At 38.0% G+C, this 72,089-nt stretch overlaps 2 protein-coding genes across 3 annotated transcripts; one reads left to right on the forward strand and one right to left on the reverse strand.

Moving 5' to 3' along the window:
• Positions 1–25,333: 25,333 nt before the first annotated feature.
• On the forward strand, positions 25,334–29,011 carry LOC149832476 (xyloglucan endotransglucosylase protein 6-like). Its single transcript, XM_090012469.1, has 4 exons — positions 25,334–25,424; positions 25,819–25,919; positions 27,406–27,599; positions 28,618–29,011. The coding sequence occupies exons 1-4, from the start codon at positions 25,376–25,378 to the stop codon at positions 29,009–29,011; spliced, it is 738 nt and encodes a 245-aa protein (XP_089868595.1). The 5' UTR covers positions 25,334–25,375.
• A 947-nt stretch (positions 29,012–29,958) lies between these two features.
• LOC149832477 (delta(24)-sterol reductase) lies at positions 29,959–36,471 on the reverse strand. 2 transcript variants are annotated; one of them, XM_090014520.1, is made up of 3 exons: positions 36,098–36,471; positions 31,307–32,570; positions 29,959–30,601 (listed from the first exon to the last, which is right to left on the reverse strand). In XM_090014520.1, exons 2-3 carry the CDS (start codon positions 32,552–32,554, stop codon positions 30,146–30,148), a joined length of 1,704 nt encoding a protein of 567 aa, XP_089870646.1. In that variant the 5' UTR covers positions 32,555–32,570; positions 36,098–36,471; the 3' UTR covers positions 29,959–30,145. The 2 variants fall into 2 exon arrangements, with proteins under 2 accessions (XP_089870646.1, XP_089870647.1); XM_090014521.1 differs by having other exon boundaries at positions 36,103–36,422.
• Positions 36,472–72,089: the final 35,618 nt, after the last annotated feature.

Here is a 72,089-nt window from a genome sequence, read left to right on the forward strand (position 1 = left end):
TTCCAATCTTTCTCCAAGATCAAAATCGATTTCCAAGTATTTCAAGGGTAAAGATTCCTAAGATTTCAATTTCCCAAGTTTTGAATTTCCTTCCCTAATGAGTTTTCCTATAAATTTTCCATTATTTTCCTAAGAAAACTCTCAAGGTCCAAGTTTTCCTAAGAAGTATTTCCCTTTTCAAAGGTTCACCTTTTTTCAAGAATCACTTCCATTTTCCCAGGATTTTCAACTATTCCTGATTTTCTCACATCTTTATAAGCTTTCTCATGTTTTCAAAAACCCTTTTTATCTGAGTTTCCTGAGAAATTGACCCTTTTCCTGAGAGATTCTTTCCAACTCCAAATGTTTTCTAAACATACATCATGTTTTCCAACTTGCATTTTCCAAAATCTCATAGCACATGCCTAAATTCTTTGTGCATCTAGGATAAAACACGATTTTGATGATTTAACTAAGCCAAGCATAGTTTTGGTCCTTGGTTCGATTACCCCTGTTAAAGGCGTATGGAACGGTCGAACCTCGTACCGACAGGTCGAGCCCCATCCCTTGGATTTTCCCGCAATTTTCAAAAACGGAGGCGAGTATTTCAAAAGCAATTTCCAAAATCGGGTCAAAGTTTGAAGCGCGAAAGCGTTTCCCTCTTTCTCTTCCGCAAGGAAGGGAAGACGGGGAAAAATTTCGCGACGAAAACAGTGACATGTGTCACTTGCAGGAGACATAATTCAAATGGTGCCACCTCAGGGGAGACAAGCTCTACTTTTTCTGAACAGGACAACACATGACAAGTGGCATCTCATGGTGACCTTTGAATGACACATGGCACAGGGTGAAGATGGTGGACACTGACATGTGGCATAAAATAAAGAGGTAGCTAATGACATGTGGCGGCATCTTAAGGTGGCCCCACACTGACACTTGGTAGGTAAATGGAAGGAGAGAGAAAAAAGTCTAGTGGCGCCAATCCAGGAACAAGGCTCCTATATTTTTGGGGTTTTCAAAATTCAGGTTTTTCAAAAGAAAAGCCTATGTGGCACCACCTCAGTGTGGGCCCCACATTGCTTCTTTATTGAAATATGGACAAGACGGTAAAACCTCTTTTTGGAATTTTCATAAAATCTGGACTAATTGGCAAAACAGAAATTTTGAAAAGAGTTGGCCCGTGTAGGGCGATTTTGTAAAAGGAAGATATTTGAAATTTGTTGACAAAAGGGCAAAATCTGAGATGAAAGATCTAGAATCAAAATCCTTATCAAAAATTATCCAGATTGTTTTTCTGAGAAATATTTTGAAATTCAGAGTCCTGAGGGTAAAATGGGAAGAATTGATAATTTTGAAGACCCAGGGTTTTGAAATTGATTTTAAAAAGAGTTAAAATTTAAATCTGGATTGAAAATTTTGAAATCGAGAGTTCTGGATGTAGAAATGACATGTAGTGCAGTGCAGTGATATGAAATGTTCATGCAATGCTATGCAATGACATGTTTTATGAAATGCAATCATGAACCAGGATTTGGAGATTCCCGTCTCCTGTTAGGAGTAGAATTTTGAACATCTGAACTAAAATAAAGAAATTTGGAGAGTTGCAGATGCAATTTGGACTTTTGCAAGTTCCGAGCTCAGAAAATGACCATTTTGCCCTCCGGCGATCTCCGGGGAGGTGAATGATGATGCTGGGTGGAAATGTCGGGGAGGTGAGTGGAAATTTGGGGTGTTTACAGATGCCCCTCTTTGCTACTAAGCTGGCTTGTGGTCGAGTTTAGTGGCAAAGAAAAACACACCAAATTTGGGTTATATAAAATGCCCCAGTAAGAAGGATCTGACTAGGTGTGAGGAAATCAGCCCGGTGATCATGGTAGATATGAAATGGAGAATGAAGAGGAATAGATTTTCTTTATGAGAGTGAAGTTCAAGTTTTTGCCCTTAACCTGGATGGGACAAAAATACCTCGCATGGAACGAAGCTCAGGTTTTAACCCTTGACCTGATTGGGGAATGAAATATCTCATAAAATGAGACTCAGGTTTGTACCCTTAACCTGATTGGGCGGAAGATGGAATACCTCATCAAATGAGGCTCTGGTTTGTACCCTTATCCTGATTGGGCAAAAAATGAAATATTGGATGGTGAATAAGACAACTTTTCTTGAAGATGAACGAGGCAATGGAAATGGAATTGTAAGAGGCAATCTTTGAAGATGATCCGGTGAATTTTTCATCAGTGTGAAATATGAATAACGTAAGGAGTAAGACGACTCTTTTGACAACGCGAAAGATGGATATGGCAATCTTTTGATAAGGTAACTCTTTCGGCAACGCGAAAGACAGACAAGGCAAACTCTTTCAGAGAAGAGTAAGGCAACTCTTTTGACAATGCAAAAGATGAATAAGGCAAATTTTCCAACGAAGAATAAGGCAACTCTTTCGGCAACGCGAAAGACAGACAAGGGAAACTCTTTCAGAGAAGAGTAAGGCAACTCTTTTGACAATGCAAAAGATGAATAAGGCAACTTTTCCAACGGAGAATAAGGCAACTCTTTCGGCAACATGAAAGATGAATGTAGGCGATCCAAAGGAACAAGGAGATTCTTTCGATAACGTGAAAGATGTCAAAGGCAATCCAAAGGAACAAGGCGATTCTTTCGACAATGCGAAAGATGACAAAGGTAATCCAAAGGAACAAGGCGATTCTTTCGACAACGCGAAAGATGACAAAAGACAATCCAAAGGAGCAAGGTGATTCTTTCGACAACGCGAAAGATGACAAAGGCAATCCAAAGGAACAAGGCGATTCTTTCGACAACGCGAAAGATGACAAAGGTAATCCAAAGGAACAAGGCGATTCTTTCAACAACGCGAAAGTTGACAAAGGTAATCCAAAGGAACAAGGCGATTCTTTCGACAACGCGAAAGATGACAAAGACAATCCAAAGGAACAAGGCGATTCTTTCGACAACACGAAAGATGATAAGGCGATCCAAAGGAGTAAGGCGATTCTTTCGACAACGCGAAAGATGACAAAGGCAATCCAAAGGAACAAGGTGATTCTTTCGACAACGCGAAAGATGACAAAAGGCAATCCAAAGGAACAAGGAGAATCTTTCGACAATGCGAAAGATGACAAAAGGCAATCCAAAGGAACAAGGCGATTCTTTCAACAACATGAAAGATGACAGACAATCCAAAGGAACAAGGCGATTCTTTCGACAACACGAAATATGATAAGGCGATCCAAAGGAGTAAGGCGATTCTTTTGACAACGCGAAAGATGATAAGGCGATCCAAAGGAACAAGGCGATTCTTTCGACAATGCGAAAGATGACAAAAGGCAATCCAAAGGAATAAGGCGATTCTTTCGACAATGCGAAAGATGACAAAGGTAATCCAAAGGAATAAGGTGATTCTTTCAACAATGTGAAAGATGACAAAGGTAATCCAAAGGAACAAGGCGATTCTTTCGACAACGCGAAAGATGACAAAAGGCAATCTAAAAGAATAAGGTGATTCTTTCGACAACGCAAAAGATGACAAAGGTAATCCTTTCGGAGAGAAGGCTAATCTTTCAACAACGTGAAAGATGATAAAGGCTATCCTTTCGGAGATAAGGCTAATCTTTCAACAATGTGAAAGATGACAAAGGAAAATCTTTCGAAGGGGTCAAGATGCATCAATATGGACATCAAGCTCTCACTTAACGTCAGGATAGCTAGAAAATATTGTCAAAAGGATGAAAATTTTGTTGATTCAAAGTAATTGAAAATGATGCTCATTGTTGTGAAAATATTCCTTCTTTTCTACCTGAAGTATTACCTCCAAACAGGATTGACTTCATAGAATCAAGATTTTGAATCCAAATTGCTTGCGATTGACTTTCTTCAAAGAAGTTATCAATTTCCTTGATATGAACAGGAAAGAGAATTTGATATTATGAAAGCAATTGATGAGAGAATATTGATAATAGAATTTTATAAATTTAAAGAAGGTTCTTGATAGATTTGGCAGTTTGATATCCTCGAAGCTTCTCTCATGATAATCTTTCTACACTCTTTTGGCTCTCTTGGGTTTTTGCGACATTCTCCTTCATTTTGGAGATGTTCTGACTTTTTATCTCTTTTTTTTTCCTCTCTTGCTCTCTTTTTGGAAATGGTACGTCACAAACTTCTTCAACTTGGAGATGTTTCGATCCTTCTTTGACGGTATTGGCTCATGGGTTAGAGATCTTTGGATGATAGTTGAAATTAAATATCTTTTAGGGATTGTCGGGAGGTTCATCGCATCTGCCTTCATCTCGACAGTGCTTTGGACTTTCCCTGGAAGGATCCGTCACAAACTCCGTCATCTTAGAGATGTTTCAAATCTTCTTTGGCCCCGGAGGTCTATTCGCTTAATTCACCTTCATCTTGACGACAAGTGAGAGATCCCTTTTGCGGATATTTAATTGCAGCTTAGGTAATTTTGAGGAGACAGGGCTTGGATGAATTATCTCTTTTTCTAGCGCTTAGGACATTTACACTGCCTCATTTTCACAAGAATGGTCTTTAAAAATATGTCATTGACTGCGATCAATATCAATCATCTATGGCTTTGCAAAAACATTGAATCTTCTTTTCTGGCCATATCGAGGATTTATCCTTCATCCTTTTGGTTGGCCAATAGAAAGAATTTTGATTTTGAATCCTTCTTCACAAAAGCTTTGCCTTTTTGGAAGTAATACTGAAGGTAAATTGAGGTAAAAATTTATTTAATAAAATTCTGAAATCAACAGGTAATTGATTGACAATTTGACAAAGTGTTCTTGAAATCCTTAGTAAAAGAGATCACTTGACATCCGAGTTGACACATCCTTGACGATGGTACTCAATTTCGAAGGTAAATCCAATACGAAGTTGGAATTTTGAAGGTAAGTCCTGGCATAATGCTGGATTTTGAAGGTAAGCCTAACTCAAAAGTTGGTTTTAAAATACCATCTGAATCGGGACTCAGGTTTTACAAGGAAAGCTGGAAGATTCGAGTAGAAACTCGAGCCTTCAAAGGAAAGCTAGGAAGTTTGGTTTCTAAGGAGATAAAGTTTGGGTCGAAACCCAAATCTTCAAAGGAAACTAGGCCAACTCAGATTTTTGAGTCGAAACTCAAATATTCAGAGGAAAGTTGAAAAGTTCAAGTCGGGGCTCGAATCTCAAAGGAAAACTGGGAAGTTCAGATTTTGAAGGAAAGAAAACTTGAGTTCAAACTTAAATCTTCAAAGGAAAGCAGAAAAGTTCGAGTCAGGGCTCGAATCTCAAAAGGAAACAAGAAAGTTTAGATTTTGAAGGAAAGAAAACTTGAGTTAAAACTCAAATCTTCGAAGGAAAGCAGGAAAGTTCAAGTCAGGGCTCGAATCTTAAAGGAAAAACTTTAATGAGAAGATTGAATTTTTGAAAATCGATAGTGCGAGAGCTAGGATTGAAAGTTTTGAGAATGGCCAGTTCAAGGACTGGATTATTTGACTTGCAATGAAAAAGACCATCATATTTAAATGTATGTGGTCTGATTTTTAGGATTAACCCCTTATCCTGAACGGGGATATGAATGGAAATTAGAAAATCATGGAAAATGATTCAGGTTTATCCCTTAACCAGAAGGGGAAGAAAATAGATGCAGAATTAATGCAAAATGAAATGCAAATGCACATGAAATGTAAATGAATGCAAAATTAATGCAAGTGGGTGCATATAAATGCAAAATGAGATTGGTTTATCCTGCCTGCATACAGAATGTTTTGAGGTATGATAAATTTTCAAAAAAAATGCCCCAGTGTAACTGGGAAGAGGGAATAAAATTTAAAGAGGGCTCTCTGCAGGGCAAAGACCTGATCAGATTTTGAAGAAATTTTTTGGATTTTTAGAAGAAAATATTGAGAAAAATGTGGTAGACCATTGGAAGAGTATCCCATTACTAGGGATTGAGTTGTCATAAGGATTACGACAATTGTGTTGTCATCCTTTTGCAAGGAAAATAAACAACGGAAAATGTGCCTTGTTACCTAGGCGAGGTCGTCAACCACGAGGAAAACACCATTTTGAAGGAAAGAGATATTTCTTGGAAAAACAATCCGCAAACGGATTTAGAATAAGGAAAAGGCAAAAGAGAAGATGGATAAACAAATTTTATTGCAATAATCAAGGTATGCACAAGGAAAATAAGATGAAGAATTTTGCAAATAGACAAAAAGGATTGAAAATCTAATGAGAGAAAACATGTGATTTTGGAAAATTGCAGGTAGGATAAAATGAAACTGGAAATTCGAGATCCAGTAGAACGGGAGAATGAAAAATCACCTGGAGTTTTGAAAGAAATAGGATATTTTAAAAAGTCATCCAGGGTTTGAGAAAATAAAGGAATAGGTGAAAAATATGGATATTTGAAAATATTTTGGGAAAATATGAGGGAAATAAAAGTAGCATACAATCACATCCTGCACAAACATTTAATGCACATACAACACTCCCTAAAAGGCTGACTCTAGATGCATCATTTTGAAAAACAGTTGTAGGACCTTAATCCTAACCCTAGGTTCAGATCATCTTTGTCCAATCCAGTTTTGTCGATATACCCGAATCAAAATTTGAGGTACGTGGCATATAATTTCAACTCTGGTTCTAAGGTAAGGTTTTCCAACATCCTTGAGCACCTACCGATATACTTTGGACTATGGCCCGCGGTACATGGTAGGGGGGTGTTAACCCAAATAATTGGCCCAGTTGTGAGGCTCTGTCCCGAACTAGGGTTCTGGAAGAGAGCCCAGCAACTTGAAGACCGGGTAATGATAGGTAATGGAGGTTTTGAAAAAATGATCACATGCAAAAAATAGAGGGCTCTAAATCCTAGAGAGGTAGATTTTTGAAAATCTTTGAAGAAGCATACATTGTTTGCATTCAGATCTTAATTGAGGAGAGTTATGTTTAGACCTAAGTCTATGTGAGCATGAAAATATCTCCTCAATCTGGTCCTACCAAACCATGCCTAGTCTATATGTAACCAATGTCAACTAGGTCAGAATCTAGGCTCCTAGGTTCGCATGATATCAACAGTAAAGGAGCTGACATTTTGTGAACATAATTTCGATAATTGAACTAAGTCAAGCATAATTCTGATCAGACAAGGACAGGTCCCATCACGGTCGCCAAACCGGTTTTCGTCGCAAAATTTTCCTCATCTTCCCTTCCTTGCGGAATAGAGAGAGAAATGCTTTCGCGAGTCAAACTTGACCGGATTTTGGAAATTTGTTTTGAAATACTTGCCTCCATTTTTTTTTTTGAAAATAGCGGGAAAATCCATGGGATGGGGCTCGACCTGTCGGTATGAGGTTCGACCGTTCCTGTCGCCTTTAACAGGGGTAATCGAACCAAGGACCAAAATTGTGCTTGACATAGTTAAATCATCGAAATTGTGTTCTATCCTAAATGCACAGAGAATTCAGGCATGTGCTATGAGATTTTGGAAAATGTAAGCTGGAAAAACATGATGTATGCTCGGAAAATGCTTTGAAGTTGGAACTAGTTCTAAGGCAAATGATGGAAAACAATTTCTCAAGAAAACTCAGATGAAAAGGATTGGAAATCTTGAGAAAGTTCATAAAGATGTGGGAAAATCATGAATAGTTTGAAAATCCTGAGAAAATGTAAGTAATTCTTAGGAAAGGGGTGAACATTTGAAAAGAAAAATGCTTGTCAGAGAAAATTCCAACTTTGAAAAGTTTCTCAGGGAAGTGATTGAAATCCATTAGAAAACTCTCAGGGAGAAGGAAAATCCAAACTTAGGAAATTGAAATTCTGAGAATATTGTCCTAGAAATACCTGAAAATCGATTTTGATTTTGAGAAAGTTGAGAAATTCCTTCTGAAATCTTAGGAAAGAATGTTCTTTATGGAAAATCCCAAAAAAACTTGACTTGGAAAATCCAACTTTGAAAATTTTCAAAGTTTCTTGAGAAATCGCTTTCTTGAGAATGAAATTTTTATGAGAAAATCCTGAGAAAAGTAGTGATTTCATGATGCAAATGATATGAGTGAATGAATGCACTTTGAAAAGATTTTTTGAGAAATTTGTTGGAAAAATGTGTAATAAGTCAAAATAAATCCTTCACATATTCTGACTGTGGCCATGAACATGTTCAGAGCTTAATTGATTTAATGCACAATACTTTGCAAAATTGGAAATATGATGTGCATTTTAAGATAGCCTAAGAGTGTAGGCTCAATGTGACTGGTAGAGAGATGATGGATCTGGGTCTCGTCCATATTCCGACTAGGGCCGTAAATATAAACTCCACCGAGTTCATTAACTCCCTAAGAGTTGGTGCACGTGCCATTCGTGTACATCCATAGTGCTTTTGAAATAAAATGCATGAATCACATAAACAAGATATTGCTGGAATTTAAACTATATGATATGCATCCTAGTCTAAGCAGGAAATTAAATCTCTTATTCCAAAATTTACATTATTACATCACTAAATAAATGAAAGAAAGGGAAATTGCAGACTTCAGTTCCTTCTTTTGAATGTCCCTGCCAAGCTTGAAATGGAGTTAGTTCAAATATGTGGGTTTTTCTGAGATTTTCCAATAATATTCTGAAATTATTGGACTTAATTGGATATAAACCCTATTTTCATGCTTTCTTGATATTTGAAATGGTGTAAATGCAAGAAATTCAGTAATAAATAGTTTGAAATTCGAAATTGTGGTTAAAATGACCAAAATACCCCTAATATTAAGGTTACACCTTTAAAATCAGGGTTTTTTGAAGGAAATTTTGGTAAAATTGAGATTTTGAAATTCGAATTTAATCAAATGATGATGAAATGCAGTATGAGGCATGATGACATGCTGCTAAACACATTAGGACTGTAAAATCAGAATTTGACATGCTATCATTTATCAAAAATAACGAATTTCGCTTGGATCAGGGTCCCGCGGGGCCCTGTTTTGATGATATGGCTAAACCGAGCCTCAAATGAATTGCAAATGCTGTAAAATTCGGTATGAAGCATCTACCTATTCTGATAAACAGCCTAGAATGCTAAAATTCATGAAATGACATGGTTTAGATACTAAAATTTAAAGAAAATCCTAAAAACGGTGAATTTCGCCTACGGATCCGAACCAAATGCAACACTTAATGCAGTAATACAAGAATTCCACCATAGAAACATCAAAGATTTTGCAGACTGCTAAATGACATGAAAATAAGCAATTTTGTCTTTTACAGCTCTGGGATTTGAACTACGGTGAGTTCGGAAACGAGAATTTGGTTCTGACAGAGGCAAAATCAACCTGATCCGATGTAAAAATGCTAAAAAAATAGCAAACGACCATAGAAACTTCTGATATTTAACAGAGGAACTAAAGACACACACAGGAACAACTTTAATGTTTATAATTTTGGAATTTGATCAACAGAAATGGAGATAAAAATGCGACATTACTTGCCTATATCAACATAACAGATAAATATCATAAAACAAGAGACTAACAAGAAAAATCCAAAACTGATAGTAAGACTGTTCTAAAAATCATAAAATTTCAGATGCAAACAGAGGACATCTCGATCATGACATTCACATTTGACAGATTTGGATTTGGAGCAATACCTAAAGAGAACCCATCGACCCGAGTTCATAGAAAATCATAGAAAATCATAGAAAAATTTCGAAAAATCATAGAAAATCATATTAAATACTAGACATCATCCCGAGTTCAAGACATTTTTATGATTGAAAATTGGACCTCATATGAGAGAGATCTCGATGTTACAAGTCGGAAGTAAATTTTCAAAACGTATCCGGGGTAACAAAACCCGGCCTACCATTTCGAACATTTACTCAGTAATAAATTCACATCATTCCGAGTTTTTGGCAGATTACTAGGGACGCATACTGTGATTTTTTTGGCATTTTTAAAGAAAAATAGATGCATGAAATGACGAGTGGACTGACTGACAAAAATAGGAAATTACAGAAATGAAGCAGAATTGAAACAAAGGCTAAAAAAAATCTAATTAATTCCTAAAATATACTAAATCAACGAAATGAAATATGAACTAAATCTAATTAATGCATGAATGTTAAAATCATCAAGAAAGCATAATTTTACTTTTAATATATGTCGCTTTATGAGAATAGCTCGATCCATCATTCGGATGAGTTCTTTCTTCAAAACGAAAGTGCAAATCAAGACAAATGCATTATTTCGACAAAACCAATTAGAATAGAGGTGCACTTTGTGTTCTTCTGCAGCTTTGGAACTATTGAAATGAACGGCTATCAACGACTTCTTTCGTCCTTCGATCCGAGCCTCCAAAGGGTCACGAAATTCGATCCACACGCCTAGGTTGAGTTGGAATTGATACAAACAAGGTTAGGGCTTCAATGCACCTTCTCAACTGAGCCCAAAGGGGGCGTGAATTCCAAAATTCTGAAACCGTATAGTAGGGCACTCAGAGTGAAAATGCTAAATCCAAAGGGGGCTCCCCTAGGCTGGGCGTGAGGCCTTGTATTTATAGAAATTTTTGGAAAATTTTGAAATTCAAAGAGGCTTAATTTGAGCCTTCCATCTGGCGTCATCTCAGGGTATGCCATGTTGATTTTTTTGAGAAAATAAAAATGAGAATTTTGTAGGTGAGACACCTCAGCAGAGGAATTTGGAATTTTTCAAAAAGTTTGCTTGATTTTCTCTACAGAAGGCTCCCAAATGGTGCCACCTCAGAGGGTGCTATCTGGGGTTTGAAATTCAAAATTTGCCTTTTGCAAGGAGCCCTCATGTGGTGCCACCTCATGGGGCTATTTTTATTTTGAATAAAATAAAAATAAAAAATGAAGCCAAGTGGGAGCTCTGGAATGGTGCCACCTCAAAAGGGAGTTGTTTCTACTTTTTCTGATGCAGGAAGGTCTGGACATGTGGCAGTTCAGGATGGCTCTGCTTCTGACAAGTGTCAGCTGGCTGAAGGAGTTTTCTCAAATGGCGCCACCTCAGAGGTTGTATTTGAAATTCAAATGAGGCTGGCTCTGGAAGAATAGAGGGTGGTCATGTGCCGCCACCTCAGGGTGACTCCTACAATGACATGTGGCAAGAGGGAGAAAAAGGAGGGAAAGGGACACGTGGCACCATCTCAAAAATGAATTTAGGGAGGAGACTTCAGGATTTGCGCCACCTCAGCCTGGAGTTTGAATATTTGAATTGTTGCTTTTCTTGAAGGAGGCAGAGAGTGACATGTGTCACTTGATTTTTCTGAGGAAAGTAGAGAGAGACAAGTGTCACTTGCTTTTTCTGAGAAGAGCAGAGAGTGACACGTGTCTGCTGCAGGAGAGAATACCTCATATGGCGCCACCTCAGAAGGAGACAACTCTACTTTTTCTGAAGGAAGCTAGGAATGACATGTGTCACCTACTTTTTTGAGAAAAGTAGGGAGAGACATGTGTCATCCTGCTTTTTCAGAAGAGAGCAGAAAATGACATGTGTTATCTACTTTTTCTGAAGGAAGCTAGGAATGACATGTGTCACTTGGTTTTCTGAGAAAAGCAAAAGGTGACATGTGTCAGTCTGCTTTTCCTGAGGAAAGGAGAGAGTGACATGTGTCACATGCAGGAGACATAATTCAAATGGTGCCACCTCAGGGGAGACAAGCTCTACTTTTTCTGAACAGGACAACACATGACACGTGGCATCTCATGGTGACCTTGGAATGACACATGGCACAGGGTGAAGATGGTGGACACTAACACGTGGCATAAAATAAAGAGGTAGCTAATGACATGTGGCGGCATCTTAAGGTGGCCCCACACCGACACTTGGCAGGTAAATGGAAGGAGAGAGAAAAAGGTCTAGTGGCGCCAATCCAGGGACAAGGCTCCTATATTTTTGGGGTTTTCAAAATTCAGGTTTTTCAAAATAAAAGCCTATGTGGCACCACCTCAGTGTGGGCCCCACATTGCTTCTTTATTGAAATATGGACAAGACAGTAAAACCTCTTTTTGGAATTTTCATAAAATCTGGACTAATTGGCAAAATAGAAATTTTGAAAAGAGTTGGCCCCTGTAGGGCGATTTTGTAAAAGGAAGATATTTGAAATTTGTTGACAAAAGGGCAAAATCTGAGATGAAAGGGCTAGAATAAAAATCCTTATCAAAAATTATCCAGATTGTTTTCCTGAGAAATATTTTGAAATTCAGAGTCCTGAGGGTAAAATGGGAAGAATTGATAATTTTGAAGACCCAGAGTTTTGAAATTGATTTTAAAAAGAGTTGAAATTCAAATCTGGATTAAAAATTTTGAAATTGAGAGTTCTGGATCTCGAAATGACATGCTGTGCAGTGCAGTGATATGAAATGTTCATGCAATGCTATGCAATGACATGTTTTATGAAATGCAATTATGAACCAGGATTTGGAGATTCTCGTCTCCTGTTAGGAGTAGAATTTTGAACATCTGAGCTAAAATAGAGAAATTTGGAGAGTTGCAGATGCAATTTGGACTTTTGCAAGTTCTGAGCTTAGAAAATGACCATTTTGCCCTCCGGCGATCTCCGGGGAGGTGAATGATGATGCTGGGTGGAAATGTCGCGGAGGTGAGTGGAAATTTGGGGTGTTTACAGGGTCCGATTCATGGCAAGTCAGATACAGGAAACGATAGATTTTACCGTGGATTCAGAATATTTCATAGCGAAGTAGATGTGTATCTGGTTTCAGATCAATAGCATATTCATCAAAATATCTGTTAAAGCTATGGTATTGATAATATATGCTGAAATAACAAATTTAGACAATAAGATGGATGTTAATGAAAAATTATTTTGGAAATGTTACAGGAAAAACCCCAAGATAAGTTTTACCAGGCAGCAGCAAATTATCAGGACAAAAATGAAGACCATACTATTCAAAGTGTAAATTACAACGGTTAGCCCAAAAGAAATTTTAAAACATATATCACACAATGACAGGAGATCAGATTATCCACCTTTATAGCCAAATGACAGTCAGATTCTGTAAAACATGAAATCGACGATGGAAAACCACAAAAGAAAAGGATAAGGCAATTGTCAAAATGATTTTAGAATCAAACATTAATGAAAAGACTGTAAGGTAATCAAATATTACATAAGAATCTGGGATGAAAATGATACAGGAAAGGGTTACTGAAACCAGAGCATCTATGTAGAAAGACAGAACTAAAATCAAAGGAAACGAAAATGGAGAACTAAACTTAAGTCACAGAAAATCATGCTTATATGCAGAGTGAACTTGGTATCCATAACTTTGGTTTGCTAAAACATAAAGAATTCAGTTCAAATTTAACGCTCGGATGGGTGTAATCTCATGTTGATTCTTAGCAGGGGTTTGACATTGAGTGACTATATGAGGTTTATCTATCGGATCAAGGGTCTGGGGAATCCGCTTGGTCTATCCCCTTTGTAATCACTCATAGGGTAGCCGGGCTAAGCACTCGATCTGATGAAGGCAAAATGTGTGTGGTATGATCAATGCTACAAACCATATCGATACAGTGGATAATCAGATACACACTAAAACAGGAAACCAGGCATAAACAGAAGCTTAAAATGTCGCATGAAAATGAAATCAAGACTTTTGTGATCGTCCAGATCGACTGGTTATCCAAAAATGGAAATTCGACAATTAGCAAGTAACTAAGACAAAAGGATATCTACCATCGCTAGGTGATCAGATACACACTGATAAAAACAAAATTATCATCAAAACAGGAAAGAGAGAGCAAGGAGAAATGTGGGAATGAGATCATTCCAATGTTAATGTAGCAATCGGTGGGTCGATCCTGCTATATGCAGGTCGACCTTACCATTGATGTTGTATAAAAGGCAAAAAAAAAAAAGAAATCAAAGAGGAAGGGAAACCATTACTTACCTGTAGAGGAGGCACCAAAGGAAGGAAAGGGGAGGGTTTCCTTCAATGGAGAGGAGGTGATGGAAAACTGGATCGTTGTTCAGAAAATAGATGCTTTGCTCAAAAATGGATCGCCAATGCCTTGTTACTCGAAGAAGATGGATGCTTGATATGAAGTGATGATCAATGGAGGAGATTGATGGATGATTGAAGAGAAAAACTGATGATCAGAAGAGGCTTTGAGGCCTCTTTTTAAAGGGGAAATGGAAAGCTCAAGAGGGGGAAGCAGTTGAGGATGGAAGGTGGAGAGTGAAGAGGATCGTTGGAGATCGAAGGTGGAGAGCAATCCTGCGAACAAGAGCTCGATGGAGGCTTCCAGAGGGGGAATGCGCAGGAACGAGGCCATTGCATATTTCCCGTTTTTTCAAAAAGAGGATCCCTTTAAAATAATTTTTCATAAAGTGGTTTTTAAAAGAATTTTTTAGTAAAACTAATTTTTAAAAGGTTTAAAATCACTCGTTCTTTGCATAGTTTTTTTTATTTTTTTTTTGTTTTTGTGTTGTTCTATGTATTTTTTTGTATTTTTGGAATAAAACCCTAGATTTTACGAGAAAACAAAGATTTAAAAGTAATTTTTTTGTATTTTTGAGAAATATTCACAAAAGAGGTTTTTTGAGAATTCAAGACTATTCTTTTGAAAAATTCTTCAAAAAGTGAGTTTATATCCAGAATTTGGGGTGATATTCGAGTTTTAAACCTCGAATCGAGAAATATAGAGCAGGGGATCCAAACGGATGCCGGATGAATTGCATGAGCTATTCAAAACCATTTTTTGGTACTTTTGTAATTTTAATTTGAAAATTGGACAACGAGGCTGAGATTTCGTTTTTGACAATGGATCCGGATTCGAAATCGAGTCAGATATAAAAATGAATTTAATTTCAGTAAAACTTGAGAAATAAACTGGAATTTAGATTTAAGACTGACTCAATTACTCGGAAAATGGGGCCAAGGGCAAAAAGGGAATATTTATAAATTTTGAAAAATTTGGGGTGTTCACATAGCTTCTATGCTTTGGGCACCCTGTTGTAGCAGCGGCAGGCAGGGCAGTCCACCCCAGCATGGCACCGCCATCACTCCTAGTCTGAGCCACCCTGGCTCAAACCAGGGTGTGGTCCTTTGCAGACTAGAGTCGGTCTGGTCCCATCTGGACCAAACCCAGCTCTCCTGGTCTCAAGCATGGGCGCCCGGAGAGGTGTTGTCAGGGACAGCCTCTTGTAGGCGACAGTAGCATGTCTGTCCTTCACCCGCGCCCCTCTTCCCTATTTGCGTGGCAGCAGCACCCTTGGTCTGAGCCACCCTGGCTCAGACTAGGGTGTGGTCATTTTTCAGACCCAAGCTGGTCTGGTCCCACCTGGACCAGACCTAGCAGTACCCGGTCTCACGGTTGGGTGCCTGAACAATCATTGTCCAGGGAAATCCCTTGCAAGCCGCGGGGCAGCACTGCGCTTGTCTGCACATGCCCCTTTTTCCACTTCCGATTGGCGGTCTGTCCGGCTGCTACTATGCAGCCTGCAGTAGACCCAGTTCCCTCGTGATCAGAACAGCTTTCTAGCCGCAAGTGGGGCTGCAGCCCCTACCGCTGCGGACCAGCCTTTGGTAGCCCCATTCTGCAGCCGAGCAGACTGCGATGTGCACTGCCTTAGCACCCATTTTTCTACCGTTATGGCAGCATGTTGCTCATGTCCCGTCGCAGCCCAATGTTGCCCCCACTTTCTCCGGTTTTGGCAATATGTTTGGTGGCTTCGTTTCTCGCACAAGTGTTGCATGTGCGAGGCACTTTCGTTGGGTTCAGTTGCACTTGTTATGATGTGAACCAACACGTAGAATGAATGCATGATGTTCGCAAATGTTTGGCTGTGTATATTTCCAGCCACCGTGGCTGCGGCATGTGGACCCTCATATCGATATTAGCATATGTACGTTGAAGCACAATTGTCACTATGTGAGTTCTCACAAGAAACACGTACCACAGTATTTCTCGCAAATAGGTTACGCAAGGTTATCTTACATCACTCGCACACCATGATACGTGCATGAGAATCCTTAGTTAAATGGCGTATGAATGATGGCAAAATGAAAGAAATGTGTTGCAAAGTAGGTAAACGCCCTTTGCACTTAATGACATCAAATGTGATGCAAAAAGGCATATGACGTGTCACAGAATTGTAAATGTTTATTTGGCCACAATTACAAATAATATATAATAATGTGTAGTTGGCTCACGTATTGGATATTGTTGCCTACTTACATGTCGCACTTGCACATCTTGACACAAATGTGATATGAAATGTATGTGACATTCGTGGTTAATGTGATTTACATGTGTGTGAAATTGATCGAAACATGTTTGAGTAAAGTTAGAAACTCCACACACTTTGGCACATCATGTCACTGAACTAAAACATGTTAAATTAAGTTAGTTCGTATATCAAGTGTCTGATTCTGCAAAAAGTTCCTATTACGCAATAGAGGTTTAATAGAATTGTATGCATTCTTGACACTTGGTTCATCCCGCATGATAAGGGGACATGGACATCACAGTAGGGTTATGACACTTGTTTTGCATAATTGAATGCTTGTTTGAAACTTCATGACGAGCTGTGTTGGGCATTGGGCCCTGATCGTGAGTAGAGCTCACTTATGCTCGTTGTGTGTCATAAACCCCTAAATAATGAATATGTGATGGTCACCTTCATAGGTGAAGAGCTCTTTTGAGGTCGTGTGAGGCTAGAGCACGTGAATTGGCGGGCTAGATCATGAGTGTTGTTTGTGTTGCCCTGCGGAGAACACAAGGCCAGATGGGCCTAAGTACCTCTAGATAAGGGAAAGTTTACTAACTGAAGCCCTAATAAGATAAACTGCTTTGTTGTTCATTCACAAAACGGTTTACCTTGAAGAGGGTGGATGGTACAACCCTAAGTGACCGGTTGATTTCATGACATGTTTAAGGAGCAAAGGCGTCCTTTGACCTCCAGTCACTCAGAGTTAGGGAGGTCGAGGTGACCTATTTAGGTGTCTCAGCTACTGTAGTAGTATGGATTGCAATTTGTTACCTATGCGAGGTTTTCTCTCAGCTACGAGCCACCCGCATGAGGTTTACTGAGTCTATAGGTACCTCAGTTATCACATAACATATAATAATAAATGTCGATGGTATTTTTCATAGAATGTGAGGTTTCTTCACATACTCAAAGGAGTAAGCAAGACAAAACAATTAAACTAACTTGCTAACTACTGATGTAGAAATTAGTGTTTATGTCGTAGTAAAAATATTAGTTGTTTGACTGCTTAGTTGATTAGATGCTTATCATTCCTTACTTATTCCTGATGCACTTAGTTAGTTAACTCAATCGTTTCTCATTGTTCCATCATGAAAAAGTTAATCATGTCGTTATGATAGTTGGCCTTGTTGTTGTTGTATGCATGTTACTACTGCTTTGTTTTTATGGTTGAAGATATCACCTCACCAGCTCGAAAGAGTACTGACCCCGTTTCATGGGGATACAAGTGATGACTGCTAGAGTGCGATCGTGATGACTGCGCGATAGAGGCTTGGGACCCACACTTTGGACTTATGCGGTCTTGGCAGATGGTTTGAGAAATCCCTATTTTTGGTTTTTGAGAAACCCTTTTGTAAATGAGTGATGTATATCCTCAGTCTCATTTTGTAAATCAAGTGTGGAATGAAATGTTTCTTTTTGTTGTTCACCCTGTAACCCGCTCAAAATTTTCAATTGATTTCCCTTATGATTTTTTTGCTTGTATAATGTTTTCAAAAAAAAATCCTCTAAAAAGCTAAGGATTTTACAAGTTGGGATTTTGGGGAGTTACAGATCTTGGTATCAAAGCGTGTTCAAAGTGTGGTTCAAGACTTTGCGTGCATCGTCTGTCACACTATAAGTATGATTAATTTAGCAATTTATGTTGTTTAGTGTTGATTACTACTTTAATCAGTTATGCATGCATAATTAGACATATGGTTTGTCAGATGACGTTGGATCCGAGACATGAAAGGATTCTTGATGCCCTACATGACTTGGTTTGAGGCGTAGAAGCCATGGACCGAGTCGTTCAGCAGATAGTACGAAGTGCCCAAGTGATTTCATATCCATCATCTTTGTATGGAAGATGCGAGTTATATCATGTGAGACAAATTTGTCTACGTGAACTGAGTGATTGCTCTTATTGTGGCCTTAGAGGGCATATTGAGATCGAGTGTCAGCGTAAATTGGGCGGCAAGATCACGAAGGATAATGCCAAAATGGTAGAAGACGTAGTATCCTAGACAGCCAAGAGGGAGATTTGCGCATTTTGCCAAATTCTCCCCAGTACTTGCCAGCTTCTTATTATCATTCTATTTCCCCTCAGTATGTGTTGACTTCACCTCCTTTATCCTAAGTTCTGAGTTCTTCTGATTACACTTCTGCATCTCCTCCTCGTCCGAAGCAGAGATGGTGTAGAAACTAGAATGATTATCGAGACAGTTACACCAGTAGGAAGTGAAGATGGTCGCCTAGATATAAACATTTTGGTTGGAACACTGAGTTAGTGTTCATTTTTATTTTCGATGTGGTTGGATATGCTTTGTGTAACCTTGTCATAGTAAAGAGGGTATTTTGGCTTGATATGTAATGAAATGTATGCATCTTTTGTTCTATGAATAGAAATCATGTTTTGGACTTGTTCTTTTGCTTATATGAGTTTTTTCTTGTTCAAGATGGCGTGGCGAGGTCGATGTGATGACCTGATGTGTGTGCTATGGGTGATAACCTTCAGCAAGCCACCCAAGGACGAGAAACTCCTACTCCAACCCCAGCTATGGTGGTACCCTACAAGCAGTTCATGAGTTTGAACCATCTGTCTTTTGATGGGAAATTGACTCCTAAAGCTGCAGAAGATTGGGTTTGAGAAATTGAATGAATATTTTGAGTTCTACAAGTTAGTGATGATCGAAAGGTGGACTTTGGGACGTACCAGCTCTGAAAGGATGCTGAAAGGTGGTGGGCGACTACCTTGGAGATCAAATTCGTGATTGAGCCAGTCACGTGGGAGCAGTTCATGAAAGTCTTCTATGCTGCATACTTCCCAATGCACGAGCGAAGTCGAAAGATGCAAGAGTTCCTTGACCTCCAGCAATGGAGCTCTACACTAGCAGAGTATGTCACGAAGTTCCAAAGTTTGAAATGCTATTGCCCCAATGTCTACATCACCGAGAAGGACCGAGCGATGAAGTTTGCTCACAGATTGAAGCCTGCCCTTCGTACGAAGGTTTACACATGTGCCCCTATGACTCTAGATTAAGCTTTGGAGACGGCTACTCTCTTGGACCAGGATTGGTCTGAGTCACAGAAGACGCAACCGTTTAGAGGAAATCAGCATTCAGGCCAAAAGAGTTGGCCTAAGAAGAAAATTTTCCAGAAGAACCCTGGTGGGAAGAAGTTTTATCCACCAACGAAGAAGTATCGCCCTCAGGGTAACAACAACAACCAGCATTGTCAGAACCAGCAACACCAGCAGAAACAGAAGCAGATAACGGCAACACGAGGTTGCCCAAAGTGTCTCATCAATCATCCAGGGCAGTCGTGTCCTTGCGACACTGGAGGATGTCTGTATTGTGGCAAGATGGGCCACTACATCAAGGACTGCCGGAAGAAGCAGTCAGATGACACACTCCATGAACATCACAACCAGTGTATCAACGACCGCCTCAGCAGCAACAATCTTATTAGCAGAAGGCGGGCAGTCTGAGACCAGTGGCAGGACGAGCCTATGCAGCGACCGTAGAGCAAGTGACCAAGGGAGAATTAGTCTAAGGTACGATACTTGTCGCTGGACAAGCAACTTTTACCTTATTTGATTATGGCACTTCTCACTTATTTATTTCTGTTAGATTTGCTAAAATATTGCCTATGTCTGCGGAATCGTTGAATTACCCATTGGAGGTTCGTACTACGACTGGTGATCATTCCTTATGTGTTTCGTATATTTCCAGCATCGAGGTGTCAGTGGCAGGGAAGAACTTGCCTCATAAATATGATATGCATGCTCTAAAATATGTATGTCAGCCCTAGAACCCAAGAACAAGTCTAAAAACATGATAAATAGTCCCAGAAATAAATGTATCGGTTTGAAACTTGATAAACCATAAAAGAAACACCCTTGGAACGGTCTCAAAACGAAAAATAAGTTATGCCAAGTGAAAGAACTGACTCCAAAACCCCAAGAACCAGTTTAAATTCACTTAAACCCGGTCCCGGAATGCCCCGTATCGGTCTTAGAAGCCATATGGACCGATATGGCTTGTTTCGGTTTGTTCTGGGTCATTCTGTCTGTTCCAGAACAGATCGTTTTGTTCAGACAGAAATGGATCTATTTTAGAATAGTTGTTTCGAATGTTCTGTCTGTTCCAGAACACTAGGTTCTGGGACAGTCATACAGGGTGTCCAGAACAGATGTTCCCGATGTCCAAAACGTACTGTCTGTTCCAAAAAAAACATGTTCAGGACAGACGTACCCGATATATTTGGACTTTGGGTCTATGGATCCTGAAACAAACCGACCCGGATTCAGACCCAGACCCGTTATTGTAGCACTGCCTTATATATCAGATTTGGGTTGAAACGATTATTCTGGATTGGGTCCAAACCCGATCCGATTATCGCTTTCAGATCCGGGGAAAATCAGGTATTCCGGATCGGGTCCAGACCCGATCCGGTTTCCCGAGTATATAAACATCGTTATGATGTTTACGAAAAAACCTAGCTGCCTCCAAGCCTCTTCTCTCTCTCTCTCTGTTCCGAAGCATCCAACGATGCGGCCGGTGGATCAGACGAAAAAGACGGCGATGCCCCGGCAGAATAGATGGCGGCGCATCCGACGGAACCTAATGCGGAGCCTGCCGAAATCTTTCATGCTAGAGGCTTCCAGAGAAATGGAAAACAGGAGAAAGAAGAAGAAACTGCCAACCAGAAGTTTCATTGGGCTCCGACGAGCTTATCTGGTTAGCCCCGACCCCCTTCTGTCATCTGACGGTGACCCAACCCTGATCCCTTTCCGCCATCCGACGCGGTGCAGACTGTAGGTCCGGCCAGAATCGACCTCCTTCCCAGCTCCGGTCACCATACAGTGACAAGCTCTGGTCACCATACAGTGACAGAGGCGGAAGTCGGTGAAAATGAGAAAAATGCCCTCTAGAAGCATTTTTTTTACATAGGGTTTTTCCAATGAAATGGTCGGCGGTCAGAGCCATCTGCGATTTCCGGGAGGGTTTGGGTTTAACCCAAAACCTGTTTCCCGTCTTTTCTGGCGAAAATCCCCTAGAAACTAGGGGTGGCAATTTCTGACACGACCCGCCAACCCACCTCTTAGGTGGGTTCGGGTTGGGCTTAAGCCAACCCGTTTAATAAACGGGTCGACCCGTGTAACCCGTTTATTAAACAGGTCGTGTTCGGGTTGGGGGTATGCCAACCCGCCAACCCGGCTGACCCGTTTAATAAACGGGTTAGGCGGGTGGGTCAACCCGCCAACCCGTCTGCCCGACCCGTCAACCCGCCAACCCGACCCATCAACCTGACCCGCCAACCTGCCTACCTGCCAACCCGATCCGTCAACCAACCCGTTTACCCGACCCAACCCATTTATTAAATGGGTTGGCGGGTCGTGTCGGGTTACCCGTTTATTAAACGGGTCAGGTTCGTGTTTGCCACAGCCGACCCGTTTAATAAACGGGTCGGGTTCGGGTTGAGGTATGCTGACACGCCAACCCGACCCGCCAACCCGACCCGATTGCCACCCCTACTAGAAACCCGCATGGGATTTTTGCCGACAACCAACGCAAAAAAGAATCTGGAAAATCACAGTAACTCGACACGAGTGGTGTCGGTCACAGGAGATTCGCCCAGACCCGATACAGGTTTGGATCCAATCTGTGAACCGATCTGGTTCAAAACCTTGACCCGATTCGGTTTACTACCTGATCCGAAACGAGTCTGGTCTGATACAATTCCCAAAACTGGATTGGAAAATGTATCAGACCGGTTCGGATTCCAGAACCCCGATTCAGCTTGAGTGAACCAAAAACTGATTCTGTTTCAAGAACAGAATTGGTCTGTCTGAGCTAGCAAAGCAGCCTGTTTTCCCATCTCTATTTATCCTTATACAGAGATGGAGGAGCAAACCGTAGAGGTCCAGAAAAGCTCTAGCTCTGATACTAATTGTTGGGTCAAATCAACCCTAGAGACTAAAACAATTGGTACATGCATTCTGTACTAAAACATAAAATACAGAGAAACAGAAAATGCATGTACTTGATGTTTGTGTCATTTCTCGATGATGAAACTCGAACGTCTGAATGAAGCGGGAGAGTCTTCTCCTCTAGTTTTTTCTGCCTTAGGTGAGTCACGACACAAGATGAAAAGAATAGAGCAGGGAACCTAACCGTATGTAAAAATCTCTGATCACCAATTCTGGAAAACCTTTAGAGAATCGGATGAACTGCATGCAAGTTCATTTATAAGATTTTCTCGTAACTGATTAACAGAAACAGATAAGCCCATGACTAAATGGGACTTATACCTATTTCAAATCGCCGCATATTTAACATCCATAACCATTAGTTAGAGAAAATGGATCTGGATTCGATCCAAATCCAAAAAGATCCTATTCAAATCCAAAATACTAACATTAACTTCTAATAGAATCCAATCTGGTTTTGAGACTAATCCAAACTAGATAACTATAGCATGAACTGCCATTGCGCATCCCATTAAAAGAGTAAATCCAAAGACGCTAGCTTTCCATGCAAGAAACAGCAGACTGTTTTCTTACTGTTTCATGCTAATCTAAGGGCATGTTTGGAACTGAGAAAAAGGTAGGAAAAATAAAGGCAAGAAAGAAAAAAGTAGGAATTTTATGACCGTTCTAAATGAGAGAAATTTTCTTTGATAGAATTTTTCTAAAAAGTATAATTTTTTATAGAAAACATTCCTCCAACTAAGGGTGGAAGAATGTTTCCTACCAAGAGAAAATTTTATATTTGAAGCTCTCTCTCATCTCCATCTTCCTCCCACCCACCATTTTCAGGTCTCTCGATCTGAGAAAGAGAGCCCTCTCTTTCTTTCGTCTCTTCGCCCTCACTGGATTAGGTAACAAAAAATCTATTTCGGTCCTCGTTTTTTTCTGTTTTTGATGCCTTGAGTGTGAAGTTTTTCGAGTCTTCTCCTCAGATTTTTCTGTAAACTCTAGAAGGGTTTTGTTTAGGAATCTTCGTTATGTTGAGTTCATTACCAATTGAAAAATGCATTAGGCATCTACATTGAGTTGTTTCGCTGTCTTCGTATTGTTTCGGTCAAATATGTAATCGGTGAGAAGGATTGGCGAATAAAGATGACAGGACAACTTATGACGACTGGGTTTTCGGAAGGCTTCACTGGTTTCTTTTGTTTTTATTATCTGACTATTTTTTTATAATGGATGTTGGTAGTGAAATGCGATTTTGGACGAATTAGACAATATCAAACAGAATAATCTTTGTCACAGTTTTTATTAGTTCAACTCCCCATGAAGAGGATGCTAGTTTTCATCGTGAAAGGGCAGTGTTCGTGTGATGACTATCTTCGGGCTTGGCCTTTGGCATCTTGAACTATTTAGTAAGATTTGGAACACCTGTAAACCAGCAAAGTGGTTATCCTTTTATTTTTATGCGCTTTTGAGAAGGAGACCACCAAATTTTGAGTGCTAATTTTGTGTCAATTTTGAATGAATTCATTTTTTTAATATTTTTTATTTTATTTTTCTCATGCTACACAAACAAGTGAAAATTTTTCAAATGATCATATCAAAACTGCTCGTAGGCAAATTCTTTTTTATATAAGAATTTTTCATGCTTCTCAACGTCAACTAAGAGGACAATGATTGAAAGGAGACTGCATGGAATTTTATTCCCACCCTGGAGCTGGAGGCCATCCCACTGGTGTAGAAAGCTTAGTTAATTTACTGGTACCATTATTAGTTTACGCTTTGCATCATCACCTACAAAGCATTTGAAAAACAAAAGCTACATCACTACTTGAGCCACATTTATCCTTCTTTTCTATATATATATATATATAGATAGATAGATAGAGATAGAGAGAGAGAGAGAGGCATAAAACCCTAAATATATAGTAGATTGGTCACACCCTAGTCGTCCATAATGGAATCTTTTGCTTGAATTGTATATGCATTTTGCAAGCATGCGCGCATGTGTATGCTCATTTGAGACTCTGTGGAGGACTAAACAAATCCATAAGTTACACGCCACTAACAATGCGTTAAGAAGTCTTTGAGATGAACTCAACAAGAACTCTATAATATTGGATAGAACCCAATCATTAAGGTGTCACCAGGAACCTATATCTCATTAGGATAATGCCACTCTTCTGCAGTGCAGTGTATTTCTTTTTTTGTTTACAAGACCTACGATTTTTGTTTGGGCATCACGCAAAAAATGACTAAGATCACTATTTTTTTTTTTATAGTCAAGCTGGGGTTAGGCAGACCCCTATATGTTCATTAAAACAATATTTGTTTTGATTTACACAAAAAATCACCCTTCTGTCAAAGGGTTCCAGTCTTAGGGTGATCTTTCCAAGTCTTGGTCATTCCCTTTCTAAGATCACGAATTTCACTACTAGAAAATTTGGTGGCAAGTTAAACTAGAGTTAACGCTAAAGGCATTCTTGGCTTGCAAAACGTGAACATTGTTCATGAACTTGAAAGTGTGTCAGTTAGGTTGAAGTGTCTCCTGTTGCGGATAGAAATGTAAGTTTGTGAACCTTCCACCGATCGTACATTGGCTGGCCTTCAGTTGGTAAAACCTTTAAGAGCTCCTCTACTCACCGGGGGAGTACACCCAGCTTAACCCCACCAGTGGGCTTCGTTCGAACTTGTGACATCCAGTCAACTTGGTGACATTCACAAGTCACTCCTACCGGATGAGCACAGCCCTTGTGGGCAGGTAAATAACCTACTAAACTTAATTAATTATAAAAAATAAAAAAAAACTCTTGAACAGTCCAAGGGATGATGACGTCATCACTGGACGAGTGGAGGACAGCTTAAAGGATTCCGTGGGCGAGTTAGCCCCGTCCACCAATAGTGCCATCCACATCATCACGTGTAATGACGTGGCATTTCTCACACGTGGCACGTGACGTAGACAAATCACGCCTATATATTTCGCTTGCTTGAAGAGAGAATGGTGCAACGTTGTGTGCTTGTGTGGAGCCATTGGAAGGGAGGGGAAGAGAGATGGGGAGTGTTAGGGTGGTGAAGCCCTCAGAGTTAGTGCTGTACATGACTGCCGTACTGCTGTGTTTGTGCTTGTCGCCGGTGGGCTCCACCGGGTTTGACGAGCTTTTCCAGCCGAGCTGGGCGCCCGATCATATGGTGTACGATGGGGACCTGATCAAGCTCGAGCTGGACAATTCCTCTGGTTGGTGCTACTCTCTCTCTCTCTCTCTAGGCTCTCATATTTCACAATATAGGCACTGAAACGTTCTACATCATTACCATTACCATTACAATTATATAGCGCTCTCTCTCTCTCTCTCTCTCATGGGGAATAATAGAATTTCCATTTGCATTGGCAAACATAAGAGCTCGTGGCATCTGCAATCAACAAAAACGGATCTTCATTCTTTTAAAAAAGAAGGAAAAGGATCTTCTTACTTTTGTGTGGGTGTGTGATAAAGTGCCAAGCCTTTTCGCCATCCACCATTTTCTACGTTGCTTCTTTTTAACCAATATTATTGTTAAGCATACTTGCTTATTAAGCATGGCTTAAGAAACTAGGCCTCTGATGATACTGCTGTTGTTGTTATTTGAAGGTTGTGGATTTGCTTCGAAAAGCAAATATCTTTTTGGCAGCACCACAGTTCAGATAAAGCTCATTGAAGGTGACTCTGCTGGAACGGTGACTGCATTCTATGTAAGATTAATCGCCACTCAATATCTCAATTCTCTTCTCTGCATTTGCTTTTAGACTTTCTTTAACTGCTTAACGTCATCCCCTACGCAAGCCGAAGGTGGTGACTCCCCGGAGGCGAGGGGTAAGCCCTCGGAGTTTTAAGTACAGCAGGCAGAGCCAGTACGACTAGATCTATGATCTTAGCCGAGGTGGTTTCCTCGAGTAAAAATAAGAAAAAACAGCTTTTTTTTCTAACTTGCCAATAATTTCATCCAAACCCGGATCCATCAGATAAATGGGATTTTGATCAATGAATTTTAGTTGTTCTAGACTTGGCAAAGTGACCTTGACCGAAGGTAAAGAGGTTTTCATTTGCATTTTGCCTATATACGAAAACGGGAGTTCATTTTCAGCAATGTCACAAATATCGTTTTCGATGAAAATCTTGGCGGGGAAAATCTGATGGTAAATATAACCCTTTTTTTAGAAAATATCTTGACAATATCGGCATACATAAATTATGTGAAAGATGCAATCCTAAAGAAATTATAACATGTAAAAAAAATATTGTATTTGTGTTGAGATCAGGATAAAAATGCGATAATTTCAAAATAGGTGATGTTTTGAGAATATCATGTTTTCTGTTTTTGGACATGAATCAGCCTTTCAGAATATCACGATTAAGATCATGATATTTTCAGAATATTGTTGATATTTGTGACATATATTTGCAGACCTGTTTCACCACTAAGGAGCCAAGATATTTTTCAAGTGGACTTGAACCCATCTGTTTAGATTCTGTGGGATCCAGCTAAAGTGTATGTAATGCATTCGGATTCCGATCCACCAGGATCCAGCCCAGTTATAGCTTATTTATGGCACACTGGAAAGTCCAAAGTTTGCACAATGTGGGCATACCTGCTGTCAACGTGTCGGATATACAACCCATTAGGGTGCACCAAACCTACCAATAACAAGCAGCCAGGGTCGGGTTTGTGACAAGCTTAGGTTTGGGTCAACAAAGCGAAATTGCAAATCCGATCCGTATATTTCAAAGAGCTTCTAAAATGTGTATATTTGCTAAAAAAAATACAAATAAAATGCTCTGCCAAGCCTAGCCGGGTTGGATATCTGACAAAACATAAATCATACCAAACCCACATATTAATTACTTGGGTCGAGTTCAGGTTGGCGTTTTCTATGCCCATACCTGGGTATTTGGTTTTAGGTTGGGTTGGGTGCATGATACAAACCCGATCCATTGACAACCCTACCTAAGAATATCAAACATGATTGGCATCATATCCTCTGAGATCTCCTTTGTTCACAATGTGACCCAAGAATTAATCAGGTTCTATATGTAACATAACTGTCAATAATTTAAGAATTGGCAGATATGCAGTTTGCTCCTTTGCTCTTCCTCCATGCACATAGATTAATCATAGAACTTCAATTTAAGTCCATGGAATAATTTTGATACTGGTACATGGAAAAAATGAAAATGCAGATGTCATCGGATGGTCAAGAACACGACGAGCTTGACTTCGAATTTCTCGGCAACATTTCCGGCCAACCGTATATAGTTCAGACCAATATATACATCAACGGCACTGGAAACAGAGAGCAGCGCCACTACCTATGGTTCGACCCTACAAAGGATTTCCACTCTTACTCATTCCTGTGGAATAGACATCAAATTCTGTAATGGCCGAACCACACCTGATGCATTGCTTTACCTTGTTCATGTTTGGAAAGTAGGTATTGGGCAGAATTGCAGTTCTGCTTGCACCACTAGTTTATATGAGCTGTTGGTGGCATAGTAGTAGGGGGCTTAGCTGCTAGACGGGTGGTCAGGGTTCTATTTCCATGGGCGTCAAGCCTTGCATATAAGAGGCAAGGGTATTATGTGCCTTGATAGTGCCAAAGCAAGGTCACTCCCTAGGGGGCCAGGGATGTGTCACAGGTTTACACCATCGGGAAAGTGACCGTAAGTGCAGAAGTAATAGACAGCCAAACTAGGTCTCTGATCCCGGGGGTGGTTTCCCCGTTGCTCAGAGAAAAAAAAAACTAGTTTGAACACGGTTTATTATTACTTAACAAGCTTATCTCAGCAATGCGCAGCTAAGCAAACACGTTTTCATGTTTGGCTGGGGAAGCCTATTTTTATGAGTTGAACAAGCTCTTCACGAGATGAAGAAATAGGGATTCATCCAATTTCTCAGCAAATTGGTCTGACATTCAACCACCAGGGTGCACCCAAACCCACCCAAAAAACAAGCTTGCACTCGGATTCAGGTTAGGGTTTGGGTTATGCCCGATTGAGAAAATCACATCCCACATCCCAACTACATTATTTCAATTTTTTTTGTTATAAAAATATATAAGAAAACACTCGAGTTGACCTGGTCAGGTCAGGTATCCAGCAAAAATCACATCCCAAGCCTGATCCACATGTTAATTGGTACAGGCTCAAATCCATCCGAATAAATTTCGGATTGGTATTTTTTATGTCCATACCCACATATCAGGGCTTAGATTGGGTTGGATATGATATCCGAGCCTGACCCGTTGACATCCCTAGTCAGCGTGATTTTGAAAGGATCCAGCATTTTTTGTTTTCGAGGAAAAAATGGATGTCATTTTATTGTTACAAAACTGGATCTAGCACGGTATGGTAAATGAATTTACTGACTTTGTACCGATCACATGCAACTCTCAGGTTCATGGTGGACAGAATTCCGATCCGAGCATTAACAAACCAGCCCGTGACCGGACTTCCTTTCCCTGAAAACCAACCAATGTCAGTATATGGATCAGTGTGGAACGCTGATGACTGGGCCACACAAGGAGGGAGGGTGAAGACCAACTGGAGCAACGCTCCCTTCGTGTCTGAATTCCAGGGATTTGAGATTGATGCTTGCAAAATCTTGCCAGAGTCCGGTGATTCCCCAGCAAAGTGCACAGATGGATCCGGGTCTTGGTGGGACCAGCCAGCTATGGCCGTGCTAAGCCCGCACCAGGTGCGCCAGCTAAAGTGGGTGCGCAAAAGATACATGGTCTATGACTACTGCAGTGACGCTGCACGTTTTGTTGTAAAACCATCCGAATGCTAAGGCTCAGTGACCATGAAATCTCTCTCTCTCTCTCTCTCTCTCTCTCTCTCTCTCTCTCTCTCTCTCTCTCTCTCTCACACACACACACACACACACACCAAGGAGTCATCGACCACTGGCCATGTCCCTGAATCTGAGCCAACCAATGCGCCACTAGGGTCCCAACTGATAGGGGTGCAAATGGATCGGATAAGAGTTGTATCAGGTTTGGTTGGAATCAATACCCGAATTGTATGAGATGAATCTGAATAGGGATGCAAACAGCTCGGATTTCGGATCCCAAAATACATTGGGAAGTCGGATTGGTTCGGATCCAGGAAAGGCTTCCTGAATCCGACCAGTTTGCAACCCTAAATCTGAATACGAATCTGGATTGGAATGACATCCAATAAAGTAAAGTTGAAACAAGACCTTGCATTTACATGGTAATAACAAATGCAGTAAAAGGAATCGTGGAAACAGACGTTCTACATGTAAGAATCCCAAAAGGACTTAATCTGGCTCATCGAGGCACGGCCAATTTCATGATCCCTACCACCAACCAAACCTACCATGAATTCAGCCAACGGTTCGTGTAATGCCAATAATGAGTAGGAAAGATTCACCCCTACCAAATTGTCCCCCAGTGTCACAGAACAATGGCAAGGGCTGGTAAACCAGCTGAATGAACCGAGCTTTAATTGTTGAAGAATGGATTACTCTCACAATGAACCAAGCCAAACCAGAGCTCATGACAAGCCCAAGCTAGACGAACCAAGCAGGCTCATTTGAAAAAAAAACATGAACTACATCCGAGAGCTGTAGTGTCCAGAGCCCTGTCTCTAAAACAACCAATTGGCTGGCGAACGGTTCTCATGACAATCTGTTGTGCAAGAAAACAAAACACCATCTAAACGAAAAGCAGGGGGAACAGTTTCAACAGAACCGGAAAGCATGGAGCAGAGATAGGTTCAGATATTTCATGCAATAGAAGCAAGATGGAATTATCAAGTCTGACCGGCCAAAAAGCAAGGAGAAAAGGGGTTCAAACAGATACAGCAGAAGCCAACTAGAAAAGCAAAAAAGGGAGAGAGATGACACTCAAGAGGATGAAGATCCAACCACAAAATTCATGTATCCTGGACAGGGAAAGAATCAGTCGGCCGGCTGATCGATCTCTGCATACGGTGTATCCAGCTGCTGCTGCTCCGCTTCCTGGACCTCCTTCTCCGTCTTCCTCCCCTTCTTTGACTTGTAGTAGACGCTCATGAAGGTGCCCACAGCTCCATACTTCCTCCGGCACTTCTCATAGTGGGTAGCATCAAACATTCGCCAAAAGTTCTTCTCAGTCAGCTCAGAGACGGCGTACTGCGGCTGGTAGCAGCTGTTCTCTATCAGCCATAATTCCATGCGGCGCACCGCTTCTGCTCCATCGAATTCTTCTCCTCGAAAAACAGGTCCAGGTGCATAGTAGACACCCACATCCGTGAACATCTGAGCGTAGTCAGTGTCTCCTTGCCTGCGATAGTGCTCAAAACCATGCTCAGGGTAGACCATGGTCTTCACCGGAAGCTTGAACAACCTATGCGGGCACAGCCAGATGGGGTACACCTGAGCCAATAGAGAATCTTAGACCAAGGCATGGCCGGCTGGATGCGGTGTAGCAGGGAAAATTTTGTTTCACTTTGTACATGAAAAAAAGAACCCATCTAAACCACCATCGATAACATCGTTACAAATACCACACAGGTTTTGAAAATCACAACATTTTCCTGAGATTTTCACAAGGTAATGAAATCCCAAACATATCACAAAAATTGCAAAATCTTGCATATTTCCGATATATCATGGTATTATTGTGATTTTAATGATTCTTTATTTGTTTTCTCTATAATTTTGAACCATATACCGAGATTTTCCCAATATTTTCCTGATAAAACAACTTTATTTCATGATTTTCCCTTGCTGATAGACCTAGAACGACATTTATGGCTACTATGATCAGCGAAAGGGACGCATTTCACTAGATTCAAGACCAAAAACAACAAAACGATAAGTATGCAAATTCGAGATATGGCAGAAAGAAAACCATATTTCAAAGAAACCAACTTCAGTGACATGATATTCTCTAATGAATCACAAATTTTAAGAAACCAAATTTTGTGTCAACATTTTGCGCGACATGAAAATAGAAGGCATTACTTGTCTCACGCCAGATAAATGAAGGAGAAAAACAATAATTGGAAAAAGATCAGAAAATCAGATACCAGAAAAGAAAGGAAGAGGCAATTGCTGAAACAAAGACTAGAAATTTACCTCCATCTCCCGGTGAACCCACTCAAGGGCAGGCCCCACTTTGTATAGAGGAACCAGCATGTCCTGAATCACATGCATTTCATGGTAATAGTTCCTAATAGCTTCACCCTGGGTGGCCTTGAGAAGTGAAACCTTGGGGGGCATGAGCCATCCAAGAGTCCATCTGAACCACCATTGATCCGCGAACGGGAGGATTAGCTTTCCTTCCCAATACAAACAACGAGTGTGCCTGTGATAATACTCCCTAGTTGGAATATACTCCACAAACTCACCCCTTTTTAGAGCCGTCTGTGCGTGCTGGTAAAACCATGGCTTGAACCACCATCCAACACAATTGATCACATTCCCCTTCTTCTTAGCTTCCTCTTTGGATGCATACCTTCCAGTCATAAACACACCTTCTGTGGGTGAATAAATCATGGCTTCGACAAAATCAGGAACCTTTGCAGGGTTGTCTTGATCACCATCTCTGGGTGCAAACGAATCTGCATAAGCCTGAGCAAGCTCCTGCAGATTCCCCACGACTGGTTTATATGTTAGCCTCATGTATTCCTTTACGGGAATAAGTTTAATTTCTGCTGAAACCAAGAGTCCTAGTGTTCCCTGAGACCACGGAATTGCATAGAAAAGGTCAGAGTACTCATTGTCCTTTGTAGCTCTGACCAATCGCCCATCCGCTAGCACAATTTCATAAGCAACAACTGTATCAGAAAAGAGGCCATAAACATGTGAGCTTCCTTCAATGCCATACCCGTTGATAAGACCTCCAACAGTGAGATCATCAAGCTCTGCAACTACAGCGAGTGAAAGGTTCATGGGGACGGTTGCCCTTGTAATCTGACCCATATTGACCAGCGGCTCAACGCGTGCTATCATCCTTTCTTTATCAATCTCAAGAATGTTTCTGAATGCAGAAAGATCAACCTCAAAATGCCGAGCACGTTTGTAGTCAACATTTCTCATGCCAACTGCAATCCACGGTTTCCTAGCTGTGCACACAAGGCCATCTTTTGATGGATTCCTCTGCTTCAAACGATTCACCACTTTCTTCACATTTTCGTCATGCTCCTTCTGCCGGCGCTTGTAGGACTTCCATTCAGATCTCACATCTCCTAGATAGGTGAGAAAGTAGATGGTAAAGGAAATGGGAAGAACCACAAATATGACAATGATCCAACGGACTTTGACAAAGTAGTCCACCCAAATCTTCTTCCTCTTTGGGCGCAGTGGCTTCTCCAAATCAGACATCCTGGCAGATTGTGGGCTATAAAAAAACAAAAGCAGAAGACTATGTCAAACATTAAGCGTTAGGTTATGTGACAGATTCTAGCTCTAAGATAAAGGCTGTTCAGGTTTTTTCTCACAATGCATTTCTTGAAAGGAAGAAAAGGAAGCCAGTGTGCAGCAAAAAGCCCAAGAAGTCAAGCAGAACTCAGTAAGGGCCTGTTTGTTTCATGCCACGCTGGCAATCCTTCCAACCACGGATGAAACAACACCAAAAGGTACACAGGAGAAGTCCACGCTGTCCCTAGTGGCCCCCAGCTTTTCTCGCTTCCTCATTTCCCATGAAAATCCCTTCACACCACCCGGTGAGAAAGGAATTTTCAAGGAAAAGCTGAGCTGGCTTAGAATATCATGTGATTCCCGTGAAAGAGCATTCCCTTCCATGGGTATGAAACATACGGACCCTAGAAGTGACTACATATCCAAAGATGACCATCACTTCTTTGTTATAATTTACACCCAAAAAATATGAACATCAAATCCAGTAGAAGCAAACTCCACTAAAGAAGCCAGTCTCAGAAACTACTACTCCGTCGATCCTAATCTTGGTCCACATGATTGTAAACAAGTCGATGAGGTCAATCAAGGTCAAAACCCGACCTTCAGGAACCTTTGAGAGATGCTGGTTCAGATTCATTCTGATGTACTGCAGGCTGACAGGGACAGAGTCCAGTCAAGCAGGTGAGCATGAATTTCATTGTCATAGTAGCATGTTTCTCAAAACTTAAATAAGAAAATGTAGACAAAGTAAACAATCTACTATGACATTTTTAATTAGAAAAGGATGAGAAGACCAACAAAAAGAAAATCCCCAAAATTATGAGGGCAAGTCATTAAGCACACTGCCAGCAAACTGGGAAAAAGAAATGGTAGCAAGACTACAAACTCTTAAGTACACAAAGGCATAAAATCAATGACTGATCGATGAAGAAAAAAACTAGATATAAATCACAATCTTAAAGGTACAGGACAAGATGTGGCTAACTTTGTGCAGTTTCCTACCAAGAACAGCAGATCCCTGTAGAAAAAAATTCCAAGGGATACTCTTCTCATGAATCAGATTTCCAAAAATAAACAGACTTGTGAACTAATAAAAAAAGAAAAATTGAAGTTGAAATTAGGCGCCTATAGAACACTAGATCAGGCACCACGGGGACCTATCCCTGCTTCCTGTAGGTCAAATCAATATTTAGAGACAGATCGACTCTCACTGTAATAGCCCAAAACAAGTCTCAACCATAAATCCGACAAACAGTCAGAAACAAAGCAACATCCAAACAAGAATACCCAAGAAAAACTGAAATTTCATTGAACTTTACACATTAGGTTTGAACCAATGTCACAAACCTCAGTATTGGAAAAATCTCAAAAATCTCGTGATATTAAAACTTTTTTGTTTTTATGGAAACTCTCAAATAAATTACCAGCATCTATAAATATTAAGAGTATAAAACAACAATTAAAGTATACAACTACAAATAAGAACACAACAAGTGTTTTGTGGCATTAGTATCATGATAAAAAGTGATATGTTCAAAATAGGCAAAATTTTGAAAACCCGCTAAGAAGATCATGATATTTTCAAAAATATGATCCACATTGGTTACACAGGTGACAACTTGGATGTGAATAGTAGCTTTTCTTAGTATAAATAAATAAAAGAACAAGTGATGAAGCAATAAATCAAGAGACTAACACTCAAACTAAGCAACATGAAAGCTCTCTTTTTGGTCCGTAAGTCAAAACCACTTAAAATGAAGACGGATACCCAAAATCAGAGGTTATGTGAAGAAAATGTTAAACCACTTAAAAAGAGCAACATTGTCCAGGTAGATCATATATAAAGCAACGAGCAAATACACCACTTGCAAGAAACTCGCCAGGTAGAACGGAATTTCAAATGTTGCTTAGTATGGAAGAGAAAGAGAACAGATTAGACCGCACAGTTCAAGATGATAAATCAAGACACATTTGGAATAGAATGGAATGAAACTACTCAAGATTACCATATCAGACTAACGAAAATGGATAAACTTAAATAGAGATCGACTGGAGAAAGAAACTCTAAGAAGCTTCAAATCCCATCTTACTTCACAACATTTTCAAAAGTCGATGGATTAGATTCAGGTAAGTTGAAAATTCTTGTTTAAATGGATACGAGACCAACAACAGGGAGATAAGGTTATAAAATGTTAATTCGGAGTTTGAAGCACTCCAAATTTTTCCTTTTTTTTCAAACATCAAAAAACAGGTTTCATAGAAACCTAACAAAGGAGAGCAAAAACCCCAGATCAAGAAACTGTAAACGGAAGAAGCACACAAAAATAAAGCAGACCGTTCTGAGCATGACTCGAAAACTCCTTTTCCTACCAGGAAACCAAAAACCACAAAACTATAGAACCTAAAACTCGAGCAGAGGGTAATATCTTGAGCCACATTATCTCAGAAAATGAAAGTTAACCATTAACAAGAGAAAAACAGAGAAACAACTGACGAAGAAGGTCAACTCACAGAAGGAAACATGCAAAATATACAGAAAATGAAAAGATCGCAAATATAAAACTCCAGACTTCAAGCCAAACATGAAGATTCATATTTCACACAGTGAAATACCATTCTCTGGATCGACCACGAAATAGAAATCATAAACTCCATACAAAGGAAGAATGGCTAAGAACATCATCCACTTTAAGGTCATCATGAAACGAAAGTGAAACCTCGGGAATCAGCAAGCAAGAAACAACAAAGGTATCGCCAGACAACAACCCCAAATTGGAAGGCGAAGTGCTAAAATACAAGCGAAAACTCAAAAGCTTTCAACATTCTCCACACGAAAGACACATATTTCCAAAAGCAGAGTCGATCCAGAAAGGAGACACTAGAAATAGTGCTGAAAATCCATATTCACCTGCATCGAAGGCAAAAACACTGAGATTCAAAAGAAAAGAACTCAGATTTTCACTCACGTTCTCAAAGGAAGCGAACATGAAGCTCAAACGCACAAAGATTCCCTCAAACGGACTAGATCCAATCATCCAAGAAAGAAACTCTAAAATAAAACACAAAACTGTTCCCGCAGAGAGAAACACGGATTTTCTTGAGAATAGACCAGCGGAAGACCGAGAAACACCCAAAAGGTCCACAGAAAGCAGATTTCTTTTGAAAACTCACGAAAACTTAAAACTTTTTTACTCGCATTCGTCATATCAAACGAGCAGAAACCTCAAAAGCAGAGAGAAATCTGAAAGGAGGCCCGATTCAAAAGGAAACACTAAAAAATGCCGCTCTTTCTTTCTCATCGAAACTCCAGGCCAATGTTTTCAAAGAAAAACTAACCAGAGAAGAGAAAACACTAAACCATGGCTTCTGGGCCAAGAGCGAACATCAAAAGCAGAGAGATATCCAAAAAGAAGGCCCGATTGAAAAATCTAACCAGTAACCAGAGAATAGAAAAACTCTAAACCCTAGAAGATAACTGGAAGTAAGAGCGATGCTGTAAGCACGGACCTCACCGTAAGCGAAGGCAATGCTCGAAGAAGAAGGAGGTCGACGGAAAACAGCCACTAGGCGTGCGGCATTGCCGAGCGAACTGCCTGGAGAGCGATGCGTGAAGAGAGCTGCAGGCCTCCGATTTATAGAGACGGAGGGCATATACCGAGGAGCGATCTACCTGAAAGTTTTTATTTTTTCGAGTGTTTCCCTCTCTCTCTATCTCTCTCTCCCTTTCCTCCCCGACCTCTCGCTGGACCTCACGTTGCGAGAATCAGTGAGGCACGTGGTGGCTTCAAAAATGAACCCCGAGAGAGAGAGAGAGAGATGGTACGAGTGGTCCAGTCTGACCTCCATGAGAAATCATTTTTACCTCCATTTAAGAGGAAATCATTTTTTTCCAGTTTCAGACAAAAGATAAGGCCTCTTACTTTTTTTTTCAATCACACCCTCGGAAAAAAAGCCAAATACGAGGGAGCACCATCAAATTGCCAAAATTTTATTTCATGAGATTTTTTTGTTTATTTTCACAACGACACCCTTCCTTTTAGGAGTGCACACGCACTGCCCAATGCTCACACTCATCCACGTTAAACGTAGAGCCTCTTTCTTTTGTAAGGGTGGGCATTGGGCCAAGCCAGTTTGGAGCTTGGTCCATCGGGTTTTAAGTGTGGCCCGGCTCATTTGCTAATAGACTCGGTTTTGGAACAAGCTCGAGTTTGAAGAACAGCTCATGACTAGGCCCATCGGCCAATGAGCCAAATGTGAAGTGGGTCGAGTTCGACCTGACTCAAACTCATTTGTAGGTTAATTTTAATAAAATTATTAAATTAATTAGATAAATATTAATGGTTTTTAAGTTATTATGCAATTAGTTATTTTAAAAAAATATATATATTATTAAAAAATTAATAGATAGCTCAGGCCAATCGGCCGGCCTAGTAACCTGTGGGCCAACCCAAGCTCGATCCATGCATATAACGAGTCGGTTTAAGTTTGATAGCTAACCAACATGGGCCTAAAACCTTAACCCAAACCTGTCCGATAGCAAGGGCCGGCCAAAAGGTAATAAATTAAAAGGGTTATCCACCCTTATTCTTTGTCAGTAGAATCAAAAAGTAATTAACTAAAAAAAATTGTACAATTTGAGTTTCTCCTAAACTTTCTACTCATTGGGAAAAATAGTTTTGTGGACCTTTATGTAAATTTGCATTGGCAGAGTGAATCTCTCACTCAATAAAAGATAAACCCGTTTATTTTTTTCATTATTAAAATACCTTAAAATGGAAAAAAATCTCTCTCGCTCTCAACAATCGGATCCAGATTAAGTATGCATTACCTTGGTCCATGTTCATCCACCCGGTCATGCCAAAAACGCATAACCCGTTGTTAGATACAAATGAGTTGGATCCAACATACACCACTTCCAAGCCTTGTTTGACCCGAAAGACAGAGTGGATGAGCTACAAATGAGTTGGATACATACGGGTCGGGTGCAAAAGGGTTGGACTTGGACATCATCATGATTAGACCGGATCCCATTTTGAGTTCTTTGAATGGATCCAACATCGAAGCTCCAACGGGAAGTGAGATTCTATAAAGAGAGTTGAATCCAGATCCAAATGATACATTGCATACTAAATAAGGTGGGAACTGACTTGTCGGATCTCATCCAAGTACAAGCGTGTGATTCAGACCCAACAATAATCCGATTTAGCAATTTGGGTCTGACTTGAATTTACATTCAGATCTTATTCTAAGGGTCCATATCCGAAAATAGAGTTCTAGATCCCGATAGGGGTCTGCCAAAACCCGATCCGTTTGCACGCCAAATGTAAACATGGTTGGATCCATAAATGAAAAATATTTGTGGTAAAAAGCACAGGAGATTTGAATGTTGGTGAATTTTAGGTAATTCCAAATATACTGCAAACAAAAAGTCCTTTGTCTCAATCAGTACAGTTTTTTGAATTTGCAAGTTGGACTTTTCCACTGGTGTAAGTATGAAAAATTGGTTTGCAATTGGATGACAATTTTGATTTCATTGTAAAAACAAATTAAGCCATGGCAGGTGACTGCTGACACGTACAAAATAATGAAAGTTTTCCTCAGATGGGCCTTGGCTGCTTAGGCGGCGGGTATTTAGGGTTTCATTAGGGGTGGCAATTTCTGACACGACCCACCAACCCGACCCGCCAACCCGCCTCTTAGGCGGGTTCGGGTTGGGCTTAAGCCAACCCGTTTAATAAACGGGTCGACCCGTGTAACCCGTTTATTAAACAGGTCGGGTTCGGGTTGGGGGTATGCCAACCTGCCAACCCGGCTGACCCGTTTAATAAACGGGTTAGGCGGGTGGGTCAACCCGGCAACCCGCCAACCCGACCGCCAACCCGACCCGTCAACCCGTTAACCCAACCCGCCAACCTGCCTACCTGCCAACCCGATCCGTCAACCCGCCAACCTGACCCGCGAACCTGAAAACCCGTTTACCCGACCCAACCCATTTATTAAATGGGTTGGCGGGTCGTGTCGGGTTACCCGTTTATTAAACGGGTCGGGTTCGTGTTTGCCACAACCGACCGGTTTAATAAACGGGTCGGGTTCGGGTTGAGGTATGCTGACACGCCAACCCGACCTGCCAACCCACCAACCCGACCCGATTGCCACCCCTAGGTTTCATTCTCATGCACATCACTTCCTTGCACTATGCCGAAGCAAGATGATTTTCTTGAAGCAAGGGTTTCAACGACCGTAAGTATTGTAGGCATAGTCAGCGTAACTAGGTCGTCGAGCTCGAGAATTGTTTTAGCACGAAATCTACTGCTTTGGAGTTTACAAATGGGTTAGTTTTGGTTAGGGTTGCCGTTTAATGATTTGAAATTATCATTATTAATTACAAATCTTTCTTTCTTTTTTTTAGGTCGGATCCTACAAGGCTAGAAATGCCATCTACAAAGTTTGTTTAGCAGGAAATAAGCTTTAGATTGTGTGATTACCACAAATTGATTTTGGGTAGCCTGAAAATCAGTGACCATGATAATTCATAAAATCATGTTTTTATGTCCAAAAAACATGATTCAAGATGCATTGATTAGCAAAACAGGCTATGTCGAACACATTTGTGAGGTCAGATTGTGCTGATGCATCTCGAATCGATTATTTTCGGCTATGTTGGTCGGTCATGTTGAGAAACTCTGTTTTGATGTCACATAATATGATACACTGTCTTATTTAATTTCATATGATATGATAATATGTCTTTGTGAAAAATGTTATATAATGACTGGATATGTTTTGCCATATATCTAACGAGTATTTAATGCAAGGATATCTCACTAGAAAAGGATGGAGACCTCTTGTTCAAGTACAACTATGATGCAATCATACTCCTTGAAGAAAAAGCTTGTTGAGCCATGCACTCCTAAAGACCATCTAAAGAGATCGACTTCCTCAAGTTGAAGATTTTTTTCTTCTTTAGAGTCATTTGTAACAGAACCTTCAGAATGATGCATATTGCATATTACATACTCACTCATAAAAGTTATTTCATAAAAGTATACGATGGTTTCAAAAAGCTCCTTTTTGAAAACAAATAATTGTACCTTCTTACAACCCTTTATGAAAAAGGTATTTTGACATGATTTCAAAATGTAATAATTGTACCTTATATCATATACAAGACAACATGAAAAGAAATGATTTCAAATATAGGAAAAAGACAAAACATGAAATCGGCTACACAAAGAAACCAAATATAATATGTTTTGAAAAGACTCTAGTTACCTTTTTACAAACTCATAGAATGTCGACTTACTTAAAGTCATCATTCTCTTTGTATAACATTAAATATCTTCTGTAAAGAATCCTTGTTAAATATCCTTCTCAAGAATGTCGACTTACTTGTAGTCTTCATTCTCTCTGTAGACTTTGAAAAACACAACATAAAGAAAACACTTGACATGACTATGTACAAATAAATATCTCAAAGCACTCATTGTACTTACACTCATTTAAAGTAAAGAAGTACCTATGTACCACAAATCATTAATTAGGATAAAGACAAAACCACATGACAACCTACAATCCAACGTTCAATGTACTATTGTAAGAAATAAACTTTTTACATAAAATATGTATTACCTAAAATATTACAACGACTAGTGTACCCTATATTTTACTTTTATGGAAAGAAGACTTTCTCGAATTTCTCTAAAGATGTTTTTTGAAATGACATGACATTTCACAAAGGCTACGATTTCAAAAAGCTAACGACTATTTTTTTAAGCTATAAAAACTCACTCAAATGAACTATTCAAGACAAAAGGGAATGGAATAGACAAGTGAGCTTACAACGAGAAAAATACCTATTCGATATTTGAAAGAGAGCCTAGAAAAAGAAAGAGAAAAAGTCAAAAATAACTCTTTGACAAAGAGTATCTTCTGAGTGACAAACAGAACATTCTGAGAATCCTTCATTCGTGCATTCATATCATCCTGAAGGTTCTATAGGAAGTATTGTAACTTTCTGTTATTCACTGTATTCCTTCTTTGTTGAAAGAAGTAGACCTCTGTGAAAGAGGGTGTTGCCCTTCTCTGTTGAGAGAAGAAGACCTCTGTGAAAGAGGGTGTTGTCCTTCTCTGTTGAGAGAAGAAGACCTCTGTGGAAGAGGGTGTGCCCCTTCTTTGTTGAGAGAAGAAGACCTCTGAGGAAGAGGGTGTTGTACTATTTATTCGGTGACTCGGATGTTATAGTGGAAAGCTCAAGTGGTTTGCTTGGGGACTGGATGTAGGTCAGGGTTTTGACCGAACCAGTATAAATCCTGTGTTTATTGTGTTGTGTCTTATTGCTTTAATTTTTATTATATCAACTTGCATCGTATTTCACTATTCACCCCCCCCTCTAGTGGAATTTCATTTGGTATCAGAGCAGGTTTGCTGGTTTCGACATAACAAGTCTTCTAGCACATATGGCATCTACCTCTTATGCTCGTGATATTGAAGGTCAACATGCATCTCGTCCTTCTTTCTTCAACGGCTCCAACTATGGATACTGGAAGTGCAGAATGGCTATATTTCTCAAATCCATAGATTTTTGCTGTATGAAAAATTGTTGAGCATCCATACACATCTCCTTCCGCAGACTATAACTTATGGTCTGATGAAGAAAAGAAAATGACAAACCTAAATGCAAAGGCTATGAATGCCTTATATTGTGCCATCGATCAGAATGAATTCAATAGAATATCTATATGTGAATCTGCATATAATATTTGGCATTCTTTGGAGGTTATTCATGAAGGAACCAACAAAGTGAAAGAAGTCAAAATCTCATCTCTTGTCAGAAAATATGAGTTGTTTAAAATGAACAAAGATGAACCCATCACAGAGATGTTCACCAAATTCACCAACATCACCAACGATCTGAAATCTCTGGGTGTAACCCACTCTCAGACAGAAAAGGTGAAGAAAATCTTGAGATCTCTCACAACTGATTGGGAGAAAAAGACTACTACTATTGAAGAAGCTCAAGATTTATCCAAACTTTCCCTGGACGATCTAATAGGAAATCTTATGGCATATGAAGTCCACATGAAGGAAAGAAGGAAAGAAGAACAACCTTTGAAGAAAACTCCAGCCTTCCCAGCCCTTTCTGAGGATGAAGACTCAGAAAAAGAAACTGAGATTGCGCTACTCACCAGAAAATTTCAGCGCTTTATGAGAAGGAACCGACTTCCAAATAAGCACAAAGAAAGAAAAGACTCAAAAGAAGATTCTATGTGCTACCAGTGTAATAAGTCAGGTCACCTGAGACGTGACTGTCCTCTTCTCAAAAGAAAATCTAAGACTGAGGAACCAAAGAAAAGGTTTTTCAAGAAAAAGGCTCTGCATGCTCAATGAGATGATTCAGAACCATCCACCAGTGAAGAGTCAAATGATGATGAAGCAGAAACCGCCAACATGTGCTTCATGGCAGAAAGCTCTGTAAGTGAATCTCTTGATTTCTCCTTTGAAGATCTTTAAAATGCTTTTCAGGAACTTTTTGAAGAATCAAGGAAAATGATTCTAAAAAATAAACAGTTGAAATCTGAGAATCTAGAGCTCCTTTTGAAAAATGAAAAACTCAGTATTGAAAATTCTGAGTTACAAAAGAAAAATCTTCTTATTACTTCTGAAATCTCATCTACTAGCTTCAAGACTAAAAATCTGCAAGTAGAAATTTCAGAATTAAAAAGTAAAACTGAGAACCTTATGAAAACGATTTTCAAGTTTACTAAAGGAAAAGAGAACTTGGATAAACTCCTATCCTCTCAAAAAGTCTCTTTCTACAAGAATGGTATTGGCTACTCTCATTTCAACAAGCCTTCTTGTATGAATCAAAAGACCACTTTTGTGAAAAGTTCGTCTGAACCAAATAAGGAGTATTATAAGTTTAATTTTTTTAACTCCTCTAAGGCTGTGGACAAACCCAAATCCAAATGGATATGGGTTCCAAAGTCTAACAAAAAGGGACCCGATTGGGTACCAAAAAGAAATTTTACTTAATGATTTGCAGGCTCCAAACAAGAAGAACAGATGGATTCTAGACAGTGGATGTTCAAAACACATGACTGGACATTCAGACCTCTTTGTTGTTCTTCATAAAAAGGAAGGAGGAACCGTCACCTTTGGAGATAACAACAAAGGTTTGATAATAGGTATTGGTAATATTGGAAATATAGATAAACCTCTTATCAAAGACATTCTCCTGGTTAAAGGCTTAAAACATAACCTTCTAAGTATTAGTCAAATGTGTGATACAGGTTATAATGTTAGCTTTAATCATAATGCTTGTCTTATAGCAGACACCAACGAAAATATTATCTTAAAAGGTATAAGAAAAAATAATATATATGAACTATACCTAGAAAACATCACAAAACATTTCCTCATAGCTAATAATGACTCTCAACATCTATGGCACATGAGAATGGGTCATGTCAATTCTAAGTACATGTCTAAATTAGCTAAAGATAAGTTAGTAAGTGGGTTACCCAAAATATCTTTTAAAAAAAGGATTACTTTTGTGATGCTTGTCAATTAGGAAAACTGTCTAAATCATCCTTTAAATCAAAAAATATCATTTCAAGCAAAAGACCTCTAGAGCTTCTCCACCTGGATCTCTTTGGTCCTTCTAGAGTAGCTAGTCATAATCACAATAAATACATTTTTGTCATTGTAGATGACTACTCAAGATTTACTTGGGTAATATTTTTGAAAAACAAAAGTGATACGTTTTGTCAATTTGAAATTTTATGTAAAAAATTACAAAATGAAAAATCTTGTTCTATTGTTAAAATCCGTAGTGACCATGGAGGAGAATTTGAAAATAAACTTTTTGAAAAAATTTGTAACTTGCATGGTATTTCTCATAACTTTGCATTTCCTAGAGCTGCACCTCAAAATGGTGTAGTAGAAAGAAAGAATAGAACCCTTCAGGAATCTGCTAGAACTATGCTCCAACACAATAATCTTGCTAAATCTTTTTGGGCAGAAGCTGTTAATACTGCATGCTACATAACAAATAGAGTTCTCATTAGACCCTTATTAAATAAAACTCCCTATGAACTATTCTATGATAGAACTCCAAGAATAGACTATTTCAAAGTCTTTGGTTGTAAATGCTTTATCTTAAACACAAAAGATAGCCTAGATAAATTTGATGCTAAATCTATTGAAGGCATATTTTTAGGATATTCAAGTCATAGTAAAGCATACAGGGTTTTCAATAAGAGTTCTAAGTCTATTGAAGAATCTATGCATGTTAGTTTCTGTGAATCTATTGATCAATCTGTTCATAAGCAAACTAACGATGATGATGTTGAAAGTACAGATTTATTTTTAGATAACACAGCTAAGTCTAATAAAGATGATCATCAAAGAACATTTGTCGATATCAAAGATCATCCTCAAAAGCAAATTTTGGGAGAACTGACAAAGGGGGTTCAGACTAGAGCTCAGCTAGAACAGATTGCAAATATGGCATTCATTTCTCAACTTGAACCAAAGAAGATTGATGAAGCCATCATCGATGAGTTCTGGATGCTAGCCATGACTGAAGAACTGAATCAATTCCAAAGGAATGAAGTTTGGGATCTTGTACCAAGACCAAAGGATCATCCGATCATTGGGACAAGATGGATCTTCAGAAACAAGCTAGATAAAACAGGTAATGTTATAAGAAACAGGGCCAGACTAGTAGCTCAAGGATACAACCAGGAGGAAGGTATTGATTTTGATGAAACATTTGCTCCTGTTGCTAGACTTGAATCTATTAGAATGTTTTTAGCATATGCAAGCTATATGGATTTCAAATTATATCAAATGGATGTTAAAAGTGCCTTTTTAAATGGTTTTATAAATGAAGAAGTTTATGTAAAACAACCTCCAGGATTTGAAAATGAACAATATTCAGATCATGTTTTCAAACTAAAACGTGCTTTATATGGCCTAAAACAAGCACCTCGTGCTTGGTATGATAGACTCAAAACCTTTCTATTAAAAACTGGTTTTTCTGTAGGCAAAGCAGACTCGACATTATTTGTGAAAATAGTAAATAATCATACCCTAATTGTTCAAATATATGTAGACGATATCATCTTTGGATCTACTAACAGCACTCTTTGTGAAGAATTTTCTAAGTCCATGCAGAAGGAATTTGAAATGAGTATGATGGGAGAACTCAACTACTTTCTTGGACTGCATATTAAGCAAACCAAGGATGGAGTTTTCATCAATCAATCTAAGTATTCTCGTGAACTTCTGAAGAGGTTCAACATGAACTCAACTGCTTCAAAAACCACTCCTATGAGCACTACTACTGTTTTGGACAAAGATGAAGATGGTAAGTCTGTGGATACAAAGGTATACCGAGGTATGATAGGATCACTACTATATTTAACTGCTAGCCGTCCAGATATTATGTTCAGTGTTTGCTTGTGTGCTAGATTTCAGTCAAATCCAAAAGAATCACATCTTAAAGCTGTAAAAAGAATAATGAGATATTTAAAAGACACAATTGATTTTGGATTATTCTATTCAAAATCCTCTACATTTGATTTAATCTCATACAGCGATGCTGACTTTGCTGGAAGTAAATCTGACAGAAAAAGCACAAGTGGAACATGTCATATGCTAGGGCACTCACTTGTATCATGGTTCAGTAAGAAACAAAACTGTGTATCCTTATCAACTACTGAAGCCGAATACATTGCTGCTAGTCTAGCCTGTACACAAGTTATCTGGATGAAACAACTATTTTCTGTGATAATACTAGTGCTATAAACTTATCTAAGAATCCGATTTTACACTCACGAACTAAGCACATTCAAATAAGACACCACTTCTTAAGAGAACAAGTCTTAAACAACATAATTAAACTCGAATTCATACCTACTAATCAACAGTTAGCAGACATATTCACTAAACCATTGAAACATGAAGACTTTACACAAATTAGAAGAGAACTAGGAATATGCAAACTAAGTGACCTATAAATTAATCACACTTATTATAATACTTCTTATAAGTTTTGTTAAAATCTTATTTTAAAAGTTTTTTCTTCCTATCAATTTTTTTTCAAACTAGGTTTCCATATTCACGTATACTCTAAACTCTTAAGACACATTCTTTATGTCTTTCAACTTGTCATCTTTCAAGTACACATCCATAATGACTCCTTGTCCTATCTCCTTTCACTCATATCCATAAGAACTAATTATATTAAAAACTATCATGACATTATTCACATCACTCATCTCATATCTCCTTTATTATTTGTTGTCCTTTTTTTTGTGAAAACTTCTCTTACAATATGTTGATTCACCTTCAACATAATAACATATTATTTTATGAGAAATCTTACTTTTTTTAGTCAAAATCGTATGATTATTTTTTTAAATATCTAGTTGCTATACGTATAAATTTTACTATATCATCTCTTATATCATATATTACGTACACTCTATTTTTATCATGACTTCCTTTCCTCCTATCGAGACACTTCACTAAAACATTAATGCCTTCTATGAAAAATCAAATGATTATCCTCTTGTACCACCTTTTAAGTTGTTATATTTCACGTAAATTTTTTTTTACTATATCATCTCTTATATCATAGCCTAAGAACAATCTATTATCATCTCTTCATGCTTTACATCTTTTACGAAAATTGTTGTTCTCCTTTCAAAAAATTGTACTCCACTTATAAGTCCGATTTGTATCACCTTTTTATCTCTCTCTCTCTCTCTCTCTACATTATACGAAGTTCCTTTTCATGACTCTCTCATATTTTATATCTCTCTCCAATCGAGACTCATTAAAACCTTGTCCTTCACTCCACTTTATGTCATACATCTCCTATCCAACTTCAAGTGATTTGTGTCTTTTATGACCACTCTCATTTCTTCACACATCCGTATCACCCTCCTTTCACGTATATCAAAATATACACTTCTTAAATAAGAAATTATTGCATTTCCTCATACTCTCATGTTTGTCCTATTCCAAACTCCCTCTTCACGATTTTGGAATACTTTCACATAAAGTAAATTCTTGAAAGTTGTTTGTTCTTATTAGGCCATTATTCACTCTCTATTCTTCATGATCTTCACGAAAATCTTTAAAAACTCTTGAATCATTCTTTCTCTTACGTTTAATATGACACTCCATACTCAATTCATGACTCTTCTCACTATCCAACAAGATTGCCCATAGCAAATTTGTTACATATATAGAAAAATTATTTCGAAACTATGTCCTTAATATCTATACTAATATAATACACTTTCTTCCAAAATTGATTTGATTTGTCATTCACAAGTCTCTTATTTTACAACTCACGCATTTCCTCTTTCCACTAAAATCTAAAAATCTTTCACTTCCAATGTCATTCATTTCTTATCACCATTATTTTTCTTCTTCTATTTATTAGATTGATTCATATCTCTTTCCCACGATTTTCTCTATTCTCTTACAAACTCTTACTCCTTCCAAGATCTTCTCTCTTGCTCGTTTCTTTTAGGCTCTTGCAATGGCATTCTCTTGCACATCCGACTTACTCCAAGCTTCGGAGTTGAGATTTCCGGATCTCATTCACACTTATCACTACATAAAATCTTTGACAATCCTACCAGGCAGCTTGGTTCACCTTGAAGCATTTCCAGCGTTTGACTTACAAACTTCTATTTCTGAACTTATTCATGTTCTAGCCTCTCCAAAACAAATGCCCATCTATCCTCACCTTATCAAAGTTTTCTACACCAACCTTTCTATCGACCATGATCACTCTTCTATCACTTCCATGGTACATGGAAAAATTTTCTCCTTTGACATATCTCAGTTAGGCAATATTTTGAATATTTCTTCTTACGGTATTGAACTTCCCAACATTGTTCCTCTCGACCACTCTGTGTTTCAGAAAATCCTCCTCTCCACTCGCTCCACTCACTTCCCATGGCATGAGAGCAATCTCAAACCTCATGCTCTATTGTTATCCAAAATTCTTTCCTCCAATATCGTCCCCAAGTCGCCCTCCAGGGGATTTATTGCAAATGAAGTCTCCCTTCTTCTTTATGCCATCTTCTCTGCCTTTCCCATCAACTGGTCCAGTGTCATCTTCCACAACATGATCAACTTTCGTTCTTTTAAGTCTCTTCCCTTCAGATATTTCATCACACTCATTCTTGAATTCTTCCAGATTCCTCTTGCAACAGATGTCGTCTACTACTCAAACAATATAATTGATGACTCCTCTCTCCATGAAGAAGAGTCCTCTCCTCTAAACTCTGACGACAAAGCCCCTCTCGAAGCAGATCAAGCAGCAACTTCTAACCTTGACATCTCCACAGCTCTTGTCACTGTCCAGAACACCCAGGATCTCCTTCTGCAGAATCAAGCTTCACTACAACTCGGCCAATATGCATTACTCCGAAAGTTTCACCCTTCCTCCGGCTCAAAATAAACTTATTTTTTTTGGACTGTAATAACTTTAATCACTTTTGGTCTGTAATAACTCTGATACTCTGATCCCTTCCTTTTTGTCTGTGACAAAGGGGGAGAAAACCTGTTTCCATTATTGGAGAAATACTCTCTCTTTAAACATTTTTTATATTTATGATATTATTATTTCTATGCATAATGTCTTTTTGACAGGGGGGAGCATATTTTGTCATCATCAAAAAGGGAGAGAATGTTGAGAAACTTTGTTTTGATGTCACATAATATGATACACTGTCTTATTTAATTTCATATGATATGATAATATGTCTTCGTGAAAAATGTTATATAATGACTGGATATGTTTTGCCATATATCTAACGAGTATTTGATGCAAGGATATCTCACTCAAAAAGGATGGAGACCTCTTGTTCAAGTACAACTATGATGCAATCATACTCCTTGAAGAAAAAGCTTGTTGAGCCATGCACTCCTAAAGACCATCTAAAGAGATCGGCTTCCTCAAGTTGAAGATTTTTTTCTTCTTTAGAGTCATTTGTAACAGAACCTTCAGAATGATGCATATTGCATATTACATACTCACTCATAAAAGTTATTTCATAAAAGTATACGATAGTTTCAAAAAGCTCCTTTTTGAAAACAAATAATTGTACCTTCTTACAACCCTTTATGAAAAAGGTATTTTGACATAATTTCAAAATGTAATAATTGTACCTTATATCATATACAAGACAACATGAAAAGAAATGATTTCAAATATAGGAAAAAGACAAAACATGAAATCAGCTACACAAAGAAACCAAATATAATATGTTTTGAAAAGACTCTAGTTACCTTTTTACAAACTCATAGAATGTCGACTTACTTAAAGTCATCATTCTCTTTGTATAGCATTAAATACCTTCTGTAAAGAATCCTTGTTAAATATCCTTCTCAAGAATGTCGACTTACTTGTAGTCTTCATTCTCTCTGTAGACTTTGAAAAACACAACATAAAGAAAACACTTGACATGACTATGTACAAATAAATATCTCAAAGCACTCATTGTACTTACACTCATTTAAAGTAAAGAAGTACCTATGTACCACAAATCATTAATTAGGATAAAGACAAAACCACATGACAACTTACAATCCAACGTTCAATGTACTATTGTAAGAAATAAACTTTTTATATAAAATATGTATTACCTAAAATATTACAACGACTAGTGTACCCTATATTTTACTTTTATGGAAAGAAGACTTTCTCGAATTTCTCTAAAGATGTTTTTTGAAATGACATGACATTTCACAAAGGCTACGATTTCAAAAAGCCAACGACTATTTTTTTAAGCTATAAAAACTCACTCAAATGAACTATTCAAGACAGAAGGGAATGGAATAGACAAGTGAGCTTACAACGAGAAAAATACCTATTCGATATTTGAAAGAAAGCCTAGAAAAAGAAAGAGAAAAAGAAAGAGAAAAAGTCAAAAATAACTCTTTGACAAAGAGTATCTTCTGAGTGACAAACAGAACATTCTGAGAATCCTTCATTCGTGCATTCATATCATCCTGAAGGTTCTATAGGAAGTATTGTAACTTTCTGTTATTCACTGTATTCCTTCTTTGTTGAAAGAAGTAGACCTCTGTGAAAGAGGGTGTTGCCCTTCTCTGTTGAGAGAAGAAGACCTTTGTGAAAGAGGGTGTTGTCCTTCTCTGTTGAGAGAAGAAGACCTCTGTGGAAGAGGGTGTGCCCCTTCTCTGTTGAGAGAAGAAGACCTCTCAGGAAGAGGGTGTTGTACTATTTATCCGGTGACTCAGATGTTATAGTGGAAAGCTCAAGTGGTTTGCTTGGGGACTGGATGTAGGTCAGGGTTTTGACCGAACCAGTATAAATCCTGTGTTTATTGTGTTGTGTCTTATTGCTTTATTTTTTATTATATCAACTTGCATCGTATTTCACTATTCACCCCCCCTCTAGTGGAATTTCAGGTCAGGTTACCATGACCAAATACTGACCTTTTACAAACTGGGCACTATCACAAGTCAAAATTGGTCACGTTGATTCATTGCAAATTTGAGCCTTTTTAGCATGTCCCCAGTTCAGCTGGGAATGTTCTGCATCGTTGAGGGCACATTTGAAAGAGAAAAACTTTTATAGGAAAAGAAAGTTTTGCATATAAGAGATTTTGATACGAGAAGTTTTTTAAAAAAAAAAGGTTTTCGCTTGTTTGTATAGCATGAGAAAAACATAGTGGAAAAATGTGAAAAAAAACAAGAGGAGGTTGGTGGTGGAGAGTGTAAAAATAAATTTTCTTAGTAGAAAACATTCTTTCACCCCCTCGCTCATGCAGAAATGTTTTTTTATCAAAAAGTATAGTTTTTACAAAAACTCTCAGCCAAAAAGTATCTCTAGTTTGGAACGGTCGAAAAATCCATATGGATTTTCTATTTTGAATAACTTTTCCTATGTTTTTATTGTTTTTAAACGTGCCCTCCGTCTTTTCAAGTAGCTTATGTCTCCATGTTTATGTATATAATGTTGGCGTATTCGCAAAATCGAAACTGCAATGCAAATAAGTATAGTAGACACCGTGGATGCAATATGCGGGTGCTCGACGTTCTCCTCAACTTATCGACACCCACGATGAGCCCAGGCCTTAGGATGATGGTGTGCAATACCCTGAACCTTGTATTTGAAAGAAGGAAACCTTATGGTTGTTCTCATCATGCAACCAGACCTTTCTTATAGCCTTCTAAGGAAGGCATGCGGTGGGAGGAGTGGGTGGTTACCACTTCTAGTGGTTAACATACATGGGCAGTTGCAACAACTGCCCTGTAACTCCCATGAGTCATGCACCACCCCATGAAGTACATATGTCAAACTGGGTCACATTAGGTTGGATCTGATTCATATTTCAATATTCTTCCACTTGACCCATTGACATGGAAAAATATTATATCAAGGTTTTATTGTTATCTTGATTCAATTTTCATGAGGGTTCACATGTTATCCTTTATCACAATAATGAATCATACGAATCATGGAGATTAACAGCTCTTTATAAAATGTCATATTTTTATATACTACAATACAATTCATTTTCAGGGCTTTAGCATGTTAAGATTACCTTTATTAATAGGTTGATCTCTAACACATTTTATTGATCCTTTAATATTGTTATTTTGTTATTCTCTTTAACCAAATGAGAAATCATTTATGCAAAATCAATAATACACAAAGTCATAAAGAATCAATTGATTTTCACAAATATGATCACATAATGTATTGTCATACATCAAAAAAAATAAAAAAGACACATCCCCTTTATATGTTGAGAATACAATCCCAGTACTAGCCCTTTAGTAAGGAGCTCTATAGTCATTTTTTTCATACCAATTGCATCAATACATATCAGATGATTCTCAGTCCTTTCTTTAATAACAAAATATTTTAACTTTATGTGTCAACACGAGCTTGAGCTCTTGTTGTTATTTGAAAAGAGCATGGCTGCTTCATTATCATAAAAGATCTTTAGTGGTCTCTCAATAGAGTCCACACTACCAAGACCCATAATAAAGTTTTTTATCGAAATGACATGAGATGAAGTCTCGTATAGAGCAATAAATTTTGTCTCCATGGTATGAGCAGCAGTTGCAGACTGTTTTTCATTTCTCTATGAGACGACACAACCTACTAATAGAAAGATGTATCCAGTAGTAAATTTTCTACTATCGAGACATCCTCCTAAGTCCGCATTAAGAATATCCAATTACCTCTAGGTGGTCAACTTTTCTATAGGTCAACATGTAGTTCTTCATTTCTTATAAATAACGCATGACCTTTTTCGCTACCTTCTAGTGCGTAATGCCTGGATTTAACTGATATCTACCAAGCATTCTCACAACAAATGCTATATCAGGTCGTGTGCAGGTTTGTGCGTACTGCGAAATTCCAACTGCTGAAGCATGTGGGATAATTGTCATCTGAGCCTTTTTATTATCATCTTGAGAATAGTCCTTTACGCTCAACTTATCCCCTTTCACTATGGGTGTCGAACCAGAAGAATAATTCTCCATCCCATATCTTTTAAGAACTTTAAGGATATAATATTTCTGAGAGAGGCCAATGACACCCTTAGTTCTGTCACAGCAAATCTCGATTCTAAAGACATATGCGGCATCACCCATGTCTTTCATATTGAAATGAGAGAAAAGAAAATTTTGTATCTTATATAGTAGACTCAAATAATTAGTCGCAAAAAGAATATCATCAACATATAAAACTAAGATTATAAACTTACTCTCACTAGTCTTAATGTAAATGCACTGATCAACAATGTTTTCAGTTAATTCAAAATTCATAATTACCTGATTGAACTTTTTATACCACTGGCGAGAGACCTGTTTAAGTCTATAAATTGATTTCTTCAATTTGCAAACTAAATTATTTGAGTCATCTACACTGAAACCAAGAGGTTGTTGCATGTATACCTCCTCTTCCAGATCTTCATTAAGAAAGATAATTTTTGCATCCATTTGATGTAGCTCTAAATCAAAATAAGCTACGAGAGTCATGATTATCCTCAACAATTTCTTAGTTGAGACAGGAGAAAAGGTCTCATTATAATCAATGCTCTCTATCTGTGTGAAACTTTTTGCAATAAGCTCAGTCTTGTACCCCTCCACTTGACCTTTAGAGTCTATTGGGGTCATATAAATCTACTTACAACCAATAGGTTGAGGTACAAGATCTCATACTTGGTTCTTTGCTATAGAGTCAAACTCTTCTTTCATGGCATTGATTCAATGTGTTGATCTTTCACTTTTAATGGCTTCTACAAAGGTGAATGGATAGTCATTAATATTTATGAAATTATTGGACTCTTGCAAATACACCACATAATCTGGATGGATAACAGATTTTCTAGTCCTCGTAAACCTCCATACAGGTACTATAGGTGGTTTAAAATGAACTTCTATATCATGTTGTTATTGTATATCCTCATCAACAACTGGCTCAATTTGGGATTGATGTTCATTGACTGAACTTTTCCTGACATTATCCAAAGAGACAATGACAAAAAAACTGAGTCTTTTTCTTTCACAGGTATGAAACCTGAATCCTACATTTCTTCAAAATCAATATTTTGAGGTGCATCTATCCTAATAGAACCATTTTCAAGAAATCTTGCTTTATCTATTTTCACTATTTGTGGTGTATGAGATGAACAATAAAACCTAAAGCCCTTTGACATGTTTGGATAACCAATAAAAAATCCACTAGTCATCCTAGGATCAAAGGCTTTTATATGTAGGTTATATAATTTAGCTTCAGCTGGGCATCTCCATATGTGTATATATGATAGAGAAGATTTTCTACTTGTTCATAACTCGTAAGGAGTCTTCTGAACAACCTTTGTAGAAAATTTATTCAAAATATACATTGTTGTCCTAAGAGCTTCACTCCAGAAGGTCAAAAGAAGGTTTAAGTGATTCAACATCGCTCAAATCTTTTATGTAAGCGTACAGTTTCTTCTTTCAGCTACATCATTCTGGTAAGCACTACTAGACTTGGTATACTAAGGTACAATGCCTTCCGCTTTTAGAAACTGCGCTAATGGCCCTTCCTTTTATTTCATCTTAGAGAAACGACTATAATATTTTCCACCTCTATCAAACCTAATAATCTTAATAACTCCATCAGTTTGTTTCTCTACTTCTTTCTTGAAGTGCTTAAAAATCTGAAAGACTTCTAATTTTTTCAAAAAAATAAGTAGAGATGCATATACCTTGAGTAATCATCTATAAAAGTGACAAAATACTTTTTACTAGTATAACACGGTAAAAAAGAGTCACAAACTTTTGTATGCACTATCTCCAACTTTTCATTACTGCATTTGTCATCTTTCTTATACGTATTAGATTGCTTAGCCTTTATGCAGTCAACGCATGGCTCTATATCTGTGAAATCAAGGGATCCAAGGATTCCATTTGTCACCAGTCTTTGGACTCTCTCTTTCGAGATATGTCCTAACCTTCGATGCCAAAGCAAGTAGGATTGATCTTCCTGTTCTCAACAGAACGAAATTCTTGAATTTGAAAATCTTTAATTCACATTAGTATAAGTTGTAGATTCTACAAGTTTTACGAATGTCATATGAATAATTCATAAATTTTCAATGATAAGTTTTTCATTCAACTTAAATTATTTAATGTTTATTTTACTATTACCCTGTGGGTACGCACAGGCATAGACCTTGTAGCGGACCGAGACCATATGGGAGTCTATTATTTAATAACCCGTATGACTAGCCGTACGGATATCCAAAGGGGACGGTCTGTGACCGAGAGAGAATTCCTCAATGGCTAGAACAATAAATTAGGATGCACCCTTGACACTTTTGCAGAAGACATGGATCTACCACCTAGGATACACTGGTAGTCCTGGTCCCCCAACTTCGTGGACTGGGGACGCGGTGAGACACCTAGCTCTCACAAAAATACAAGAATGTCCACGAAGCTTGTACCACCTACCCTCTCCAAGGTAGACCATGAGTCCAGTAACATATACCGTCTTTTAGGTATACCCAGAGCCCGAAAAATCCGATAACGTACACCATCTTGCAGGTGTACCCAAAATCTTGAAGGGTTTTATTTTTATATTTTTATTTAACCTCTTCTTTATAACCAGATGTGAGCTATCATACTACAAGGGGTCCGATAACATATACCTTCTTTCAGACATACCCAGAGCCTCATGAATCTCATGTTTTGACTTCTTAATCATTTTTCTGTGCGAGTCATTGTACCATAGAGGATTCTCAAAATCTCGAAATCGACTTGGGGTTCACACACATAGTATTCATTTTTTATTTTTCTTAGTCAGGGTGTCGTAAGCACCATTAAGTTCTTGATAAATTTTCATTGGTCATCAATCCAAACAGTTAACAAGAGGGTTTCTATTGTATCATTTTTTTTAAGCGAGATCTGATGGAGAGAATGTGTGGAGCTGAACACAAAGTCAGGTGCATGTAGCAGTCGTGCACGGCTCCCTCAGCATCCCTTATGGTGGAAGCCATTGGCTAAACCACAATGTCTTACCACATAGGCAAGTAGGTGAATCAGTCCATCCTTGAGCGACCTAATTACTCTACCACCAGCCCCAGTTAATGGTGCTAACTCCATCTACCTTGATGGTGTTCCAGCATAATTGTGCTACAGGCCATTGACCACTTACATACAAAATAACACCCCTTACCTTGTTCGAAGCTTCAACCGGCAACGATGGTGGTTTCTTCTTCACGTTGGAGCGCACTACGTCGCCAATGGAGTCCAGTCGTACAACAATAGAGATCGACACGACCAGCAATGGAGGTTGACCCTCACAATGGAAGAGAAGGAGGAATAGGAAACGTTGAGAGAGAGAGAGAGAGAGAGAGAGAGAGAGAGAGAGAGAGAGAGAGAGAGAGAGAGAGAGAGAGAGACGTCTAGTGTAACTCCCCACCAAAAATCTCTCATTTAACTCCTCTTATTTAGGGGAAGTTAATAAATTTTCAAAACATTAAATTTTCACCCTCATCACACGTTTTTGGTGGGTGATATCTATTTCCAAAAATGCCCCCTCCTCTCTTTGGCATAATTTTCTCTAACTTCCCTCACTATTTGCTTTATGGGTACCCCTCTTTCATGTCACATGGGATCCCCCGTACTTTTTGGAAAAGGAGAAAAAAGTAGCCAAAATGTAGGCTTAACCCAACTCCCATGTTTTTAGTATTCCTATATATATTATTTATTTATTTTTTTCTTTTAATCCCCATCATCCTCTTTTTGTGCAAAAAGGAAAAATCCATGCATAGGGGGTTTTGAACTGGGGTCTTCAACCTATGGTTTAACGAGCCCCGCCACTTGCGCTACATTATTTTTTGTTGCAAAGTGTATGAATTAAATTGTATTTAACCCTATCCATTTTGTTTCGGATTTCATGAAAAAAATATAATGCTTTTCACTTCTACGTGGGTGCCCCGGGGTTTTGATCTCGGATTGTGGCTCCACACAACCGTGCGTCCTACCACTACACCCCACCATCACTTGGTGTTTACTTTTGCAAGAAAACTCTTTTTATGTCATATTGGGACGTTTTTCTTTGTTGTGGATTTCTTCCATTTTCACATGGATTTTTCTCCCATTTGTTCTAACTTGCACTCTCCTACCTTAAATGTATTTCGGATCTCACGCTATTATCCCAAGACTATCGTGTTTCCTATCGGGCCCTGTGAACCGGGTCGGATCATCGGATCTTGCTAAGATTCAGATCCAAATACCTCTTTCGAGGGTTTATTACTGGTTTCTTTCTAGAAACCCCCAAGTCATCAAAATTGTATTGCATAGCATAAAATCTTACTATATCACATAAATGCTCCACTTTTATTCATTTAGAATTTCATAAATTTCACGGGTTTTGCATCCTTCCCCTCTAAAAAGAAATTTCGTCTGTGAAATTTGTAATACATATCAATCAAACAATTGAGGGTATTTGTCCTTCATTGTTGCTTCTGGTTCTCACGTGCATTCTTCTAAACCATGATGTTTCCATCTCACTTTGACTAATGGGATGATCTTATTTCGCATCACCCACTCACTACGATCTACGATTTTGATTGGTCTCTCTTCTACGGTCAGATCTTCTTGCACACTGATGTCCTCAAACTGAATCACGTGTGACAAATCTTGAATGTATTTTCTAAACATTGATACGTGAAATACATTATGAATCTTGGCAAGTTGAGATGGTAGCTCAACTCGATAAGCAGTTTCGCCGATCCGTTCCAATATTGGGAAAGGTTCGACGTATCTAGGACTCAACTTCCCCTTCTTTCTGAATCTGAAAACGCTCTTGGTCGGTGATACCTTGACAAACACTGCATCTCCCACTTCGAAACTAAGATCTCTACGTCGCTGATCCGCATAACTTTTCTGTTGACTCTGTGCTGCTTTAAGTCGATCTCGTATCTTCTGTATCTGTTCAGTGTAATGTTGAAGTATCATTGGTGACTCAACTGCTCTTTTGCCAACTTCGTCCCAATATACTAGTGACCTATAAGGCCGCCCATACAGTGCTTCGAAGGGCGCCATGCCAATACTCGCATGGTAGCTATTATTGTAGGCGAATTCTACTAGTACCACGTGAGCATCCCATTCTCCTTTCCAATCCAGCATACATGCACGTAACATGTCCTCCAGTGTCTGTATGCTCCTTTCTAACTGTCTGTCAGTTTGTGAATGAAAGGTAGTGTTGAACTTCAACTTAGTTCCCAATGCCTTTTGTAACTGCTCCCATAATTGTAAGGTAAACCGAGGGTCTCTGTCGGATATGATCAAGATTGGCACCCCATGTAGTCATACTATCTCCTAGATATACAGGTCGGTCAAGCTCTCAAGGGACTAACTCTTCCTCATCGGTAGGAAATGTGCTGACTTAGTGAGTCGGTCAACCACTACCCAAATAGAGTCATGGTTCTTTCGGGTTCGCGGTAACTCCATCACGAAATCCATCGTGATATGTTCCCATTTCCATTAAGGAATTTCCATCAATTGCATTGTTCCTCTTGGCCTTTGGTGCTCAATTTTGATTTGTTGACACGTCAAGCACTTCGCAACGTATCTCACAACATCACGCTTCATTCTATTTCACCAGTACCTGAGTTGTAGATCTTTAAACATCTTGGTACTGCCCAGGTGAATGGTATACTTGCTCTTATGTGCCTCTGCAATAACTCTTCTCTGGTCTCTAGATCGCTCGGCACCCATAGTCGATCCTTAAACCATATACTTTCATCCTCTTGGCGTTGAAAAGCGGTGTCTTCTAGCAGCGTTAATGCCTCCATCTTCTCGTACTGCGAGTCTTTCTTTTTCTTAATCATGATCCACTCTTACAATTTTGATTGTACCGTCAGGCTAGACAGCCTAAGTATGCCTTGATCGTTGGAGAAAGGTCTCCATTTTGTGAACTCAGAAATCATCTTTCATCCAAGACTTACCAGGCTAGAAGGATTTCCCTCAGCCTTACGACTAAGGGCATCAGCAACAACATTTGCTTTCCCGGGATGGTGCAAGATTGTAAACTCGTAGTCCTTGATGAACTCGAGCCACCATCTTTATCGCATATTAAGTTCCTTCTGAGAAAACAGATACTTCAAGCTCTTGTGATCAGTGAAGACTTCGAACTGCTCCCCATATAAATAATGTCTTTAAACCTTCAAAGCAAAAACCACGACCGCCAACTCCAGGTCGTGAGTGGGGTAATTCCTCTCATGAATCTTTAATTATCGTGATGCATAGGCAATGACCTTGTCATGCTGCATCAGTACACACCCCAGTCCAGTACCAGAAGCATATGTGTACACCACGAATCCTCCGCTTTCAGATGGTAAAGCTAACACTCGAGCTGTGGTAAGTTTAACTTTAAGAGTTTGAAAGCTTTCTTCATTCTTCTCATTCCATTCAAACTTTACCCCTTTTCGTAGAAGCTTGGTCATTGGCATAGCGATTCGGGAGAAGTCTTCGATAAATCGCCTATAGTAGCGAGCTAATCCTAGGAAGCTTCGAATTTCGCTGACATTCTTTGGTTGTGACCAATTCATCACAGCTTCAACTTTGGCAGGATCTACTGAAACTTCGTCCAAGATACAGGACCATCCTGAAACTTGACTGCCCTGGTGGTTTCCCACCATTTTTCAGCATGGTCTTTGAGACGATAAGTCCCAAAGTCCACCTGACACTTCTCAGGTACCTCCAATACACGAAAGATGTGTTCAATCTCTCGGATCCAACTCTTAGCGGCTTCTGGATCCGTCTTTCCGGAGAAAGCAGGAGGATCCATGCCCATGAATTTCTTGTAGGGAATAGTCTCACCGTTTGTACTCTTCTCGTGGGCCACCTGGTGTAAATTGTTGTTCATCTATTGCATTGTTGTAGCTTGCTGGCCGGCCTACTACTTCGGCCAGGTTATGTAACGTTTCCATAATATCGTTGCAGTGGTTTGCCCAAGCCATCTATTTGAGCAATTAAAATCCATTATAACATTAGCTATAATTTTGTGAAAGGATCGTACATACTTATATGGGTTTTTTTTATCTCTATATTACAAAAACAATATTTCTGCATACTTACAGAGCCATTGCGGTCGCTGGAAGAGCCAAGATCTCAAATTATTCAGTCTTGCTCTAATACCAAAGTTGTAATGCCCCAACTTTTATAGTAAAAATTTTGGAGTAAATTTTTTTTTTAAATAGAGAAAGTGCGAAAAACACAAGTCGGGTGCATTACAGGGTAAAACAAAGAAGTACCAAAAAGCATACCATTCATTAATTAAAACATTAATGTCATTAATTACATCTCATAACAGAAATGTAAATCTACTAATCAGAGTTCAAACATAAAATACTGAATTAAATGAGATCGCTTGGCTATATCCATAACAACACCCCGATGCTCTGATTAGTTGCTACCTGAAAAACATATAAAGCAGAAGGGTCAGACTCCCCTGTCTGCGTAAGAAGCATTATATTTATATGTGGTGCTCAGTGTCATATGTACAAATATGTGCAACATCTACAGATATAACTAGCATGGAAATTTGCATCATTCTAAGAAAATAATTATGCTTTCTAATTCATGATACAATGCAAAAGATAATTGAACTAAAGGTACATTCATTCACATTAGTATAAGTTGTAGATTTCACAAGTTTTACGAATGTCATATCAATAATTAATAAATTTTCAATGATAAGTTTTTCATTCAACTTAAATTATTTAATGTTTATTTTACTCTTACCCTGTCGGTACGCACAGGCATAGACCTTGTAGCGGACTGAGACCATACGGGGGTCTATTATTTAATAACCCGTATGACTAGTCGTACGGATATCCAAATGGGATGGTCTGTGACCGAGAGAGAATTCTCCAGTGGCAAGAACAAGAAATTAGGATGCATCATTGACACTTCTGCAAAAGACTTGGATCTACCACCTAGGATATACTGGTAATCCTGGTCCCCTAACTTTGTGGACCGGGGACCCGGTGAGAAGCCTAGCTCTCACGAAAATACAAGAATATCCACGAAGCTTGTACCACCTACCCTCTCCAAGGTAGACCATGAGTCCAGTAACATATACCGTCTTTCAGGTATACCCAGAGCCCAAAGAATCCTGTAACATACACCATCTTGCAGGTGTACCCAGAATCTTGAAGGGTTTTATTTTTATATTTTTATTTAACCTCTTCTTTATAACCAGGTGTGAGCTATCATACTACAAGGGGTCCGATAACATATACCTTCTTTCAGGCATACCCAGAGCCTCATGAATCTCATGTTTTGACTTCTTAATCATTTTTCTGTGCGAGTCATTGCACCATAGAGGATTCTCAAAATCTCGAAATCGACTTGGGGTTCACACACATAGTATTCATTTTTTATTTTTCTTAGTCAGGGTGTCGTAAGCACCATTAAGTTCTTGATAAATTTTCATCGGTCATCAATCCAAACAGTTAACAAGAGGGTTTCTATTGTATCATTTTTTTTAAGCGAGATCTGATGGAGAGAATGTGTGGAGCTGAACACAAAGTCAGGTGCATGTAGCAGTCGTGCACGGCTCCCTCAGCATCCCTTATGGTGGAAGCCATTGGCTAAACCACAATGTCTTACCACATAGGCAAGTAGGTGAATCAGTCCATCCTTGAGCGACCTAATTACTCTACCACCAGCCCCAGTTAATGGTGCTAACTCCATCTACCTTGATGGTGTTCCAGCATAATTGTGCTACAGGCCATTGACCACTTACATACAAAATAACACCCCTTACCTTGTTCGAAGCTTCAACCGGCAACGATGGTGGTTTCTTCTTCACGTTGGAGCGCACTACGTCGCCAATGGAGTCCAGTCGTACAACAATAGAGATCGACACGACCAGCAATGGAGGTTGACCCTCACAATGGAAGAGAAGGAGGAATAGGAAACGTTGAGAGAGAGAGAGAGACGTCTAGTGTAACTCCCCACCAAAAATCTCTCATTTAACTCCTCTTATTTAGGAAAAGCTATTAAATTTTCAAAACATTAAATCTTCACCCTCATCACACGTTTTTGGTGGGTGATGTCTATTTCCAAAAATGCCCCCTCCTCTCTTTAGCATGATTTTCTCTAACTTCCCTCACTATTTGCTTTATGGGTACCCCTCTTCCATGTCACATGGGATCCCCCATACTTTTTAGAAAAGGAGAAAAAAGTAGCCAAAAATGTAGGCTTAACACAACTCCCACGTTTTTACTATTCCTATATATATTATTTATTTATTTTTTTTCTTTTAATCCCCAGCATCCTTTTTTTTGTGCAAAAAGGAAAAATCCATGCACAGAGGATTTTGAACCGGGTCTTCAACCTATGGGGTAACGAGCCCCACCACTTGTGCTACATTGTTTTTTGTTAAAAAGTGTGTGAATTAAATTGTATTTAACCCTATCTGTTTTCTTTCGGATTTCATGAAAAAAAATATAATGTTTTTCGCTTCTACGTGGGCGCCCCGGGGTTTTGAACTCGGGTTGTGGCTCCACACAACCGTGCGTCCTACCACTACACCCCACCATCACTTGGTGTTTACTTTTGCAAGAAAATTCCTTTTATGTCATATTGGGACGTTTTTCTTTGTTGTGGATTTCTTCCGTTTTCACATGGATTTTTCTCCCATTTGTTCTAACTTGCACTCTCCTACCTTAAATGTATTTCGGATCTCACGCTATTATCCTGAGACTATCGTGTTTCCTATCGGGCCCCGTGAGATCGGTCGAATCATCGGATCTTGCTAAGATCCAGATCCAAATACCTCTTTCGAGGATTTATTACCGGTTTCTTTCTAGAAACCCCCAAGTCATCAAAATTGTATTGCATAGCATAAAATCTTACTGTATCACATAAATGCTCCACTTTTATTCATTTAGAATTTCATAAATTTCACAGGTTTTATAGCTCTCACTTCTCAGAAGCAACCTTTTGTTCGGTTGTGCTCTACTCTGTAAGAGCGAGAGGTTCGTCAGTTCTAAGGGTCAAATCAAGGTCTATATAATCCAGAATTAACAACACAATTTCTTTTTAGTCTAAAAAATTAGATCCGTCTAAAAAGAGAATGTTACTAGAATTGTCGATAAGGAAAGAACCTTATACAATAAGAAACAAAAGAGAAGACTTTATTATTGCTCAGACGAGACTTATAATGAAAAGGTAAAAGTAAGACCCTTTATTATTCACCTTTTCTAAGACAAGCATAGTTGAGCCATTATCGTTCCACTTTGGTGGAAATGACAACTCATAGTTGTTTCGTCTCTTCAATTCATAAGGAATTAACTTTAGTTGGTGAAACTAGTAAATCATGTAACTAGAGGCAATTCAGCATTGTGCCTGATCATGCATATATTTCAGGGTTAATTAATATTAAAATATGCATGATTTTTATGAAAAAATGTTTCAAAAACCAAATTTTATGTTAGTTTTCAGTAAATGAGCTAAAAGGATTGAAAATTAGAAAATGCTTGAAAAAGTAGCTTTATTTTGCAATTTAGTTAGTAAAATAATTTTGGTTTTTTTTATAGAAAAGAAGAAAAAAATTTATTAAATATATAGATTAGAATAGTTATATTTTTTTTAGAAAAAATAATCAAATGAGGTTTTGAGGTTTTTAGCAAATAAAAACTCTTTAAATAGTTTTTTTAGATTTTTGAAAATAAAATAAAACAAACCGGTTTACATGGTTTGAGTCTTTTGAAAAAAACTGAAAAAATTGTTACAAACCGGTTCAAGCCGGTTTGGGCTTTTTAAAACCAAAAACAAAAAAAAATAATTTGTCTCCCCATTCTCGCCTGAACTTCTTTCTTTTCCCCTCGTTCCCTCTCTTCCCTCTCTTCTCCACCATTTTCCACCATCACCAGCCCCTTCCTTGCCCTTCCTTCCCCTTCTCCCTATTTCTCTATCTTTTCCAGCCGGTGGTGGTGGTGGATCCTCAATTCGGCGACAGCGTGGGTGGTGGAGACCGCTTCTCTTCTAACCCCTCTGGTTTGGTAAGTTGTCTTCTTCTTCTTCTTCTTCTTCAATTTCTTCATCCATTCTTCTTTGTTGTCTCTTCAATCGGTTATGTTTTGTTTCAGAAAATCAAAAAAAATGTAATTCACATCCGTTTCCCTATTTTTTTTTCTGTTCTTTTCAATCAATCCTGTTTTGTAATTTTTTTATATACATTCATTATTTATGCATTCTGTTTTCATCCATTTGTATATTTTTCACTTGATCTAGCTTCAGTCGTGAATTTCATTTTATTTCATTCCTTGAGTTTCTTGTTAAGCATCGAATTTTATGTTAATTTTCTGTTGGATTTTCGGATTAATTTCTTCTGCCGATCATGTATTAGATTTCTGTGTGTTCATTTACTGAAATTTGTTTTGTTGTTTCTTCATTCAGTTTTTTTTTTCTTGTTTTCCATTTATCACCTGTTTGTTTTTTTTGTTTTTTTCTCTGAATTTCCTGCGTTTTTCCTTAATTTCCTGTTGCTTTCATTATCCGTTTTCATTCATCACACAAATTTCCTGTTTATTTTCAGTTTATATGCATAGTTTTTACTGTTTTCTGCTATAGCAGTTACTGTTTTACATTGCTTTTGATTCGTATGCCTCTGAATTTTCATTTCTCTGTAGATTCATTTTTATCATTTCATATTTGTGTTGCTTTTCATTTTTGCATCTTGCATTTCCTTCTTTCAGTCTCAGTCATTTTATTTTGCATCTTCATTTCATTTTTGAGCAATTTACTTTTACTCTGCATTCATGCATTTTACTTTACAAGTGTTTTCCTGATTTTACTGTTTTAGTTTTAATATAGATTTCATCTTATTTTTTGTTTTGTTCTTAAAGCCCTTTCATGTTTTTAGTTATTTCATGTTCCAGTTTTTGAAATTAATTTCCTGTTTTCCAGTTTTTCATTTCCACTTTTATATTTCCTGATTTTTTATTCAAGTCATTTTCTGTTATTGTAATACTGAATTTCTTGCTTGTTTTCATTCTAATTTTCCGTTTGTTTCATTCTTTAAATTCCTGTTTTTACATTACAGTTAGTTTCCTTTTTAATGCATTAAATTTTCTGTTTTTTGTAATTCTTTGAGTTAATGTTGTTTTTTAAATTACTGAATTCTTGTTCTTTTAATACAGTCAATTCATGTTTCCTTCATTGATTTCTTGTTTTGTGTTCGTAGTTAGTTTACTGTCCTGTTAGTTAATTGAGTTAGTTGTTAGTCAAGTTGATTTGTTAAAATTTTTTTAGTTAGTTAAGTGATTAATTAGCTATTAGTTAAGAAGTAATTGTTAGTCATTTAGTTGCATCTTAGTTAATTAGAAATTAGTTTTATTTAGTTAAGAGAATGTTGTCAGTTAGTTTTGATTTTAAATTTAGTTCTTAAAATTGCTTAGTGAATTACTTAGTCATAGTGTTTTAGCATTGAATTAGCATAATTTGTGTTTAGTATAGTTTTTACTTCTTTCTCTTGTATTGCTCGTGTTCGTTTTATTTGTGCAGGATAACACAGAAGTGGAGCGGAAGCGATTACGTGACACGAAGTACGAAGATAGAAGATTTTTACTTTTCAGTTTAGAATTAGGAATTTGATTCTGAGTTTGTAAATATTGCATTTTACGCCCTCTGTGAAGGGTATTCATTTGTTGTAATAGTTAGTTGTTTTTACTTTTCTCAAACATTTTTCATTTAATAATTTGGCAATAAAGAAAGTTTAGAATTGTGTGTTTGAATACAAAATATTTTCGTTCCCTGAGTTCGACCTGGTCTCATCCACTAGTGAGAACCGGTTTTTATTATTTGATGTCTGGTTTTCACATGTTTTACATATAAAAATCTTTTCAAAGTTACAGCGATTTAAAAGAAGACATTGGTACCTTTGGGTACAAACATGCTTCATGGGCTGGAATACACATCTACTATTATACACTGTGTAAATTTTGAACACAACAATGTGCCTTTGGGTAAAATCATTGTTTCATAAAGTCACACACAATCATAATGATGAATCTTAATACGATCTAAAGAATTCTTAATCAATGCAACTCAAATCACTTTGGTGATTGCATGAATCTATCAATCAAGATCTTCTACCGAAAACATATTCGTATTATGGAGCATGCCCATGCACACATGTTGATACATGTATATTCATGACAAAATATACATTATATCGTCAAAATACTAGTTCATGCTTCAACTTATATGCATAAACTAATTTTGATAATAAAATATCATGAATTTAATCATAATTCATGCTTAAAAATATTATGCATAATTTAACCAATATAAAACATATGAATTAACATGCATAAGTCATGCTTTCTTAACAATGAACACTTATAAAGAATAAAAAATGATAAAAACAAGCTCGTATGGGTAAAACCTAGGGTCTTCAAGCTAGAAACGGTCTTAAAACACCCAAACCGGGTTTAAATGGCTTTGAACCGATCATCTAAAGGTCTAAACCGGTTATGGACCTAATAAATCGGTATAATACATGAACAAAAGCTCATAAAACTCTATAACCGAATAAAAAAATCCCTATCTTTTCATGAATTCATGAAAACAAGGTCTTTATATCTCAGAACCAATGAAAAACCAAAAGGGACTGGTCAAAACAGTTTTGAACCGGTCCCCGAAAGAGCTGCATCGGTCACTGATCCGATTTAGGTATAAATAGTGTTTGGATCCTATCTGATCCGATTTGAATTTAAATCTGATCCATAACAGAACTCGGGCCTGACCCGATCCAAACAGGATTTGGGTCTGACCCGATCAAAAAAGGATCCAAGTTTGACCCAATCCAAATAGGATTCGGGCCTGACCCGATCTAAATAAAAATCGGGTTTGACTCGGTCCAAATTGGATGCAGGTCAGGCCTGGTTCAAACAGGACCCGGACTGACCTGGTCCATACGAAAACTAGGCTATCTGGATCCGGCCTAGACCTGGACAAACTCGATCCAAGCAAGTTCCAGATTGCACCCGGTATAAACCCAGCTTCGCATGGTCCGGATTTTGATCCTCGGTCAAGTAAAACCGGATCAGACCTAGACCTTGAACTCAAATGGGTTTGGGTTCAATCCAGTACCCTAGGTTCAATCTGTAGATCGGGTACAGATGTGATCCACAAGATCCGTTACAGATTTGGATTTGGATCATGTCTTCACCGGGACAGGTGGAAAACTCGATCCACCCAAAAATTATCTAGGTCCGGATCAGACCGTTGCAGACCCAGATTCAATACCCAATCCACAATGATCGAGTTTGGATCAGGCCACAATAAAACTTAAACTTAAACTTAAACCCAATCTAGAATAGTGGTCATGATAAAACTTAAACTGAATGCATTCAGTTTCTCAAAAAACTGAATGCCTTCAGTCACCCCCACGTCGCCGTACAACGTCATCGACCGACGTCGCTCCGACATCGGCCGAACAGGTTATATGTTCCCCTCCGAACAGGGCCGGTAACTCCATCTCATGTTCGAGGGTTCCCAAAGAGCGCCACATATTTAAGCATGTGTATCTCATATCCCCATGTTTGTCAGCATTAATTAGCATTGGAGTTTGATGTGATTCCAAAGACTTAAGTACCCTCTCCTCCATTGGTGCCAAAAAAAAATGACGATTCTATGCATCTCATATCCCCATGTTTGTCAGCATTAATTAGCATTGGAGTTTGATGCGATTGCAAAGACTTAAGTACCCACTCCTCCATTGGTGCCAAAAAAAATGACGATTCTAGAAAAGGAGTGGTTGTAAAGACTTAAGTGCCCCAAAGATGATTATTTAAGACTCATATTCTGCACTGCAGAATTATCCGAGAAAGAAATCTCCTCTGGAGGAGGCCATGAACATCAACCCTCTCACTCTCTCTCTCCCTTCTCTTTCTGCTTCTGTGCACATCCAACAGAAGATCCAACATTGCTCCACCAAGCACCGACTGACCTGCACATTGACTGTTGTGGAGCCTGATTCAGAGTTTTTACCCTTACAGGAGGAGGGTTTGGGGGTTCCTCCTAGCGTGGGTAGCATCATTCAACTAAATGAGTTGTGGATCATGATTCAAAGTTTTTACCCTTACAAGAGAGGGGTCTAGGAGCTCCTCCCAGCGTAGGTAGCATCATTCAACTTGAAGAGTTGTGGAGCCTGATTCAGAGTTTTTACCCTTACAGAAGGGGGGTCTGAGGGCTCCTCCCAGCGTGGGTAGCATCATTCAACTTGATGAGTTGTGGAGCTTGATTCAAAGTTTTTGCCCTTACAGGAGGGGGGTTTGGGGGCTCCTCCCAACGTGGGTAGCATAGTTTTTGCCCTTACAGGAGGGGTTTGGGGACTCTTCCCAGCATGGGTAGCATCATTCAACATGATGAGATGTGGAGCCTGATTCAAAGTTTTTTCCCTTATAGGAGGGGGGTTTGGGGGCTCCTCCCAACGTGCGTAGCATAGTTTTTGCCCTTATAAAAGGGGGGTTTGGGGGCTCTTCCCAGCATGGGTAGCATCATTCAACTTGATTCACTGCAGGATTATCCGAGAAAGGAATCCCCCCTGGAGAAGGTCATGAACATCAACCCTCTCTCTCTCCCTTCTCTTTCTACTTCTGTGCACATCTACCAGACAATCCTACATTGCTCCATCAAGCATCGACTGAGCTGCACACTGACTGTAGCATGGTTCAACTTGATGAGTTGTGGAGCCAGATTCAGAGATTTTGCCCTTACAGGAGGGGGGTTTGGGGGCTTCCCCCAGCGCAATAAAGTGTTTTGTTTAATCAAGGTGCTCATGTTTGCATCAGTTGTTTCTTGCTAAAAGTTTTTGTAACACCCTTTCTCACAATTTTTCTATTTTTTTTTTCTGGTTTGAAGATGGTGACTTCTGAAAGTTACTATTCAATTTCAGGAAATGAACCTGTTACAGAACCTAAAATTCTGTAACCAGTTCCGGTTTTTAACATATTTGAAATATCAAATCAATATATAAAGTTATAAAAATTTCCAATTATAAACTAGACAAATAAAAAAAAACCTTTTTATAGATTTGAAAAATGATCTTTCATTTGGGAGATATGACTCTTGTAAAATGAACTAAAAACCTGAGTAACTCAAACAATATAGTGTGTGACAGGGTCTTGGTTTTTGACCAAAAACAGATATGAAATTACCATAAAAATTGCTTAAAATTGGTAGAAATAAACTAAACTCAGTAATAAAGATGTTGCTTTTTACGGATCGGAAATCCGATCTCCGGTTAGGGAGATACGCCCCCGACAAGTTGGTCTTTATTCAAATAGTGATTTACGTGTGATGACTTATTGAATAACACTATAAATCGTATAGCGATTTGTAGTGTATTTCATGAGTCACCATAGCGATTTGTGGTGTTGTTCAATAAATCATTATATGTAAATCCCTATTGTGACTTATAGTATTTTTCAGTAAATCACTACCTGAATTAGAACCAACTTGTTGGGGACATATCTCCCTAACCGAAGATCAGATTTCAAATTCATAAAAAGCGGTGTCTTTCTTATAGAGTCTAGTTTATTTATGTCAATTTTTAGAAATTTTATAGTCATTTTTTTTCCCATTTTGATTAAAAACCAGACCTCTATTATTCTGCATTATTCAAGTAGCACATATTTTTAGTTTATTTTGCGAGAGTCATATCTCTCCAATGAAATATCATTTTCCAAATCTGTAAAAAGGGTTTTCTTTATTTATGTGTTTAGTTTATATCTAGATTTTTTTATAACTGTTTAAACATATTTGATATTTTAAATTTGTTAAAATTCAGGACTGATTACAAATTAATCTTATTTAACCATGATTAAACAAAATAGTTTTGGTTTTTTATATATTTGAAATATCAAATAAAAATAAATATTTATAAAAATTTCCAAATATAAACTAGACAAATAAAAAAAAACTATTTACAAATTTGAAAAATGATCTCCTATTGGGGAGATATGACTCTTGCAAAATGAACTAAAAACATGAGTAACTCAAATGATATAAAGTGTGACATGGTCTTGGTTTTTGACAAAAAACAGGTATGAAATTACCATAAAAAATGCTAAAAATTAGCACAAATAAACTAGACTTAATAAAAAAGATTCCTCTTTTTACGGATCGAAAATCCGATCTTCGGTTAGGGAGATACGCCCCCGACAAGTTGGTCTTGATTCAAATAGCGATTTACGTGTGACGGCTTACTGAATAACACTACAAATCGCTATAGCGATTTGTAGTGTATTTCATGAGTCACTATAGCGATTTGTGGTGTTGTTCAGTAAATCATTATGTGTAAATCGCTATTGTAACTTACAGTGTTATTAGTAAATCATTGTACAATTTACGGCGTAAATTGCTACCTGAATTAGGACCAACTTGTCGGGGGCATATCTCCCTAACCTGAGATCGGATTTCAAATCTGTAAAAAGCGGTGTCTTTCTTATTGAGTTAGTTTATTTATTTCAATTTTCAGCAATTTTTATAGTCATTTGTTTTCCCATTTTGATTAAAAACTAGACCCCTATTATTCTACATTATTTAAGTAGCACATATTTTTAGTTCATTTTGCGAGAGTCATATCTCCCCAATGAAATATCATTTTCCAAATCTGTAAAAAGGGTTTTCTTTCTTTATGTGTCTAGTTTATATTTAAAATTTTTTATAACTGTTCATACATATTTGATATTTTAAATTTGTTAAAATTCAGGACTGGTTACAGATTAATCTTATTTAACCATGATTAAACAAAATAGTTCTGGTTTTTTATATATTTGAAATATAAAATAAATATATAAAGTTATAAAAATTTTCAGATATAAACAAGACAAATAAAAAAAAACCTTTTTACAGATTTGAAAAATGATCTCCCGTTGGGGAGATATGACTCTTGCAAAATAAACTAAAAACATGAGCAACTCAAACGATATAGAGTGTGATAGGGTCTTGTTTTTCGACCAAAAACAGGTATAAAATTACCATAAAAATTGATAAAAATTATCAAAAATAAACTAGACTTAATAACAAAGATGCTGTTTTTTACGGATCAGAAATTCAATCTTCGGTTAAGGAGATACGCCCCCGATAAGTTGGTCTTGATTCAAATAGTGATTTACGCGTAACAGCTTACTGAACATATAGCAATTTGTAGTGTATTTCATGAGTCACTATAGCGATTTATGGTGTTGTTCAGTAAATCATTATGTGTAAATCACTATTGTGACTTATAGTGTTATTAGTAAATCGTTGTATGATTTACGGCGTAAATCGTTGTGCGATTTACGGCATAAATCGCTACCTGAATTAGGACCAACTTGTCGGGGGCATATCTCCCTAACCGAAGATCGTATTTCAAATCCGTAAAAAGCGATGTTTTTCTAATTGAGTCTAGTTTATTTCTGAAAATTTTTAGCAATTTTTATGGTCATTTTATTCTCTATTTTAATTAAAAACCAGACCCCTATTATTCTACATTATTTGAGTTGCACAGGTTTTTAGTTCATTTTACAAGAGTCATATCTCTCCAATGGGAGATCATTTTCCTAATCTGTAAAAAGGGTTTCCTGCTTTTATTTGGCTAGTTTATATTTAAAACATAAAAACCAGACCTCTATTATTCTAAGTCCTAGATGCACATTGAATCAGGCTTGAGCTATGATTTTGAACTTGAGAAGAATGTATGCTTTTTAGAAATGCTTCAGAAAATTTAAAATTTCTGAGTGAGTTTAGGAATGAATCTGAAAATATCCTTTAGAAAATGACCTTGAAATTCAGAAATTTATTTTTTATTGAAATTTACTGAAGAACATTATAAATTGCAATAGTGATTTAGTGAAGAATATTCTAAATCGCACAATGATTTTCTGAAAGACATTGTAAATCACAATAGCAATTTACTGAAGAACATTGTAAATCGCATAATGATTTACTAAAAAGCATTATAAATTGCACAATGATTTACTGAAAGATGTCACACATAAAATGACAGTTTTAAAGTTTCATAATTTGAAATGAATTCGAATTGAAAGTTTTGAAATCAAATATTCGTAAATCGAAGATTTGGAAATCGAATTCAAAGTCAAGTTTTTAGAATTTTGAGATTTGAATTGAATAGAGACTTGAGATTGGGGTAAAGAATTGAATTAAATATTTGAAATTGAAATGAAATTCAAAGTTGAAATGTAAAATTCAAAAATAGAAATTTAGAAATAAAATTGAAAACTGGAAATTAAAAATAGGTATTTGAAATAGGATTTAAAGTTAGAGGGAATTGAAAAATAAATCTGAATTTATGAAATAAAGTAAAACAATGATTTTAGGAATGAAAACGTTTTCAAAAATTACTTCAAAATTCACTTGGAAATTTGAAATATGATTTGAAAATGATGGAAAACGGTGATGCAATTCTATCTTAAATGATGAATGCTTTAAAGAATTTGTTTTAATTTGAATTTAGAAAGCAAATTTCATTCTTTAATAGAATTAAAATAAGATTATATTTTAATATATTCATGACTATGGTCACAAACATATTCTAATTTAATCTTCATTCAAATTCCAATAAGGAATGAAATAAATTTTGTGCCTTTATAGAATTAAAACAAGATTAAATTTCCATATATTCATGACTATGGTAAAAAAATACTTAGAATTAATTTTTATTTTGAATCCTAATAAAGGAAGGAAATGAATTTTTAGAAAATATGATTATTTTTTAAAAATGACTTGAGAGTGTAAGTTCATTTTTATTTAATAAAGAATAATAATTCTAAGTATCATTCATATTTTGACTATGACCGTAAATATAAACTTTACTTAGTTTTACATATCCTCTATTAAATGGTGCACGTGCCATTCGTGTTATTGAAAAATGAAAATAAAAATGCAACATATTAATTATGGAGAATGAAAACTT

The sequence above is a fragment of the Nuphar pumila genome, chromosome 7 (genome assembly GCF_984573655.1).
Source record: "Nuphar pumila chromosome 7, dmNupPumi1.hap1.1, whole genome shotgun sequence".
NCBI lineage: Eukaryota > Viridiplantae > Streptophyta > Magnoliopsida > Nymphaeales > Nymphaeaceae > Nuphar > Nuphar pumila.

Coding starts and splice junctions, on each gene's coding strand:
- LOC149832476 (XM_090012469.1), top strand. CDS start 25,376: ATGGTGTACGATGGGGACCTGATCAAGCTCGAGCTGGACAATTCCTCT. Junction 25,425..25,818: donor CGAGCTGGACAATTCCTCTG/GTTGGTGCTACT, acceptor TGTTATTTGAAG/GTTGTGGATTTGCTTCGAAA. Junction 25,920..27,405: donor GAACGGTGACTGCATTCTAT/GTAAGATTAATC, acceptor ATGAAAATGCAG/ATGTCATCGGATGGTCAAGA.
- LOC149832477 (XM_090014520.1), bottom strand. CDS start 32,554: ATGTCTGATTTGGAGAAGCCACTGCGCCCAAAGAGGAAGAAGATTTGG. Junction 30,602..31,306: donor GGGTTCACCGGGAGATGGAG/GTAAATTTCTAG, acceptor CTATTGGCTCAG/GTGTACCCCATCTGGCTGTG.